The 72,089-nt window shown below is 31.4% G+C and overlaps 6 protein-coding genes and 1 pseudogene across 10 annotated transcripts in view; all 7 read right to left on the bottom strand.

Moving 5' to 3' along the window:
* LOC111312579 (putative receptor protein kinase ZmPK1) overlaps positions 1 to 232 on the bottom strand; it is a 2,761-nt gene extending 2,529 nt beyond the window's left edge. Inside the window, exon 1 of the mRNA XM_089767214.1 lies at positions 1 to 232. This exon is cut by the window's left edge and continues 2,529 nt beyond it. Coding sequence (XP_089623340.1) covers positions 1 to 60 — 60 coding nt within the window. The 5' untranslated portion in view covers positions 61 to 232.
* Positions 233 to 383: 151 nt separating this feature from the next.
* LOC111312580 (putative receptor protein kinase ZmPK1) lies at positions 384 to 3,595 on the bottom strand. The gene has a single exon (XM_022912973.2). It carries the CDS (start codon positions 3,489 to 3,491, stop codon positions 1,098 to 1,100), a length of 2,394 nt encoding a protein of 797 aa, XP_022768708.1. The 5' UTR covers positions 3,492 to 3,595; the 3' UTR covers positions 384 to 1,097.
* A 12,271-nt stretch (positions 3,596 to 15,866) lies between these two features.
* LOC111312578 (putative receptor protein kinase ZmPK1) lies at positions 15,867 to 18,837 on the bottom strand. The gene has a single exon (XM_022912972.2). The coding sequence runs from the start codon at positions 18,679 to 18,681 to the stop codon at positions 16,288 to 16,290; it is 2,394 nt and encodes a 797-aa protein (XP_022768707.2). The 5' UTR covers positions 18,682 to 18,837; the 3' UTR covers positions 15,867 to 16,287.
* Positions 18,838 to 25,422: 6,585 nt separating this feature from the next.
* LOC111311350 (putative receptor protein kinase ZmPK1) lies at positions 25,423 to 27,846 on the bottom strand (annotated as a pseudogene).
* An 18,337-nt stretch (positions 27,847 to 46,183) lies between these two features.
* On the bottom strand, positions 46,184 to 49,436 carry LOC111311349 (putative receptor protein kinase ZmPK1). Its single transcript, XM_022910725.2, has one exon. The coding sequence runs from the start codon at positions 48,763 to 48,765 to the stop codon at positions 46,375 to 46,377; it is 2,391 nt and encodes a 796-aa protein (XP_022766460.2). The 5' UTR covers positions 48,766 to 49,436; the 3' UTR covers positions 46,184 to 46,374.
* A 5,078-nt stretch (positions 49,437 to 54,514) lies between these two features.
* Positions 54,515 to 59,076, bottom strand: LOC111312577 (protein MRG2-like). 5 transcript variants are annotated; one of them, XM_089767178.1, is made up of 11 exons: positions 58,779 to 59,076; positions 58,649 to 58,702; positions 58,547 to 58,560; positions 58,298 to 58,464; positions 58,180 to 58,226; positions 57,855 to 57,959; positions 57,654 to 57,733; positions 56,914 to 57,083; positions 56,220 to 56,304; positions 55,502 to 55,640; positions 54,515 to 54,651 (listed from the first exon to the last, which is right to left on the bottom strand). In XM_089767178.1, exons 1-10 carry the CDS (start codon positions 58,977 to 58,979, stop codon positions 55,550 to 55,552), a joined length of 1,014 nt encoding a protein of 337 aa, XP_089623304.1. In that variant the 5' UTR covers positions 58,980 to 59,076; the 3' UTR covers positions 54,515 to 54,651; positions 55,502 to 55,549. The 5 variants fall into 5 exon arrangements, with proteins under 5 accessions (XP_089623304.1, XP_022768705.1, XP_089623300.1 ...); XM_022912970.2 differs by lacking the exon at positions 54,515 to 54,651 and adding an exon at positions 54,676 to 55,419; XM_089767174.1 differs by lacking the exon at positions 54,515 to 54,651 and adding an exon at positions 54,676 to 54,998.
* An 11,999-nt stretch (positions 59,077 to 71,075) lies between these two features.
* LOC111311348 (putative receptor protein kinase ZmPK1) overlaps positions 71,076 to 72,089 on the bottom strand; it is a 3,245-nt gene continuing 2,231 nt past the window's right edge. The window contains exon 1 of the mRNA XM_022910724.2: positions 71,076 to 72,089. This exon is cut by the window's right edge and continues 2,231 nt beyond it. Within this exon, the coding sequence (XP_022766459.1) occupies positions 71,449 to 72,089 (641 nt within the window). The 3' untranslated portion in view covers positions 71,076 to 71,448.

Raw genomic sequence — 72,089 nt, 5'->3', positions numbered from 1 at the left:
CGATGAAAAAGGGTAGCATTGAACCAGAGATAAAAAGAGTATGATAACAGTCCTGGCCATGGATTTGTGATGAAAAATACCCTCCAAGACAGGGAAGGTCCAAGACAACTTAATTAGAGATGCATGTGAGCAAAATTAATTCGAAGTGAACGAATAAATAATTGAATGTAGATGAAGACCAAAGAGACAAGAAAGTATAGGTGTTTAATTTCTTTTAATCCTACCTAGGAGGAGAACTATTTCACCCACCCAAAGGTTTATCCAAAATTAGTTCACATTAAACGTCTAATTCTAGCCAGGTACCCATGATTACGAATAAATGGGTCCTCAGTCCACTTTGAAAGAGAAAGGAATTAAAGAAAATAGTATACACTTGCTACTACTTGTACCAAAGAGAACTGAGTGCGCCATAGAGATTGGGAGAGATACAAATGGATCGTAGCTGCCATTGTTGAATATAGTGGCAACTTGCAAATGGGTGCCGCTGACCCTACAGTTTTAATGCCATAATTCGATTACTGCCACACCACGAATGGTAGCAGCACTCTTACATCATCGTCATCATAATTAGAAGGACTAAGATGCAAAGTTGACTTCCATTTTTTGTTTTTTTTGGTGTGGCTGGGATAGACTTTCACGTCCTCCTTTGTTGCCAAAAGCCCAAAACTGATTCCCATTTCTTGCTTTTCTATGCATGTGGCCTATTAACTCAATTCCATTGTTCTCAAGTCGTTTAGCCATTGGGCCTGGTTCGAGTTTGAACTACGTGGGTGGTTGGCACTTGGCACCAATTCTGTAAATGATAGGTCCATTTTTGGGTTAAAACAGTTGGGTTTGGTCGTCTAGTCGAGCCCTATATCTGTACAACTGTATTTCATTTGTGTGTAGAGAAAAAAAAATTATAGGAGAGTGTCCATGGCAGTAGAGAGAACGGAGTTCCAAACTTGTTTCTTTAACAGAAACAATCCTAATTGTAAGAAAAACTAATAGAGATGAACCTTAAATATTTGATATTACCCCGTAACTCTCCTCCCCCACCCCCACCACCCCAAAAAAAAAAAACTCATTTGTTTAGCAAGAGATGATTCCTCCGTGGTTCAATGGCTTTCATGACGAAGGAGCATATGAACTACTTCACCCATTGTCGGTCTTGCGTCTTTATCTTCCTGAACGCATCGCAGGGCTACCGTAACCAAAATTAGCATCTCATCCTCATCATATATCCCTTTCAGCTTGGGATCTATTATCTCATGCTTCCATGTTTCTGTCCCTTTGGCTCTTTCCATGTTCTGTCTCATCCATGCAACTATGGTTCTTTGTTCTTTCGTACTTCCATCATCTGTCACATGGATTCCCATTCCAGGGCTTTTCCCCGTCACTAACTCCAATACAACGATCCCATAGCTGTAGACATCAACTTTGGAGGTGATGGGCAGATTGAAGACCCATTCAGGTGACATGTAACCTCTAGTTCCTCGGATCTTTGAGACTTTTGAATACTTGACATCGCCTCTATTTAGCAGCCAAGACAGGCCAAAATCTGACACTTTAGGCTGGTATTTAGAGTCTATGAGAATGTTCTGAGGCTTTATATCACAATGAAGAACCCATTCCAAGCATTCTTCATGTAAATAAGCTAGGCCTCTTGCTGTTCCCACAGCAATTTCATATCTCTTTTTCCAATCAAGTTCTTTAAAGGAGAGGTTTTCAGCTAAGGATCCATGTTCCATGTACTCATACACCAGAAGCCTATGGTTTCGCTCCGCACAATAGCCCCACATCTCAATCAAGTTCATGTGATTAAGCTTTCCAACAGTGTTTACTTCTGCTAGGAATTCAGCTTCCCCTTGGTTAGAATCAATGAGTCGCTTGATTGCTGCAACTCGGCCATCGGAAAGTGTGGCTTTGTATACGATTCCACCTGCACCTCTTCCAATCTCTTCTGAGAAACTATTTGTAGCCTTTTTCAGCTCAGCATAGGTGAATTTTCTGAAGCCAGTTGTAGCGAGAAGGTAGCCTAAGGTTGGGCTTGAATTGTCGCGGGTTCTAGTCAAGAAACACCATACCAAGAAAATGGTAAGAAACTCGAGTGCTCCAACTGCACAGGCAGCCCAAAGGGCAGATTTCAATGACTCATTTTCATGCCTTTGGGAATATTTTCGTTCGAGCCGCTGAACTTTGTTAGAACATTGTAACTTGGAATCTTGACCACTGTTACCGTAAAAGGAGACAGTGGCCTTGGGCACTTTCACGTAGAAATCACCAGCAAAATTTTGTTGGCGATATCCAGTCAACAATTGTATCTTGGGATAACAGTATGTACCATCTGGTTCAGGGGGTTTAATAAATCTGAAAAGAAAACCTTTGCAATCGCACGACTGGGAGCATATTTTCTCGCAACGCTCTAAGGTGACATTAGTATACAATCCCAAATCATAGCCAAAGAAATCAACATGGCGGAGTTTCAGGAAACCAACCTCAGTTTTGTTACAAGAAAGATGAAATTCTGGTTCACAGCCAAGAGACCAGTCAGTATGATTCTTCATCTTATACCCTGGAAGGCAAGAACATTTCCTGCCAAAATTAGGAATATAAATGCATATGCTGTTTGGTCCACAACATCCGTGAACCATGCATGGTTGATTGAAGGCTTGCCATGAAACAACCCAAGTTTCTCCATCCTCTTTTAGACTATACAATCGAATATTGCCATCAAAATCCATCTTCAACATTCTCGAAATCTTTGAGCCATAATCAGCTGACAAGAAAGTAAATTTATCGGTTGAACTGAACTTTCCCAATGAATCCAAAACTGCAAGTTTACTATTATTGAACGTGGACCTTCCAGCATCCCATCTCAAAAGCCAAGGACTTGGCCAGTAAACGCTTGAGAACTCAGGGCCTTTGTACATAAGGCAGAGAACATTATCAGTGTCAAAATAAAACTGAAAATAGCCCGAGGAGAAGTTTCCTTGGCTACTTGATGAGATGAGCTTTGTGTTCTCATTGAATGATTGAAGAGGAAGCAGAGTATCCGTGGGTGAATCGTAGCTTTGCCACAATATAAGGCCTTCCAAGTTACGCAAGACAAGATTACCACCATCTTCAAGCTTCAAATAGGTAGGGGACTGCGAAACTGTTTTCGTTTCCCAAACAGTGATTTGACCAGCATCTATTAAAACAAGATTACCCGATTCCAGTAGACAGAGCTTTGAGGATCTACCATTGATTGGTTGGTCCCGATTTGCCATCCAAACTATGGTGCAAGTGTTGGCACCACAGGATGGTTTATTGAACCATATCGCAAAGGAATAAGCATTCTGGCCAACAAGGTGGAAACCAGCACTGAAAGTGCCATCAGGTGAAGTCAAGATATCAGCTGCAGTCTCCACCGATAAAGATGAGCCCGACCCTAGACTATCAGAGGATGAAGATGAAGGTGGGCAACATAGAGACAAAAACAATACTAGTAGGATCAATGGTGTGGCCATGAAAAATATTGTGAAGACATATTGAAGACAGGTAAAGGCTTGGCAACTTTTAAGGCAGAGAGGTGTGTACAAGTTTCATGTGAGTGAATGTAAACGGAGAGACTATAGAGTTCAAAGCTTTAATTCCAAGGCGGCCGACTACAATATTTTATTAAGTTAATGGAGTCACAAAATGCAAAAGTAATTAATAAAGAAGACTCAGGTGCTTTCCTGGATGTTGCCAAAATGTCTATCAAATGCACGGTTTTAGACCGAAGGATTTTAGGTTTTTTAGGAGAAAGAAAGTCCAAACCGAAAGTTAAAAACTTAACAACCTTCAATTTATACAAGTCTTTTTTTTTTTCCTTTTTTTCTCTGTATTCTCCTCATAATTAATTTTTAATTTGCAACGGAGAAACACCTTTACGAATATTATTCCCACGGCTTTGAAAATTTGAATTTGTAATGTGAACCCAAGAAAATTTCAAGAATGGCAGCACTGCATGTGATCCTAAAATATTATCTGTTGATTTATTATTTGAATTTCACTAGAATAAATTTATGATTGTAGCAATAAACATGCTTCATTTTTTGGTGGTTAATATATTTCTATATAAATAAAAAAATATATTATACATAAAAAAAAAATTTTCAGCGGTCTTCTGTCTTCATGACATCGATACAGAGGAATCAATTTGGACTGGAATTTGAGCCCAAAAAAGACAAAGCAGGGGAAAAACCCCGTTATCTGAGCCCATAGGCTCTTAAGTTTGCTTCGTTTGTGCTTTATCTTGACCCAACACCTGACAATTTTAGATCAGCTACGATGGGAAAAGAAGGCCGTCCTCAAGCGAGGAATCATAAAATAGATAAATAAAATATAATACGATGATATTTATTCAGGTTATACATATAGAGCTAAAAACAGAGAAATAAATACTTCCAACTCTTGAGACAAATTTTGGATCCTACGTTTGTATGCGGACCTCCCTGCTTGCCAGGCCAATAAACACTTGAAATCTCAGAACCATCATCAAAAGGAGACGGAGAACATTATCATCATGGAAAAAAGGCTTGTAGAAACCAGAGGAATTGTTATCTTTTCTTCTTCCAGAGACAGGTGTTGTGTCTGGTGATTGATTGTAGAGGAAGAAGGGTATTAGTAGGAGAATAAAAGCGTACCTTCGGAATAACTCAGAAAAAGATCACCATAGTGTCCTTATGATGAATTAGACTCAAACCTGAAGGACTTCAGTGTAATTAATTACCCATGATTAGTTGTTTCAAGGTTATAATAACGTAAAAATATTAGTATGTTTCCTAGTTTCCACATTATTTGCAATTCTGCAAACTAAACAATAAATAACAAGCGGAATTAGCTTCAATAGTTGTTAGACGGTTCATTGATAATTTAACACAGCCAACATCATCCACATTCTTTACACAGGAAGCAGATGGAGCGTATTCTTCGAAGCCAACCAACGGGGACAAGCATATCAGCTTTAACAGTGATACAGCCTGTTCTTAAAGGCAGTAAAAACATCTCAGGTTTCAAAGTTTTTTCTAGCCTATGGAAAAGCATTGAGGAAAGGTACAAGAAACTACCAATCTTATTCTTTGGTGTATGTACAAATGGTTGGCAAACGTGTCTGGATTTAGTTATCTTGTTTATGGGTGCTCGTCTCAACATCTTCTGCAACATGATACGTAGAGAGAAATAAGGCATTCTGATTCTTCTGCAAGAACCTGCAATAAGAAGATATCTTGAACTATCAGCAAAGATTGATGATAAGAAAATGTCATATTCCCAAAAGGAAGATAAAAGTATCAAATAGGTTATGACAGAATGATGTGCCTTATAGGGCATAATTAGGGGGAAAACCTAAAAATGTAAATGAAAGGATTATTTCCAAATAAGAGGTGTCCTTCTAGTGCAGAGATAACAAACAACGTAAATTATAAGAGATTATTAAAGAGAGAGTTAGCAAGAACTATAAATGATTAATTGCAGAAAGTTAGACCTAACATCAACATTTGAAATCAATTATCGACTTAACATCATTGACTTTGGAACTTGAAAAAACAGATTTCTATGCTCGTCAATAAGGAAGGAATATGAGGATTTGCCCCAACGGTTCGCCTACCTCCTTTAAGGGGTGGAGGTGGACTTCCGGCAAGGCTGGGTCTAGCCCCAGATACTGCATAATCGTATTCCATTTGTACAGAAGAGAATAGTTATACGAGAGATAAATAAATAAATAAATAAATAAATAAATAAAATTCATGAATTTATCTGAATCTGACTCAGACAATTTTTTAATTCTTTTACTCGCACTTACAAGCTTCTATATATGTTATCTAAAATAAATAAAAGCATAATGATAAAAGGAAATGTAATGTTTTTCTTTTCATTGTCCAAATTTATCAAGTTCAAGCATTAAGCAAGGGAGAAAAAAAGAAACATTTTTTCCTTTCGGTAATTGGTACTTTTTTAATTTTTTATTATTTATATATCTCTTTTTCTTTTTTGTTTTCTCGACGTATGGGAAACGTTTAAATATAGACTTGAAGGAAGAAAGCATAACTTCCAGCTGCTGCTATTGAAATGATGAGCTCCTGCTTTTAACTTCTTCCGGTGGGTTTTGATGCCGTTGGCATTTAAGCAATTGAATATCGTGGCAGTGACTATTATCTTCTCCGGTGTCTAAAATCAAGCAAGTCCAATCCAGAAACTCTAACCAAGAAAATATCGAGCTTATTCAATCGTCCCTGCTCCATTGTTTCTAACTGCAAGATTTCAACTGCACTGCTACTACTAGATTTTATTTTTTATTCCAAATAAAGTTATAATAATTCTAAGCCTAATCATCATCTTTTCTATATATTTTTTCATCAATATTATTTTTTATTGATTTTGATGAAAACAATACATTAAATATAATTTTTTAAATAGTATTTTAATTATCCTTTTTTTTTTACATGAAAACTATATCGAACCTTATAAATGTCTTCCATATTAGATGGCCCCAACCTATCAATTTCTGGCCTTATTAATTTATCCTTTGGTGTGGTTTTGTTGGGCTAACAAAAGTTATTTGAAATACTGCAAAGAATCTTCTAATGATGTTGATATTTAGAGCACGGTTGCATTGCAATGTGCACCCCGGTGGAGATGCATTTTGCATAAAAAAAATTGTGTCAAATGTATTGAATTTGTATTTGGTTTTCGTTATTAGGTACGATTTGGCCTTTTTTTCACCCATTTTTTTGGTGCAGTTAGTAAATATATCATTCCCTTTTTATTTAAATTTTTGTATCTTTATAATTGTATTGTAAAAATAAAAATATCCTTACATTTCAATCTTTTTTTATTTAAAAATTTTAAAATAATTTTGTTAATGTTTATATCAAGAAATAATTTTAATTATTATCTAATACAATAAAAAATATTATCTAATATATTAATATTTTTATTGATTTTTAATTATTTAATAATAAATTATTATTTGACATAAAATAATTTATTTTTTAATAATTTTTTTAAATTTTATAAGAATTAAATAATTTAAATTTTTATTATATATAATTTTAAATTTAATATTTTTTATTTTTTTATTACAATTTATTTTACTTCAACCATTACATTTGCATTCAAATATATATTTATATTATTAATTTTAATTTCATCATTATAATAATTAATTTTATTTTTATTGCGTTTTGATCGACAGGGTAAAATCCGGCATTGAAAGTTCCATTTGATGAAGTCAAAACGTCTGCTTTTGAATCCATTGACAGAGATGAGGCCTCACTTTGATTATCAAAAGATGCCGATGAAAAAGGGTAGCATTGAACAAGAGATAAAAAGAGTATGATAACAGTCCTGGCCATGGATTTGTGATGAAAAATACCCTCCAAGACAGGGAAGATCCAAGACAACTTAATTAGAAATGCATGTGAGCAAAATTAATTCCAAGTGAACGAATAAATAATTGAATGTAGATGAAGACCAATGAGACAAGAAAGTGTAGGTGTTTAATTTCTTTTAATCCTACCTAGGAGGAGAACTATTTCACCCAGCCAAAGGGTTATCCAAAATTAGTTCACATTAAACTTGTCTAATTCTAGTCAGGTACCCATGATTAAGAATAAATGGGTCCTCAGTCCATCATTTTATTGCAGGCAAATTAAAAAGAAAGAAAGGAATTAAAGAAAATAGTATATACTTAACTACTTCTTGTACCAAAGAGAACTGAGTGCGCCATAGAGATTGGGAGAGATACAGATGGATCGTAGGTGCCACTATTGAATATAGAGGCAAATGGGTGCCGCCGACCCTACATTTTTAATGCCATAATTCGATTACTACCATACCACGAATGGTAGCAGCATTCTTACATCATCCTCATCGTAATTAGAAGGACTAAGATGCAAAGTTGACTTCCATTTTTTGTTTTTTTGGTGTGGCTTGGATAGACTTTCACGTCGTCCTTTGTTGCCTAAACCCCAAAACTGATTCCCATCTCTTGCTTTTCTATGTGGCCCATTAACTCAATCCCATTGTCCTCAATAGGGCTGTAAACGAGCCGAGCCGAGCCGAGTAGTGAGAAGCTCGAGCTCGAGCTCGACTCACAATTCGGGGCTCGATACTCGGCTCGAGCTCGATCGAGTTTTATTTTTCAAGCTCGAGCTCGATTCGTGATCGAATTCGAGCTACTCGAGCTCGCTCGATTAAGCTCGATTAATATGTAAAAATAAGCTCGATTCGTATATTCGACAAGAGTTCGATTATTTATGCTCGAACTCGAACTCGAACTCGGACTCGAAATATTTTATTAATTAAAATAATAAAAATATATTTAAATATAAAAGCTCGATTAGGCTCGCGAGCTATTCGAGTCAGAGATAAGAATACTCGAATTCGGCTCGATCGATAAGTCGAGCTACTCGAGCTCGAGCTCGACTCGATAATAATCGAACCGAATTCGAGTTTTTTTCGAATCGAACCCGAGTAGCTTGCGAGTACTAATGTATCATTTACACCCCTAGTCCTCAAGTGGTTTAGCCATTGGGCCTGGTTCGAGTTTGAACTACTTGGGTGGTTGGCACTTGGTACCAAATCTGTTAATGATAGGTCCATTTTTGGGTAAAAAAGAGTTGGGTTTGGTCGTCTAGTTGAGCCCTATATCTGTATTTCATTTGTGTGTACAGAAAAAAAAAAATTATAGGAGAGATAAATAAATAAATAAATAAATAAATATTATAAATTTATCATAATCTGACTCACAAAAATAGATTTAAGACAATTTTTTAATTCTTTTACTTACACTTACAAGCTTCTATACATGCTATCTAAAATAAATAAAAATATAATGATAGAAAGAAATATAATGTTTCTTTTCATTGTACAAATTTACCAAGTATGAAGCATTAAACAAGAGACAGAAAAACAAAAGAAACATTTGTTCCTTTTGTTTATTGGTACTTTTTTATTTTTTACTATTTATCTTTTTTTTGTTTTTTACTTTTCATTTTTCTACTGAAAAATATATATATATATATGTCAAACATAACTCTTTTTTCATTGACTTCAACCTTAATTTATTCCCTAGCACTATAACATAATAACTGAACTAATAGAATTTGAAAAGCATCCTGACCCTACCCGAAACCCCTCTAATTGTAACCCTTGGATGATGGAGTATTATTATTTCGTATAGACTGGAGCCCTTGCTTTCTCTTGATACCACGACAAGACTTTTTGACTTTATGTGATGCCTTTCATAATTCATGTCCATATTACACAAGAAAATTATTCCCACGAAGATAACGATGGACAGAAATAGACTGCCGTACCTGTCTCTTCCTCATTCTCAATGTGGTTCCGGAGTCGATATGATCTTATCACGTCCATTAAAATTTCACGAAGATAACAATGGAACAAAAATAGACTGCCGTATCTGTCTCTTCCACATACTCAATGTGGACCAAAGCCACAGACCAAAAGACACTCAATTCCAGAGTCGATACGATCTTGTGACGGCCATTAAAATTTCACATGGATTCTAGAATTAATTCTATTATCTTCAAAACATAAATAATATACCACCACTCCACCGGTGAGGCAGCCACCGTGCAATAAGCCAATAACCTTTCCCCTGGCCAAGCTATTCTCTGCACGTAAGTAAGTTATTGTTTACGGCTACTCGATCAGTTTTTATGAAACCATAGTTTGTCAGCCTTATTTATGCAAAGACCCGCAGCTCTAGCCTTCTTAAAAACGGGAGGGAATTAATCATGAGAGTACTTAGGGTCACAGCAATTCACAAGTAGCATAGGTCGCTATCTAGGTAGGTCGTGGTAATAATTGCAATGAAAAATTGAAATAGTTTACCCGTCAACACAAGAAATTAGTGTTAGGAATGTGTGGCGTCCTGTCCATTGTTTTAGCTAATCAAAAGTCATGGGTTTTAACTTTTAATTTAAAATAAAGCTTTAAATAATAAAAGAAGCCTGTGGTTTTGGTGAAAAAGTAAGTGTGGTAGCGTGGAAAAAAAAAAGTTCGAAAAAATTAAAAAAAAATTAATTGATTAAAAATCAATTCGATTAAATTAAAATTTTATTAATAAATTTATGATTTAATATTTTATATTTTAAATGATAAAAATCAAATTTAAAGCTTCTAAAAATAAATTTAAGGTGTATTTATTGAGTCATTTATTTAATAAAATTTATTTAATTATTTTTTTAGTTATTGATTAGCTCTAATTTTAGTTAGAGAAAAATTTTGTATATCGATTATTTAATAGTGAAAATTTTTCTAATGGTTCGTTTTTTTACACTGAAAGATTTTTCGTACAAATTTTTATGTATTTTATTTTTCTTATATTTTGGATTATTAATTGTTATATGTTGCTATGGGTTTATTATGATATATTACTTCTGTGTTATTGTATTTGTTGCTTCAGGCTCAATAAGTGATATCAAAACAAGGATTATATTGAGATATTGATACAAAAGCAATTTAGAACATAAGTAAATTCTATTTAAGATCATAAAAGGTGATACAGGTTCTATAATAAAATTGACATTATCAAATTATTCAATTTGAAAGCCTATGATGGATGATCACTTATGCTACTAAGATTTGTATGAGCCGATATTGAATGATTCGACTAAATCAGTATATACGAAAAAAGAAAAGCAAAAAAAAAATTAGGCAAAAAGGAGGCAAAAAGATGCTGGTCATAATAAAAAAATGGGTTAATATTAGCGTGTTTCATCATATAGCGTAGGAGATAGATACTCACATTATTTATAAAATTTGATAGTATTATATAAGAGAAAAATAGATATGAATAAAGTTATACTTATTAAAAAGCTTACAACTTTACAGTACAAGGTTGGACGATCGATTACAAAGTACTTGAGTGATTTTTAAGATATATTTAATCGGATGATTACTATGAAGTTTAATATAGATGATGAAATGAAGGCATTGTTTCTTTTGGGTTCATTACCAAACAATTGAAATACGTTAGTTGTAACTGTTCTTAATTCAGCTCTTTATTACAAAGTGACATTGGAGATAGTAAAAGATAGTATGCTTGATCAAAAAGTAAAGCGAAAAGATTTAGGCTATAGGAATCAAGCTCTTATCATAGAGAACAAGGATAAAAATATCCACAAAAGTTAAAACTAAAAAAATTGTAGTAATTTAAACATAGATCTAAGTCTAGAGATAAAATGAAGTACTTTCATTGTGGTAAATCAGATCATATAAAATGATATTGCAAAATATTGAAACAAGAGCAAAAAGATAAGAAAAGTTAGAGTTCAGATGATGACAATATTGCAGTAGTGAATTCAAATAATGATTCAGTTACTTTAATTTGTATCCATGGTGATTGTAATCATGCTGGTGATCTCAACATTAAGTGAATAGTTGATACAGAAGTGGCATATCATTGTATTCTTAAGAGAAAATTATTTACAATTTATAAAGTAAGAGATTTTGGTTACACCATGATGAAAAATAAGAGTATGTCACAAATTATTAGGATCGATGATATTGTTGTGCAAACTAGTATATATTGCATATTAACATTGAGTGATGTTAGATATATTTTAGATATGAGAATGAATTTTTTTTGCTGTTAATGTCCTTAATAAAGAAAGATATGAAAGTCGATAAAAAAATGGGTAGTGAAAGCTTTTCAAAGGATCTATGATAGTTGCAAGAGAAAAATTATGCTACATGATATATAAGACATGGATGCAATTGAACGATAACCAAATAAATGTCATTGAGGATGATGATTCAACAAATATGTCGCACAAAGGGCTGGTACACATGAGTGAGAAAATGTTACAAGTTTTGATAAAATAATCTCTTATTACCTTAACCAAAGGTATGTCTCTCAATTCATGTGATTATTATTTGTGTGACAAGCATCATAGAATTTTTTTTAGAAAAAATATTGAAATTAGTTCATTCTTATGTATGTGATCCCATTAAGGTTAAGTTATTGAATGGTGCAAGTATTTTGTTACTTTTATTGATGATGCATCATGTGAGAATTAGGTGTTTATATTGAAAAACAAAAGCAAGATATTACAGTATTTTAAAAAATTTTATGCCATGGTGGAAAGGATGATAGAGTTATATTTAAAATGTATTCGGACTGATAATAATGTATAATACACATCCAAAAACTTTAAAAAAATACTATTCATAACTTGAGATAAGGTATGAGATGATAGAACTTAAAACACCACAGCATAATGATGTAATTGAAAGGATAAATCGCATTATTGTGAAAAAAGTCAGATGTATGTTAAGGATAGCAAAATTACCAAAGTCATGTTGGGGTGAAGCGATCAACACAGCTTGTTATTTGCTTAACAGATCACCATTAGTTTCTTCGGGCTTTGACATTCCAAAAAAAATGTGGATAGAAAAATATACTTTTTACACTCACTTGAAAATTTTTTGGTGTAAAACATTCATGCATATGCCGAAAGAGTAGAGGTCAAAGCTTAACAGTAAAATCACATAGTATGTGTTTGTAGGATATGGTGATGAGAAATTTAATTACAAGGTATGTGATTCAGTTAAGAGAAAGATAATCAAAAGTAGAGATGTGGTATTTCATAAAAAAAAATCATAGCAGACTTTGAAAAAAATGAGAAGGCTACATGGATTATTATTAAGTGTGATGTTTTAATATCGATAAGAATTTCACCAAAAAAAGTCACAGATGGTGAAAATGAGTAAAAGATAAAACTTGAGGATACGAATGAGCCAGTCATAGTTAGTGATGAGCCATATGCAATTAATTTTGAGTAAGGTGAACAGTAATTTCCACCATGGAGTGTTAAACAAAGAGAGCTACTTTTGACATCAAGTAATATAGAGTCTCAGTTGAAGAGATCTACCAGAGAGCATAGGTCATCCACCATATATGTAAGTTTAAATTTTATTTTAGTTATCAATAAAAAAAAGCCAGAGAGCTTTCAATATGTACAACTGCTTTGGATAGAGAGCAATGGTTAAAGCAATAAAAGAAGAGATGGAGTCATTACAAAAAAAATAGTACATATGATATTGTTAAACTTTCGAAAGGAAAGAGGTCGTTAAAAAATAAACAGGTGTTCAAGTTAAAAAAAAATGGTAACAAACTAGTGAGGTACAAAACTCAATTGATGGTGAAAGATTTTTTTTAAAAATTCAGTATTGATTTTGATGAAATTTTTTTTTCAATTGTGAAGATGAGTTTCATTTGAGTGGTACTGAGATTAATAACTAGTTGAAATCTTGAGCCTCAGCAACTTGATGTTAAAATTGCATTCTTGCATAGCGACTTGAGGAAGACATTTATATGGATCAGTTTGAAAGTTTTAAAGTGAAAGAAAAAGAGCACTTAGTTTGCAAACTGATTGCAAATGAAAAAAAAGCTTGTATGACTTGAAACAAGTTACGCGATAGTGGTACAAAAAGTTTGATTCTTTTATGGTGAGCCATGGCTATAAAAAAATGACAGCAGTTCTTTATGTATCTGTTAAAAAATTCTCTGATGGTAACTTCATTTTTCTTTTATTATATGTTGATGATATGTTGGTTGTGGGATAAGATGTTAGTATGGTTCACAAGTTAAAAGAATAGTTGTTTAAGTTTTTTGATATGAAGAATTTAGGTCCAAAAAATAGATTATCAGTATAAATATTATATAGGATAAGAGAGCTAGAAAGCTGTGGTTATTACAAAAAAAATATGTTAAATAGGTGCTTAATAAATTCAACATGCAACATGCTAAATTGGTTAGCAGTCCACTTATCAACTATTTTCATCTGAGTAAAAAATCTTATCTGGTGACTAAAGGAGAGTAACTAGCTATGTCTAATATTCCTTATTCTTTTGCAGTCGACTTTTTTATATATCTTATGATTTAGAAATGGCTTGACATTGCTCATGAAATTGGTTTAGTGAGCAAATTTTTTTTAATCCGAGAAAAGTTCACTGAAAAGTAGTGAAATAGATTTTCAGATATTTGAGAGATACTTAAAAAATGTACTTGAGTTATAAAGTTTTACAACAAGTTTTAGAAGGGTTTACTAATGCTGACATGACATGTGATCTTAATGATAAAAAATTTACTTTAAGGTGTTTGTTCACTTTTACAGGAAAAACTATGTCTTGGCAGTCTAAGTTATAAAAATATGTTATCTTATCAACTATAGAGGCTGAATATATTATAGCAACCGAAATAGGTAAAAAAATGCTTTGATAAAACGTTTTCTTCTTCAATTATGATTGAATAAAAAATATTTGATGTTTTGTGATAATAAGAGTGCTTTATATTTAAGTAAGAATGTCATGTATCATGCTATGACAAAGTACATTGATATTAGATATTATTAATTATATTCAGTGATTGAGAAACAATAGATACAATTAAAAAAAGTCTATACTAATGAGAATATAACAGATAAGTTGACTAAGCCACTTCCCAAATAAAACCTTAAGCTTTGTAGTAAATTGATCGGAATGAGTTTTTTGACCAAAGTAAATTCTAAATAAAACTGTTATGGTAATAAATCTCCTCCTAATGAAGTTAGAATGGAGATTATTAGGAATGTGTGGGGTCCAGCCCATTATTTTAGCCAATCAAAAGCTATGTGCCTTTTGACTTTTAACTTAAAATAACGCCATAAATAATAAAAAAAGGGTTATGGTTTTGGTGAAAAAGTAAGTGTGGTAGCGTCGAAAAGAAAGAAAAGAAGCCAGGAAAAATAAAAATAAAAATGAAAGGAGAGTTAGTTGAACGAAAGTTAATCCGTAATCCGATTGAAGTGAAATTTTATCAATAAATTTATGATTTAGTATTCTAAATTCTAAACAGAAAAAATCGAGTTTGAAACTCTTTATGAATAAATCTAAGGTATATTTGTTAAGTTACCTATCGGTGAGATTTCTCTAATTTCTCAAATTATCTCTCTATTTATTGATTATTTTAATTTTAATTAAAAAAATTTTCTATATCAATTATTTGATAATTAAATTTTTTTTAATAAATTATAATTTTTTTCTTCTACATTAAAAGATTTTTTATATAAATTTTAGTATATTTTATTTTAATATATTTTAAATTATTAATTATTATATTTTATTTTAAATTTATTATAATATATTACTTTTGTATTATTGTACTTATCACTTCAACTTCAAGAATTAGATCCATCGATGCCCATTACCTCGACGTATGGGAAAGGTTTAAATATAGACTTGAAGATTGAAAGCATCGCTTCGATGAACTCCTCCTTTTAACTTCTTCCTGGGGTTTTGACGCTGTTGGCATTTAAGCTAATGAATATCGTGGCAGTGAGTACTGTCTGCTGGTATCAAGTCCAATCCAGAAACTCTTAACCAAGAAAATTTCCTGAATATCGTGCTTGCTCAATCGTCCCCGGTCCATTGTTTCTAATTGCAAGATTTTTATTTTTTTATACCAAATAACGTTATAATAATTCTAAGCCTATTTATCATCTTTTCTATATATATTTTCATTAATACTTTTTTTATTAAATTTGATGAAAACAATACACTTTATATAATTTTAAAAATAGTATATTTTCATTAATATATATTTTTTCTTTTATCAAGAAAATGGAATTAGACTTGGCAAATCTATCCGGATATTAAAAGAAGATCATCATATTGGCTTATGGACTTTCGGAGAAAATACATTAACTTTCTTTTCAAAATGAAACTTATTTTCATTTCGGTTTTATTCAACGGAGTTCCACTTTCTTAACCTAAATAAGCTTCAATTATACTACAAACTCATTGATTGATTATATCACCAGTTGAATATAATAACCAATTATAACCCTCAATTGGTAATTAATGGATAGAATATTAATTTTTTAGTTCAATCAAAATTAAATCTTCGAAAATCTCGTAAAAACAACAACTATACACAAGTCTAATGTTATTGCTACACAGGTAGGGGGCATGAAAGCCAATCTTTGCAATCTCAATATATATATATATATATATATATATATATACACACACGAGTACTGTTATTGCCATATAGCTAGGGGCATGAAAGCCCTCTTTCAGAGTGTCCATGGCAGTAGAGAGGACGGAGTTCTAAACTTGTTTCTTTAACAGGAACGATCCTCATTATAAGAAACACTAAAAGAGATAAACCTTAAATATTTGATATTACCCCGTAACTCTCCTCCCCCACCCCCCCCTCCCAAAAAAAAAAAAAAAACTCATTTGTTTAGCAAGAGATGATTCCTCCATGGTTCAATGGCTTTCATGAGGAAGGAGCATATGAACTACTTCACCCATTGTCGGTCTTGCGTCTTTATCTTCCTGAACGCATCGCAGAGCTACCGTAACCAAAATTAGCATCTCATCCTCATCATATATCCCTTTCAGCTTGGGATCTATTATCTCATGCTTCCATGTTTCTGTATCTTTGGCTCTTTCCATGTTCTCTCTCATCCATGCAACTAACGTTCTTTGTTCTTTTGTACTTCCATCATCTGTCACATGGATTCCCATTCCAGGGCTTTTTCCCGTCACTAACTCCAATACAACGATCCCATAGCTGTAGACATCAACTTTGGAGGTGATGGGCAGATTGAAGACCCATTCAGGTGCCATGTAACCTCTAGTTCCTCGGATCTTTGAGACTTTTGAATACTTGACATCACCTCTATTTAGCAGCCAAGACAGGCCAAAATCTGACACTTTAGGCTGGTATTTAGAGTCTATAAGAATGTTCTGAGGCTTTATATCACAATGAAGAACCCATTCCAAGCATTCTTCATGTAAATAAGCTAGGCCTCTTGCGGTTCCCACAGCAATTTCATATCTCTTTTTCCAATCTAGTTCTTTAAAGGAAAGGTTTTCAGCTAAGGACCCATGTTCCATGAACTCGTACACCAGAAGCCTATGCTTTCTCTCCGCACAGTAGCCCCACATCTCAATCAAGTTCATGTGATTAAGCTTTCCAATGGTGTTTACTTCTGCTAGGAATTCAGCTTCCCCTTGGTTAGAATCAATGAGTCGCTTGATTGCTGCAACTCGGCCATCGGAAAGTGTGGCTTTGTATACGATTCCACCTGCACCTCTTCCAATCTCTTCTGAGAAACTATTTGTAGCCTTTTTCATTTCAGCATAGGTGAATTTTCTGAAGCCAGTTGTAGCGAGAAGGTAGCCTAAGGTTGGGCTTGAATTGTCGCGGGTTCTAATCAAGAAACACCATACCAAGAAAATGGTAAGAAACTCGAGTGCTCCAACTGCACAGGCAGCCCAAAGGGCAGATTTCAATGACTCATTTTCATGCCTTTGGAAATATTTTCGCTCCAGCGGCTGAACTTTGTTAGAACATTGTAACTTGGAATCTTGAACACTGTTACCGTAAAAGGAGACAGTGGCCTTGGGCACTTTCACGTAGAAATCACCCGCAAAATTTTGTTGGCGATATCCAGTCAACAATTGTACCTTGGGAAAACAGTATGTACCATCGGGTTCAGGGGGTTTAATAAATCTGAAAAGAAAACCTTTGCAATCGCACAACTGCGAGCATATTTTCTGGCAATGCTCTAAGGTGACATTAGTATACAATCCCAAATCATAGCCAAAGAAATCAACATGGCTGAGTTTCAGGAAACCAACCTCAGTTTTGTTACAAGAAAGATGAAATTCTGGTTCACAGCCAAGAGACCAGTCAGTATGATTCTTCATCTTATACCCTGGAAGGCAAGAACATTTCCTGCCAAAATTAGGAATATAAATGCATATGCTGTTTGGTCCACAACATCCATGAACCATGCATGGTTGATTGAAGGCTTGCCATGAAACAACCCAAGTTTCTCCATCCTCTTTTAGACTATACAATCGAATATTGCCATCAAAATCCATCTTCAACATTCTCGAAATCTTTGAGCCATAATCAGCTGACAAGAAAGTAAATTTATCGGTTGAACTGAACTTTCCCAATGAATCCAGAACTGCAATTTTGCTATTATTGAACGTGGACCTTCCAGCATCCCATCTCAAAAGCCAAGGACTTGGCCAGTAAACGCTTGAAAACTCAGGACCTTTGTACATAAGGCAGAGAACATTATCAGTGTCAAAATAAAACTGAAAATAGCCCGAGGAGAAGTTTCCTTGGCTTCTTGATGAGATGAGCTTTGTGTTCTCATTGAATAGTTGAAGAGGAAGCAGAGTATCCGTGGGTGAATCGTAGCTTTGCCACAATATAAGGCCTTCCAAGTTACTCAAGACAAGATTACCACCATCTTCGATTTTCAAATAGGTAGGGGACTGCGACACGGTTTTCGTTTCCCAAACAGTTATTTGAGCAGCATCTATTAAAAAAAGATTACCTGATTCCAGTAGACAGAGCTTTGAGGATCTACCATTGACTGGTTGGTCCCGATTTGCCATCCAAACTATGGTGCAAGTGTTGGCACCGCAGGCTGGTTTATTGAACCATATCGCAAAGGAATAAGCATTCTGGCCAACAGAGTGGAAACCGGCACTGAAAGTGCCATCAGGTGAAGTTAAGACATCAGCTGCAGTCTCCACCGATAAAGATGAGCCCGCCCATAGACTATCAGAGGATGAAGATGAAAGTGGGCAACATAAAGACAAAAAAAATACGAGTAGGATCAATGGTGTGGCCATGAAAAATATTGTGAAGACATATTGAAGACAGGTAAAGGCTTGGCTATTATTAAGGCAGAGAGGTGTGCACAAGTTTCATGTGAGTGAATTCCGAGGCTAAAAACTACAATATTTTATTAAGTTCATGAAGTCAGAAAAAACAATAGCAGTTAATAAAGCAGGCTCATGTGCTTTCCTGGATGTTGCCAAAATGTCTATCAAATGCACGGTTTTTTAGGTTTTTCTCTGTATTCTTCTCATAATAAATTTTTAATTTGCAACGCGGAAATACCTTTACGACTATTATTCCCACGGCTTTGAAAATTTGAATTTGTAATGTGAACCCAAGAAAATTTCAAGAATGGCAGCATTGCATGTGATCATAAAATATTATCTGTTGATTTATTATTTGAATTTCACTAGAATAAATTTATGATTGTAGCAATAAACATGCTTCATTTTTTGGTGGTTAATACATTTCTATATAAATAAAAAAATATATATTATACATAAAAAAGAAATAATTAATATTTCATATATTGACAATATATTATTTATATACACTATCAATAAATAATATAAAAACATCTTATTAATGAATAAAATTTAAAATTTTAAGTCTTTAAAAATAAATATTAATAAATTTATTTAAGATTAATTAATTAAAATTAAAATTTTTTCCTTCTTTGTCACCTTTCTGGATTTACCACCTCCATCTTTTGATTTTTTAATTTTTTTTACTAGGTAAAATTTTCCAGCATGAAATTTGTTAACAATTAAAACACAACATGAAATGACTTTTTTAATGAACAAAATAAAATTTAGGCTAGTAATGAAACCTCCCTCACAGATAAGCAATTGATCAATGCTGTCAAGAGATAACACTCACTCCAGCATTGATCAATGCTATCAAAATTATCAGATTCGACATATAATTTGATTTGATAATTTTTCCAGTTCTCATGCCTTGTCAATTGGTAGAAACTCAATGCAGTACATAAAACCACAATGTGCAAAATTCCAGTGGAAATCTTTAAATTTGGTTATTCAAAAAAAAAAAAAACTACTATGGTAAATAGAAAGGGACAAAACAAAGCACAAGGTGTAAAAACACAACTCCAGGATAAAAATGGAGAAATAACAAATGTTGTTTATGTAACGTAACATAAAATTGAGAGTAAATAAAGTTATTCAATACTCAATACCCAAAATCAGTATCCAAAACTGCAAACAAAAATAAAAATTTCGAAGTGAAATTTAACAAAATCATCTTAAAATTACAACTTTGACTGAGATGAAAAGTTTACCCAATAAAAAGAATTAGAGAATCAAAAGAAATAGATGATAAATGCAAAGTGAGGTGGCAAAGAAAAAAAAATTAATTTAATTAATTAATCCTAAATAAATTTATTAATATTTATTTTTAAAAATTTAAAATTTTATTCATTAATGATATATCCTTATATTATTTACTGATAATGAATAAAAATGATACATCGTCAGAGTGTATGAAATATTAATCTAAAAAGAAATAGCACTCTTCTGTCTTCATGACATCGATACAGAGGAATCAATTTGGACTGGAATTTGAGCCCAAAAAAGACAAAGCAGGGGAAAACCCCGTTATCTGAGCCCATAGGCTGTTGAGTTTGCTTCGTTTCTGCTTTATCTTGACCCAACACTTGACAATTTAGATCAGCTACGATGGGAAAAGAAGGCCGTCCTCAAGCGAGGAATCATAAAATAGATAAATAAAATATAATACGATGATATTTATTCAGGTTATACATATAGAGCCAAAAACAGAGAAATAAATACTTCCAACTATTGAGACAAATTTTGGATCCTACGTTTGTATGCGGACCTCCCTGCTTGCCAGGCCAATAAACACTTGAAATCTCAGAACCATCATCAAAAGGAGACGGAGAACATTATCATCATGGAAAAAAGGCTTGTAGAAACCAGAGGAATTGTTATCTTTTCTTCTTCCAGAGACAGGTGTTGTGTCTGGTGATTGATTGTAGAGGAAGAAGGGTATTAGTAGGAGAATAAAGCGTACCTTCGGAATAACTCAGAAAAAGATCACCATAGTGTCCTTATGATGAATTAGACTCAAACCTGAAGGACTTCAGTGTAATTAATTACCCATGATTAGTTGTTTCAAGGTTATAATAACGTAAAAATATTAGTATGTTTCCTAGTTTTCACATTATTTGCAATTCTGCAAACTAAACAATAAATAACAAGCGGAATTAGCTTCAATAGTTGTTAGACGGTTCATTGATAATTTAACACAGCCAACATCATCCACATTCTTTACACAGGAAGCAGATGGAGCGTATTCTTCGAAGCCAATCAACAGGGACAAGCATATCAGCTTTAACAGTAGATACAGCCTGTTCTTAAAGGCAGTACAAACATCTCAGGTTTCAAAGTTTTTTCTAGCCTATGGAAAAGCATTGAGGAAAGTTACAAGAAACTACCAATCTTATTCTTTGGTGTATGTACAAATGGTTGGCAAACGTGTCTGGATTTAGTTATCTTGTTTATTGGTGCTCGTCTCAACATCTTCTGCAACATGATACGTAGAGAGAAATAAGGCATTCTGATTCTTCTGCAAGAACCTGCAATAAGAAGATATCTTGAACTATCAGCAAAGATTGATGATAAGAAAATGTCATATTCCCAAAAGGAAGATAAAAGAATCAAATAGGTTATGACAGAATGATGTGCCTTATAGGGCATAATTAGGGGGAAAACCTAAAAATGTAAATGAAAGGATTATTTCCAAATAAGAGGTGTCCTTCTAGTGCAGAAATAACAAACAACGTAAATTATAAGAGATTATTAAAGAGAAAGTTAGCAAGAACTATAAATGATTAATTGCAGAAAATTAGACCTAACATCAACATTTAAAATCAATTATCGACTTAACATCATTGACTTTGGAACATGAAAAAACAGAATTTCTAAGCGCGTCAATAAGGAAGGAATATGAGGCTTTGCCCCAACGGTTCGCCTACCTCCTTTAAGGGGTGGATGTGGACTTCCGGCAAGGCTGGGTCTAGCCCCAGATGCTGCTTGATCGTATTCCATTTGTACAGAAGAGAATAATTATACGAGAGATAAATAAATAAATAAATATCATGAATTTATCTGAATCTGACTCACAAAAATAGATTTAGGACAATTTTTTATTTCTTTTACTCGCACTTACAAGCTTCTATATATGTTATCTAAAATAAATAAAAGCTTAATGATAAAAGGAAATGTAATGTTTTTCTTTTCATTGTACAAATTTATCAAGTACCAAGCATTAAGCGAGGGAGAAAAAAAGAAACATTTTTTCCATTCGGTAATTGGTACTTTTTTTATTTTTTACTATTTATATATCTCTTTTTCTTTTTTGTTTGCACGACGTATGGGAAAGGTTTGAATACAGACTTGAAGGGTGAAAGCACAACTTCCAGGTGCTGGTATTGAAATGATTAGCTTCTGTTTTTAACTTCTTCCGGGGGGTTTTGATGCTGTTGGCATTTAAGCAATTGAATATCGTGGCAGTGACTATTATCTTCTCCGGTGTCTAAAATCAAGCAAGTCCAATCCAGAAACTCTAACCAAGAAAATATCGAGCTTATTCAATCGTCCCCGCTCCATTGTTTCTAATTGCAAGATTTCAACTGCACTGCTACTACTAGATTTTATTTTTTATTCCAAATAAAGTTATAATAATTCTAACCCTAATCATCATCTTTTCTATATATTTTTTTAATTAATACTATTTTTTATTCATTTTGATGAAAACAATACATTAAATATAATTTTTTAAATAGCATTTTAATTATCCATTTTTTTTACGTAAAAACTAAATCCAACCTTATAAATGTCTTCTACATTAGATGGGCCCAACCTATCAATTTCTGACCTTATTAATTTATCCTTTGATGTGGTTTTGTTGGGCTAACAAAAGTTATTTGAACAACTGCAAAGAATCTTCTAATGATGTTGATATTTAGAGCACGGTTGGATTGCAACGTGTACGCCGGTGGAGATGCATTTTGCATAAAAAATTGAGTCAAATGTATTGAATTTGTATTTGGTTTTCGTTATTAGGTACGATTTGGTGTTTTTTTCACTGATATTTTTGGTACAGTTAGTAAATATATAATTCCCTTTTTATTTAAATTTTTTTTATCTTTATAATTGTATAATAAACATAAAAATATCCTTACATTTCAAACTTGTGTTATTTAAAAATTTTAAAATAATTTTGTTATTGTTTATATTAAGAAATAATTTTATTTATTTAATATAATAAAAAATATTATCTAATATATTAATATTTTTATTAATTTTAATTATTTAATAATAAATTATTATTTGACATAAAATAATTTTTTAATTTTAGAAGAATTAAATAATTTAAAATTTTATTATATATAATTTTTAATTTAATGTTTTTTTTTTCTTATTACAATTCATTTTACTTCAACCTTTACATTTGCATTCAAATATATATTTATATTATTAATTTTAATTTTATTACTATAATAATTAATTTAACTTCTACCATTATTTTTAATTTTATCAAAATTAATCGCATCAACTATTTAAATGACTCCTTAATATTATATAAATTTAAAAAAAATTTAGAAATCAAACTTCTAATGAATCAATAAATGGAGCAACACGTTGTCAAGTCCTTTTCAAGTTTAAATCAATACAATAAGCCAGCCCAATAAATTATATATATATATATATATATTAGTATTAGTTAAATGAAATATATGTTTCTTTAATTAATATAGATTTTATTGTATAATTTAATTATATGTTTGATATATAAAATTATGATAAAATATAATAAAATAACATTATAAATAAGATAAATTAAAAATGTGATCCTAATCAATGAATAATTGGCTCAAGTGATAAAGAGGGTGTACTTTTCTCTTTATTGCTTAAGTTCAAATCTGTTAAAAGAATGTAGAAAGATAATTTTTCATAAATTCACTAGATCTATCATAAATAAACTTGTTTAGACTAACTCAAAGAGGGGATGTATTGGGCGAAGTCCGAGAGTCCTTTGTTACAAAATAAAATAAAATAAAATATCTTATTTTATGATTAATGTGTGCGAGAATTATGATATAATAATTTTATTTATTGATTAAAATTATTTTTTTAAAATTTATATAATTTAAATTATTAATATAATAAAAATATAATAAGTCATATAAGTTTAATCTCATCGATTAAGAATAATTCTTTTAACTTTGAAAGGATTGATCAATCATTCTATATCGAGAAGATGATCAATTCTCTTTACAATTATATTTTTAGATATAAATTAAATATGATATAAAATTATTATCATTATATAACCAAATATGATAAAAAATTATTATCATTATATCTTATCAATAATCATATGCAATAAATATGAATTAAAAGTATTATTAAGATTATTATATAAAATAATAATTTTACTCAATGCATTTAAAATTATAAACAAAATTATTCTTATTTCATTTACTACAAGATTACTATTGCAAATAAAATATTAACTAATTTTAAAAAAATCCTTTAAAACAACATCAGCAAAGTCCAACAAATATCTCCGAATATATCAAACAAATATACTGAAATTCCTGCACCAGACGCCCCCTTCCCAGAAGGAAATACTTATAAACAAGAATCAAGCCTATATTGATTTATAACCATATATTAGCATATTCAAAGAAAATAAAGGAAGATTAATGAGTAATTGAATGAGAGTGGCCATTGATGGATCCCCCTGCAAATTGAAATTTTGATTTGGCAAAAGAAAAAAAATAAATGAAATATAAGTAGCCTGAGTCATCGATGTGTCCTGTAGAATTAATGCGGCGTATCAGTTATCAATTTCTGCTGTGAAAGTATGCCGTATTTAAATATGTTCTCAATAATTGAAATTTCATATCAAAACATTTTTTTGGCTAACCAAAGATATACATATGAATATTGTTAAAACATGTCACTTTTTTTTTTTTAATCAAGAAAATGGAATATGACTTGGTAAATAAATCCTGATGCTAAAAGAAGATTAAAAGATCATCGTAATGGCTTACGGACTTTTGGAAACAGTACATTGATTTTTTTTTTTTCAAAGGGACTGACTAAACTTATTTCATATTGCTATTGTTCTAGGTAGCGTTACGTTCTTAACCTAAATAAACTTCAATTATAATACAAACTTATTGATGGATTTTACACCAGTTGAATACAATAACACATTATAACATGCAATTGTGTAATTTATTAATAAAATTTTAAAATTTTAATTTAATCAACATTTAATTCTTGATAATTATCTCGCAAAAACAACAGCTATACTCATGACTACTGTTTTTGCTATATAGGCAGAGGGCATGAAAGCCAGTCCTTGCAATCTAAAAAGAAAAAGTTATACACAAGAGTACCGTTATTGCCATACAGCGAGGAGCATGAAAGCCCTCTTTCAAAGTGTCCATGGCAGTGGAGAAAACGGAGTTCTAAACTTGTTTCCTTAACAGGAAGGATCCTAATTGTAAGAAATACTAAATGAGATCGACCTTAAATATTTGATATTACACCGTAACGGGCCGAAAAGAACAAGGACAGTATTGGCAATGGCAATTGATAATTCCTATTTAAGTGGAGATAATATAATTATTTGTAAACCTGATTAGAGAGAGATGATGTGTTGCCTACTCATTTGTTTAGCAAGAGATGATTCCTCCATGCTTCAATGACTTTCACGACGAAGTAGCATCTGAACTACTTCACCCATTGTCAGTCTTGTGTCTTTATCTTCCTGAACGCATCGCAGAGCTATTGTAACCAGAATTAGCATCTCATCCACATCATATGTCCCTTGCAGCTTGGGATCTATTATCTCATGCTTCCATGTTTCTGTCTCTTTGGCTCTTTCCATTTGCTCTCTCATCCATGCAACTAACGTTGTTTGTTCTTTTGTACTTTCATCATCTGTCACATGGATTCCCATTCCACGGCTTTTTCCTGTCACTAACTCCAATAAAACGATCCCATAGCTGTAGACATCAACTTTGGAGGTGATGGGAAGATTGAAGACCCATTCAGGTGCCATGTAACCTCTAGTTCCTCGGATCCTTGAGACTTTTGAATACTTGACATCGCCTCTATTTAGAAGCCAAGACAGGCAAAAATCTGACACTTTAGGTTAGTATTTAGAGTCTATGAGAATGTTCTGAGGCTTTATATCACAATGGAGAACCCATTCCAAGCATTCTTCATGTAAATAAGCTAGGCCTCTTGCGGTTCCCACAGCAATTTCATATCTCTTTTGCCAATCAAGTGCTTTAAAGGAGAGGTTTTCAGCTAAGGATCCATGTTCCATGTACTCATACACCAGAAGCCTATGCTTTCTCTCCGCACAATAGCCCCACATCTCAATCAAGTTCATAAGATTAAGCTTTCCAATGGTGTTTACTTCTGCTAGGAATTCAGCTTCCCCTTGGTTAGAATCAATGAGTCGCTTGATTGCTGCAACTCGACCATCGGAAAGGGTGGCTTTGTATACAATTCCACCCGAACCTCTTCCAATCTCTTCTGAGAAACTATTTGTCGCCTTTTTCAGCTCAGCGTAGGTGAATTTTCTGAAGCCAGTTGTAGCAAGAAGGTAGCCTGCGGTTGGGCTTGAATTGTCGTGGGTTCTAACCAAGAAACGCCATAACAAGAAAATGGTAAGAAACTCGAGTCCTCCAACTGCACAGGCCGCCCAAAGGGCAAATTCCAGTGACTCATTTTCATGCCTTTGGGAATATTTTCGTTCCAGCAGCTGAACTTTGTTGGAACATTGCAACTTGGAATCTTGAACACTGTTACTGTAAAAGGAGACAGTGGCCTTCGGCACATTCACGCAGAAATCATCATTAAAATTTGGTGGAAGATGTCCATTCAACAATTGTGTCTTGGGATAACAGTATGTACCATATGATTCATGGGCTCTAATAAATCTGAATTGAAAACCTTTGCAATCGCACAACTGCGAGCATATTTTCTCGCAACCCTCTAAGTTGACATTAGTATACATTCTGAAATCATAACCATAGAATTCAACATGGCGCAGTTTCAGGAAACCAACCTCAGTTTTGTTACAAGAAAGATGAAAGTCTGGTTCACAACCGAGAGACCAGTCAGTATGATTCTTCGTCTTATACCCTGGAATGCAAGAGCATTTCCTGCCGAAATTAGGAATATAAATGCATATGCTGTTTGGTCCACAACATCCATGAACCATGCATGGTTGAGGTAAGGCTTGCCATGAAACAACCCAAGTTTCTCCATCCTCTTTTAGACTATACAGTCGAACATTGCCATCAAAATCCATCTTCAACATTCTCGAAATCTTTGAGCCATAATCAGCCGACAAGAAAGTAAAATTATCCGTTGAACTAAACTTTCCCAATGAATCCAGAACTGCAATTTTGCTATTATTGAACGTGGACCTTCCAGCATCCCATCTCAAAAGCCAAGGACTTGGCCAGTAAACGCTTGAAAACTCAGGACCTTCGTACACAAGGCAGAGAACATTATCAGTGACAAAATAAAGCTGAAAATAGCCCGAGGAGAAGTTTCCTTGGCTTCTTGATGAGATGAGCTTTGAGTTCTCACTGAATGGTTGAAGAGGAGGGAGAGTATCCGTGGGTGAATCGTAGCTTTGCCACAATATAAGGCCTTTCAAGTTACGCAAGACAAGATTACCACCATCTTCAAGTTTCAAATAGGTAGGGGACTGCGACACGGTTTGCGTTTCCCAAACAGTGATTTGAGCAGCATGTTTTAATACAAGATTACCTGAGTCCAGTAGACAGAGCTTTTAGGATCTACCATTGACTGGTTGGTCCCGATTTGCCATCCAAACTATGGTGCAACTGTTAGCACCACAGGATGGTTTATTGAACCATATCGCAAAGGAATAAGCATTCTGGCCAACAGGGTGGAAACCAGCACTGAAAGTGCCATCAGGTGAAGTCAAGACATCAGCTGCAGTCTCCACCGATAAAGATGAGCCCGCCCATAGACCATCAGAGGATGAAGATGAAGGTAGGCAACGTAAAGCCAAAGACAAAACGAGTAGGATCAACAGTGTGGCCATGGAAAATATTGTGAAGTTATATTGAAGACAGGTAAAGGCTTGGCAACTAAAAAGGAAGAGAGGTGTGTACAAGTTGTTCGAAAAATGGGTCCAACCTCATGTAAGTGGTTTTGGACCAAGTAAAGGCTATGGGACTTGATCTTTCATTTTACACAGAGTCTTAGCTACTTAATAAAAAAGAGGTGGGGTTGCTTTAAGTGTGTGTCGAAAACCAAGTAGAAAAGGAAGAAAAGCCAGAAAAAGCAGAGAGAACAAGGAGAAGGGAGAGTTGGTTGAACGGAAGTCGATCCGTGGTCTGATTGAGTTGGAACCTTATTAGGAGGTTTATGATTCAGAGTTCTACATTCTGAACGGTGAAGATTGGGTTTGAAGCTCTTTAGGAACAAATCCAGGGTGTATTTGTTGAGTCACTTATTTGATGAGATTTCTCCAATTGTTTCTCTAGTTGTTGATTAGCTCTAGGTTTAGCTAGAGAAGAACTTTGTACATCTATTATTTGATAGTGAAGATTTTTTTGGTGGTTCGTGATTTTTTTCCTCTACATTGGAGGATTTTCCACGTAAATCTTGGTGTGCTTTATTTTTTCTGCGTATTTGATTATTAATTGTTGTCTATTGCTTCTGCATTGTTGTGATTATTGCTTCAGACGCAAAAAGTGGTATCAGAGCGATGGTTATTTTAAGACATCAATACAGAAGCAACCCAGGATAGAAGTAAATTTTGTTTGAGATCATAAAGGGTGATACAGGTTCCATGATAAAATTGACAGCATCAAATTATTCAATTTGAAAGCCTATGATGGAGGATCATCTATACTGCAAATATTTACATGAACCAGTATTGGTGATTCGGTTAAACCAGCAGATATGAAAGATGAAAGCTGAAAGAAGCTAGCTAAAAGGACGCTGGCTATAATCAAAAAATAGATTGATATCAGCGTGTTCCATCATGTAGCGCAGGAGTCAGATGCTCACATTGTTTGGAAAAAATTGACAGCATTATATGAGAGAAAAACATGTATAAATAAAGTTATGCTTGTTAAAAAGCTTGCAACTTTACAGTACAGTGATAGATGATCTATTACAGAACACTTGAGTGATTTTTAAGATATATTTAATCGGATAATTACTATGGAGCTTAAGATGGATGATGAAATGAAAGCGTTATTTCTTTTGGGTTCATTGCCAGACAGCTGGAATACTCTAGTTATGACTGTTCTTAATTCAACTCCTAATTATAAGGTGACATTGGAGATGGTAAAAGACAGTATGCTTAATGAAGAAGCGAGACGAAAAGATGTAGACCCTGAGAATCAAGCTTTGGTCACGAGAATAGGGGTAAAAACATCGACAGAGGTTAGGACTCAAAAGGCCGTGATAAGTCTAAACATAGATCCAAGTCTAAAGGTAAAGTGAAGTATTTCTATTGTGGTAAGGTAGGTCATATAAAACGAAACTGTAAAATCTTGAAGCAAGAGCAAAAAGATGAGAAAAATAAGAGTTCAGATGATGGTAATATTACAGTAGTGAATTCAGATAGTGATTCAGTTACTTAATTTGTACACATGGTGATTGTAATCATGTTAGTGATCCCGACATTGAATGGATAGTTGACACAGGAGCGACATATCATTGTGTTCCTAAGAGAGAGTTGTTTACAACTTATAAAGTAGGAGACTTTGGTTGTACCAAGATGAAAAACAAGAGTGTGTCACAGATTATTGGGATTGGTGATATTATTGTACAAATTAATACAGGCTGCATGTTGACTTTGAAGGATGTCAGACACATTCAAGATATGAAAATAAACTTGCTTGCTATTAATGTCTTTGATAAGGAGGGATATGAAAGTCGATAAAAGAATGGACAGTGGAAGCTTCTTAAAGGATTTATGGTAGTTACAAGAGAAAAACTATGCTGCACAATGTATAAGACATGGATGCAATTGAACGGTAACCAAATAAATACCGTTAACAATGATATTTCAACAAACTTGTGACACAAGAGGCTGGCACACATGAGTGAAAAGGGGTTACAAGTTTTGACAAGGTAGTCTCTCATTCCTTTGACCAAATGTATGTCTCTCGATTCATGTGATTATTGTTTGTTTGGTAAGCATCATAGAGTTTTTTTTCGTAAAAATTCTCAAAGAAAAGAAAATATATTGAAATTAATTTATTCTGACGTATGTGGTCCCATTGAGGTTGAGTCATTAGGTGATAGTAGATATTTTGTTACTTTTATTGATGATGCTTCACGTAAGACTTGGGTGTATATGTTAAAATACAAAAGTCAGGTATTACAGTATTTTCAAAAATTTCATGTCATGGTTGAAATGATGACAGGGTTACCCTTGAAGTATATTTGAACTGATAATGGTGGGGAATACACATCTAAAGGCTTTGAAGAGTATTGCTCAAAGCATGAGATCAGGCATGAGAGGACAGAACCTGGAACATCGCAACATAATGGTATAGCTGAAAGAATGAATCGCACTATTGTAAAAAAAGTCAGATGTATGTTGAGGATGAAAAAATTATCAAAGCCATTCTGGGGTGAAGCAGTCAACACAGCTTGTTATTTACTTAACAGGTCACCATCAGTTCCTTTGGGCTTTGACATTTCAGAAAGAATGTGGACAGGAAAAGATACTTCATACTCTCACTTGAAAGTTTTTGGGTGTAAAACATTCATGCATGTGCCAAAAGAGCAGAGATCAAAGCTTGACAATAAAACTATACAGTGTGTGTTTGTAGGACATGATGATAAAAAATTGGGCTACAGGATATGAGATCCAATAAAGAGAAAGACAGTCAAAAGCAGAGATGTGGTCTTTCATGAAAAAGAAACCATAGTAGACCTTGAGAAAAATGAGAAGACTACACGAGTTACTGTTGAGTGTGATGTTTCAATACCGACAGGAATTCCACAGGAAAAAGCCACAGATGGTGAAAATAAGCAAGAAACAGAACTTGGAGATATGAATGAGCCAGCCACAGTTGTTGATGAGCCAAATGCTATTAGTTTTGAGCAGAGGGAGCAATCATCTCTACCTGAGAGTGTTGAGCAGGAGGAGCTACCTTCGGCATCAAGTGATGTAGAGTCTCAACCCAAGAGATCTACTAGAGAACGCAGGCCATCTACCAGGTATCCAAGTTCAGATTTTATTTTAGTTACCAGTAAAGAAAAGCCAGAAAGCTTCCAAGATATGTAGGTTACTCCAGATAGAGAGCACTGGTTAAAAGCAATAAAAGAAGAGATTGAGTCATTGCAAAAGAATGGCACTTATGATCTTGATAAACTTCTCAAGAAAAAGCTTGAGCTTTGCAGTAACTTGATCGGAATGAATTCCCTGGCCAAGGTAAGTTTCAAATGAAACTGCTATGGTGACGAATCTCTTCATAATGGGGCTGGAGGGAGAGATTGTTAGGAAAATGAGGTCCAGCCCCATGTAAGTAGTTTTGGACCAAGTAAAGGCTATGGGTCTTGATCTTTCATTTTACACAGAGCCCTAGCTACTTAATAAAAAAAAGGTCGGGTTGTTTTAAGTGTGTGTCGAAAACTAAGTAGAAAAAGAAAAAAAGTCAGGAAAAGCAGAGAGAACAAGGAGAAGGGAGAGTTGGTTGCACGGAAGTCGATCTGTGGTCTGATTGAGTTGAAACCTTATTAGGAGGTTTATGATTCAGAGTTCTACATTTTGAACGGTGAAGATCGGGTTTGAAGCTCTCTAGGAACAAATCTAGGTATATTTGTTAAGTCACTTATTTGGTGAGATTTCTTTAATTTTTTCTCTAGTTGTTGATTAGCTCTAGTTTTAGTTAGAGAAAAACTTTGTACACCTATTATTTGATAGTGAAGATTTTTCTGGTGGTCTGTGATTTTTTTCTTCTACACTGGAGGGTTTTTTACGTAAATTTTAGTGTTTTTAATTTTTTCTGTATATTTGATTATTGATTATTATCTATTACTTCTATATTATTGTAATTATTGCTTCAGGAGCAACACAAGTTTCATGTGAGTGACTATAAACGGAAAGACTATAGAGTTCAAAGTTTTAATTCCGAGGCGGCTGACGGGAAACTGGCTAATCACTAAGAGTCAAAGCAGTTTAAATTTAATTTGTTATCGTGGCAGGTGGTATGACAGGAAAATTGGGTCTGCTATCTGATTCGCCAAAAGGGTGTCCAAGGAAGACATTACAGATAACATGATTGACTTGCTTCATCGAATTCTAATTAAAATAGACCTGTACCAATACTTCAACCCTGAATTTCCATTTCCCGAATTATTACAGCTTAACTTACTGTTCATTTCGTGCAAATTAAGTCATTGACTCTTGGAAAATCATCTACTGAATAAATAAAGAAAAGAAAAAGTTCATAATTACAGGAGGCAAATCGAAGGAGTTCGGCTTATTCATACTTATAGGGAAGTAAATGCTTGTGTTAATTTCTTAGCAATAGTAGGAGGTTTCTTGGAGCAGGATTTTAATGTATTTGTTGAACCTCCTAACGATTTGGGTCTTTTTTCTGTTTGCTGATACTATTAGGGTCGTATTCTCCAAGATAGTTTGGAACTTCGGAAGTAACTTATTTTTCTTTTGATTATTAATCTAACTATGTCCGTTTCATAAAAAAAAAAAATAATAATAATAATAAAGAAAAGAAAGGGAAAATAGTAAAGATACAACCAACAAGCAGGATTAATGTCCGAATTCATCCTTGCTTAGGAGTTAGGAAACGGCAACTACAGACTACAATATTTTATTAAGTTAATGAAGACACCAAAAACAAGAGCAGTTAATAAAGCAGAGTCCGGTGCTTTCCTGGATGTTTCCAAAATGTTGATCATATTCGGGTTTTGGACCGAAGGATTTTAGGTTTTTTAGTACAAGGAAAGTCCAAATGAAAGTTAAAAACTTAAACAACCTTCAATTTACGTAAGTCTTCTTTTTTTATCTTTTTTTTTTCTCTGTACTCCTCATAATTAATTTTTAATGTGCAACAGAGAAAAACCTTTACGGCTATCATTCCCACGCCTTTGAAATTTTGCATATGTAATTGGAACCCAAGAAAATTTCTAGAATGGCAGCACCGCATGTGATTCTAAAATATTATCTGTTGATTTATTATTTGAATTTCACAAGAATAAATTTATTGGATGGTTAGTATCTATTTCCATATAAATAAAAAATATATTATACTGAAAAAAAAATCAGTAGTCTTCTGTCTTCCCGATATCCATACAGATGAAATCAATTTGGACTGGAATTTGAGCCTAAAAAGAGACAAAGCAGGGAAAAAACCCGTTATCTGAGACCAAAGGCTTTTGAGTTTGCTTTGTTAGGGCTTTATCTTGACCCAACACCTGACAATTTTAGATCAGGTACGATGGGAAAAGAGGGCCGTCCTCAAACGAGGAATCATAAAATAGATAAATAAAATATAAGACGATTATATTTATTCAGGTTATACATTAAACAGAGAAATAAATACTTCCAATTATTGAGACAAATTTTGGATCCTACGTTTGTATGCGGACCTCCCTGCTTGCCAGGCCAATAAATACTTGAAATCTAAGGACCATCATCAAAAGGGGATGGAGAACATTATATCATGGAAAAAAGGCTTGTAGAAAACCAGAGGCAGTTCCATTGCTTCTAATTGCAAGAATGATGGTAAATGTGGAAAAAATCACAGTCAGAATCTTCTCCATCACCCCAATCTCTTAATGCATTAATGAAAAATTTTATAACCTAAACAATATTATGGAAGGATAATTACTGTATATATTCCAAACAAGAATAAGCCAGAACAAACTGTCGACACTAAACAACAAGTTCACTCGGCTCCAAAGACCAACAGACAGAAACAACTGTAGTAGTCGATTGTAGCAGTCACTGTAGCAGACAGATAAAATGTCATTATAGCAGTCACTGTAGTAAAAAAAGATAGAGACTTACTACCGAAGATACTGTAGCAAATCACTGTAACAATACTGTAGATAAAAATTCTACTGTACACTGTAGCGAAAATTATACATAGTTACTATTTAAAATTTTTCTATTTAAACCTCTTCTGTAATTAGTAGAAGGCATTCTTTGAAGCCTTTCCTTTCCACTTTCTTTTCTTTACTTACTACCATCATCTATCTCTCTCTTTTATCTACCATTCTCTCTTGTAAATTAATATAAGTTAGCTTATCTAAACCTTTATACATAGATACTTTCCGCACCCCCTGTAAATGGTATCAGAGCTAGTTCACGAGAAAGTCGGTATGAAAATCAGGTGTGCATGATCCAGGGTTCTCACAATATGATTTGTGGCGAAGTATTGGCTCTTACCTGGATATGTCTCGACCATGGCTAACCACCATGCAGGGTTGTTAGGTCGAAAGGCTTAACAAAAACTAGCTTATGAGGTACTCTTACTGGCCACCCCGTGAGATGCAAGTGGGATTGATAGTAAATGGTATCAGAGCTTTAGGCTTGTACAAAGGTTTGCTAAGCTTGTATTATTATAGATTCAATAATAAATGTCTACTTGTGATTCATCTTGTAAGATTTTCTTTCTTTTTACTTGCATCTTCTTCTTAAACTCTTTATTTCAAAGCTCATACGTGTATATCTGAGTTGTTTGCTGACGTTTGTGGCTTGAGTTGCCTTGTTTGCTAGCATTTTCAGAATAGCACACTGATTTTAAGCATCAGAAACATGAAAACTTATGAAAAAAATTCATGTATTTGTAAAGATAAGTCTTATAATCATGATTTACATATAGATCCTAAGTATGAATCTAGTAATATTAGCATAAGTAAAACTGTAAATGGTTTAATAGATTTAACTTCTTCTTTCTTTCATAAACTTTTTGTAAAAATGGATAATATAGAAGATAAAGTAGATTTGTTTGTAAAAAAGATGGACCAAAAACATGTTCTCCCAGATACATCTACAGACTTTGAACCTCTTTATTATGGTAATATTATGATGAACGATGAAAAACTTTCATCTTTCTTTGCAAAAGAGAAACAAGAACAATTTGATTTCGACTCTTATAAATATATTATTGAAAATTTTAAGTATAAAATAAAAAAAAATTGTAGATCCGCAACAACAGATTAATTATCTTCAAGCTATTAAAACTCTTTATGAAGAACATAAATGACTCTTTGTTAAGTATAATTATCATTATATGCTTAACTATGGCACAACCAGTGTCTGTGGTGAAAAAGCAAATAATGATTTAGTGACTGATAATTTTGAGATTTTTGCTACTAACCCAGTAGTCAAGGATGACCCATTTCATCATATCAAACCACATCATATGATATTGATAATTTTGAAGATCAACCAGATATAGAACCAAGTCAATTTCCTATCCGTCAACCAGAGGAGTGTTGGAAAAGAAAAGCATCTACAATATCTAACCCAGATATTGATGATACTTTAAGATTTTCAGATTTGTTAGATCCAGATATAATGGATCAACATCTTCCTCATTTGAAAGAAAAATATTCTCACCTAAACAAGGATGAGATAAAACAAATATCTGAATCTGGCTAAACAAGTTAGGTTAAGATTGAAAACCCTATTATCGATTCGTTAAACAAACGAATGGTTTCACAAGGCAGTACTTATTTGTATTTAACTAAAGTCCCTCTTAAAGACTATGAAAAAATCATAGACGATTGGGCATAATCTATGTCTATTATTGTCACAAGTTATAAAAAACAGTGAAACAAAGAACGATTTCTCAACTGCTTTTGTGGCACATGACAAGGTGATATCTTACAGTTTCTCAAAAAATGAGAAACTACAACCCTCGGAGAATAGCAAAAATCAACATTGTTAACCGCAGGAAATATTTTTGAATTACTAAAAGATTTAACACAAATCTTGAAAAATGAGTTTTGTGAAAATACAAAACAAACTTAAATTATGTGATATTCGAAATCTTGATGATTTCTCTAAAAAATATCTTTCTGAATATAAAAAATTGGATGAAAAACATTCAAAGTTTTGGTTACAAGAATATTTTCTTAAACTTTCCTCACTATGGGATGAATTATGTTCACAAAATTATCCTATTTATTTAGAGTTAAAACTCAAAATAGTTCATACTACCAATCCTAGTATCGAACTCTATGATACTCTTAGATGTAGAATACACTACGTTCAGACTTAGATCACAGAATACTGCCTCAAGCAAAAAGCTACTAAGCAGGTAAAGTTCAAGCTTTCGAATAAACAATGTACAAAGATTTTAGAAAATGAATTTGAATTTGACTGCAATAAACAATCTTTTTCAAAGAAAAATCATTTTTAGAAAAAATGAAAATATCTTCAAAAAAAGTGAAAACCCACTACAACTTTTAAGCCCAAAAAAGGTAAATTTGTTGTTAAAAAGAAGAAAAAAATCTTCTAAACAAAATTGCAAATGTTTTCTTTGTGATAAAAAAGGTCACTATACAAACAGTTGCCCTAACAAAGGAAAAAGTGCCAAGAAAATGATCAAAAAACTTGATGAAAATTTTCTTCAAATTACTTTTGCTAACAAAAAGATCTATTATGAAGTTTTTTTTGAAACTGATTATAGTTCTTTTGATGATGAATCTGATTTTATTTTTATGTTAAATACTGAATCTAAACAAGATAATGTTTCAGTCACATCTTCCACAGGTACAACAACTACCGAAGGCAAAGGTATGATTAAACTTAAAAATATTATGAGAAAAACTCATTCTATTTTTGAAGAAAAAATCAAAGAATTACAACTCATCAAACCTAATGAGATTTACAAAACAAGTTTGTTTAAAAAATTTCAGCCTTGGTATAAATGCCATATAGAAAAACTATCTGGTGATACTATTGCCAACGATTCTAAACAAATATAGGTAAAAATTTCTCATTCCAAATATCCAAAAGTCAAATACATCCATATAGGTATGATTTTGATCACCATTAAACCACTATTTTTATCTACAAAAGATATTTCTATAATAGCTATTTTAATGGATAACCTTTTTAAAAATCCTACTAATGTTATAATTGGTGGAATCCAATTAATTTAGCAGCAAGTGTTATTTTATTTAAAGTTAAATCAAACTATTTTATTTCTTTTTTTGATGAAAACATTAAAAAATGTTTGTGTCTTCTTATCAAAATAACCAATTCTGATATTGAATCCAATTCGCATGACCTTTCAAACAACTAGTCAGCAGTCTATGAATTTACTAATACTACAAACACTTTTATCAAACTGATATATTCTAATATTATCAAAATTTTTGAACGAAATAGTTTTGATTTAAAAATCAAACCAAAATTGGTCAATCTTGAGGATTTATCTATCCCAAAATGATGGTGTTTCGAAGGTATTTCTCATACTTCTGAAAAATAGAAAGTACCAAGTTTAGAATTTTTCTCATCAGAAAAAAATCTTTACTTCAAAAATCCACATACATCAATCAGTTTTAATCCAAACCTAGTTTTACCCCTTACTAATGCCTTTGATCATCAACACGATGATGATATCGAGAGTATAACTAGTAATCAATCTTTTTGTACTCCTTATCAAAAATTTTTTTTAAGATTTCAAGGTACAAACAGTATAGAAACCCTACGACGAGCAAACAACATGCATCAAACCGATAATACAGGTAAAATTCTTATATTTGCAAGAGATAATCCATCTTAGCAAGGTACAGGTGATAACCAATCATTTTGTCATTCTGTCAACTCTGTATTAAATTCACACACTTCTTCTTCTAAAAACACTAAAGCTAAAGAAATTAAAACGTTTTATTTTATAAATAATTTCATGTTTCTACACCTGAAACATTATTCGTCAAAAAGGTACGATATTATACTTATATACAAGGTTATTTTTATTTTCAAAATTATAAACCATATAGTTTAAATATTCTGATTAACACAGGAGCAACAATCTCTAGTTATCGACCCAATGCTTTGCCTTCAACCTATGACAAAACATGAAGCATCCTATAATAATAGTAGGTATAGATGGTAAAGAAACCATTGTTAGTTTAAAGGCAAAAAATGTCCCTGTTTTTTTAAATGATAGAAAGTTTATAATTCCTAAAATATTATGTTTTCCTAACATGCATGGAGACATCTTGCTAGGAAATAATTTTATTCATAAATATTTACCCTTATCTATTTTTACAGATCATCTTACTTTTACTATTGATAAAAAATCAATAGATGTTCCTTTATTATCCAAGCATAAACATGTTTTTGATAATGGTTTTCACCCAAAAATAACCCATATTTCTGAAATTAAAGCTATAAATGAAAAACATTGGCTTTATAGGATTTTGCAGGAAAACTTCAGTGAACAACCATTGAAGTTTTGGAAACGTAATCCAAGATACTGTGAACTTACTCTTCATGATTCAAAAGAGATTATCATAGTAAAACCTATGATCTATACTAAGTAGGATATAGATGAATTCAAAATTCAAATTTCAGAATTGCTCAACAAAGGTCTGATAAAACCAACTACCAGCCTTCACTTCAATCCAGCATTTTTGGTAAGAAACCATTCTAAAATTAAATGAGATAAACCCCGTATGGGTATCAATTATAAGAAATTAAATTAAAATCTTGTTTTTGATGGCTATTTTATCCCTAAAAAAAGTGTTTTGATAAATTTAGCTAAAAATGCTAAATATTTTTCTAAGTTTGATTATAAATCTGGTTTTTGGCAAATCATGCTTACAGATTTCTCCAAACCTTTAATTGCTTTTAGTGCACTAACAGGCCACTACTAATGGACTGTTATGCCTTTCGATCTATGCAACGTCCCTTAAATATTTCAGCGTTGGATGGATAATATTTTTGGCAAACATAAATAATTTTGTTGTGTTTATATTGATGATATTTTAGTATTTTCTAATACTTTGGATGAGCACAGGAAATACCTGAATATTATTGCTCAATAATTTATTTTACATGGTATTATTTTGAGTCTCAAAAAAGTTGAACTCAAAAAAACTAAAATAGAATTTTTTGGTCTCAACTTATCTGCAAATGGACTAACATTGCAGGATCATATTATTTCAAAGATCAAAGAGTTTTCAGAACAATTGGATAATGTCAAACAGTTACAACAGCTGTTAGGTATACTTAATTATGACAGGTAATTTTTTAAAATTTTTTTTAAAAAAAATAATGATTTTATCTAGACCACAATAGATTCTGATATTGTCAAACAGATCAAATCAGAATTGACCACTATTTCTAAAGTCTAACTACCTAAATAAGGTGACTTATTAATTTTAGAGACAGATGCCAGTGATGAACATTAGGGATGTGTCCTTAAAACAAAAAATCTTCATAAAAAAGATGAATTGATTTGTGGCTACAATTTCGGTAAATTCAAACTAAATGAAATAAATTATATTATCTTTGAAAAAGAATTATTAGCCATAAAAAATGGTGTACAACAATTTCACATCTATTTTGTCCCTGCGATATTTGTTATTCGAATAGATAACTAAGCAGTAAAAAACTTTCTCCAAAATAAAAAGTTCTTTGATAATCCCAAGAGAATTAGGTAGTATAATTTTCTTTGTCAATATCATTTTCAGGTAAACTTCATCAACGAAGACAAAAACCTCCTTGCAAACTATCTGAGCTAACCACATGGATCGAAAAAATAACTCATCCATGAAACAGGTGAATGGAGAACCATCAAAAAAAAAATAGGTAAAAAATCTTCTTATTTTTCTCCAAAACCTCATGTTTTCTCTACAAATCCTAACTTAAGATTTAGTTTTTACAATAATCCTAACCAATGATTATATCTCTACCAACAACCACTTTACAAACCTCCTTTTATGAGAATTCAACCAGAATTCTCTCAATTTGCTCAAGACCCAAATGAATGGACACCCATGAGCTATTCTCAAATAGTTTCTTCAGCAAAACAACTGCTTAAAAGAACAAAACTCTCTAACCCAGAGATTAAATCTTTTTATAACCCTGGACTTGAACCACAAATCTATAATTTGTTGAACAATGTTTGGAAATCCCATCTCTCAGAAAACAAATTCAACTTTCAAAAAGGGATGACCAAATTAATTGAATTCTTAGTCAACCAGGCTAAAAAATTTTAGAATTTTTAAGAAATAGCTTTTCAAAACCTTCTATCAACTAATCTGCTAAAACAGCAAGATATTGATTTCTTTGCTTTGAAAGAAAATCAGTACAGTATTCAAGAGATAAATAATTTCTTAAATCTATGTGAGTATTTTGAAAAAGAAAGTTATAATTCCTCTAAGCTAAACAAGCTTAAGAGAATTCTTATTTTTGAAAAAGCTACGGTATTCCTAACCAAGAAATTATTCCAGCAAATTAATTATTTTATTTTACAGTCAATAGAAAAACTATTGATAGAATTTTTTTATTATTATTATACTTCTACTTATATGTATAATACTGCATTCGGTGAATTCATATCGAAAATTAAATTTTGACTTGATCACGAAATATTTGATGTAAAAAGCATTGAACTTGGTTTAGTCGGATAAATTACTGTACAAAATTTTTCTTTTCACATTTTAAAAGATTTTTTTGCTTTTATTAAGCATCACTTTTACGGGTGTATAAAATGGTTAAAACATTTTGATTACATCCATTTCACTATATACAATCTTTTGGGTATCTTTCAAAGAGAAAGATTTTACCAACCGTATCAAATATAAGAATTTGATAGAATATCCGATGGATATTTCCTCCAACTCCTAACTATACTTGATCCACTAACAGATCATATCGACTTCTCAGATGATTTAAACAAAACCATCACTAAATACTCAAACCCAAACAGCTACCATTTCTAAATAGGAATTAACCCTATGAAAAAAGCAAAATTTTTTCTCCATTTAGCTATAAAGCCAGACTATCCCAAAATAGCTTGTTGGATAGATGGCAGACGAATTTTTGTTTTCAGATTTCTTGAACGACATGAAGATCTGGACATTAAAAATGAATCAAAATCAATCCAACTACTGGAAAAATTATCTAAAATGGAAGATCTAGATCATCTTACAGAATTACTATATCAATATTAAGAAAGATGATAAATGTAGAATAAATCACAGTCAAGTTTTCCTCCATCGCCCCAGTCTTTTAATGCACTAGACGAAGAATTTCATAACATAAACAATAGTATGGAAGCATACTTACTATGCATATTCGAAATAAAAATAAGCCAGAACAAACTACCGACACTAAACAACAAGTTCACTCGACTCCAAAGACTAGCAAAAAGAAACAATTATAGCAGTCATTATAGCAGACAGATAAAATGTTACTGTAGCAAAAAAAGACAGAGACATACTATCGAAGATACTGTAGCAAGTCACTGTAGCAATACTGTAGATAAAAATTTTACTATACACTATAGTGAAAACTGTACATAGTTACTATTTAAAATTTTTCTATTTAAACCCCTTCTGTAATTAGTAGAAGACATTCTTTGAAGCCTTTTCTTTTCACTTTTTTTTTCTTTACTTACTACTATCCTCTATCTTTCTCTCTCTCTCTCTTCTCTACCATTCTCTTTTGTAAATTAAGTTAGCTTATCTAAACTTTTATACATAGATCCTTTTCACACCTCCCTGTAAATGGTATCAAAGCTAGTTCACGAGAAGGTCAATATGAAAATCAGGTGTGCATGATCCAAGGTTCTCACAGTATGATCTGTGACGAAGTATTGGTTATTGTCTAGACATGTCCCGACCATGGTTGACCACCATGCAGGGTTGTTAGGTCGAGAGGCTTAACGAAAACTAACTTATGAGGTACTCTTGTTGGCCACCCTGTGAGATGCAAGTAAGATTGACAATAAATGGTATCAGAGCTTTAAGCTTTTACAAAGGTTTGCTAGGCTTGTATTACAGATTCAGCAACAAAGGTCTACTTGTGATTCATCTTGTAAGATTTTTTTTCCTTTTACTTGCATCTTCTTCTTAAGTTTTTGTTTCAAAGCTTATACATGCATATCTGAGTTGTTTGCTGGCGTTTATGGCTTGAGTTACCTTGTTTGCTAGCATTTTCAAAACAGCACATCGATTTTAAGCATAAAAAACATGGAAACTTATGAAGAAAATTCATGTATCTGTAAAGTTAAGTCTTATAATCATGATTTACATATAGATCCTAAGTATGAATCTAGTAATATTAGCATAAGTAGAATTGTAAATGATTTAATAGATTTAATTTTTTCTTTCTTTCATAAACTTTTTGTAAAAATAGATAATATAGAAGATAAAGTAAATTTACTTGTAGAAAAGATAGATCAAAGATATGTTCTCCCAGATACATCTAAAGACTTTGAACCTCTTTATTATGGTAATGTTATGATGAATGATGAAAAACCTTCATCTTCCTTAGCAAATGAGAAACAAAAATAACTTGATTTCGACTCTTATAAATATATTATTAAAAATTTTAAGTATAAAATGAAAAAAATTACAGATCCGTAACAACGGATTGATTATCTTCAAGCTATTAAGACTCTTTATGAAGAACATAAATGACTCTTTATTAAGTATAATTATCATTATATGCTTAACTATGGCACAACCAATGTCTGTGGTAAAAAAGTAAATAATGATTTAGTAGCTGATAATTTTGAGATTCTTGCTACTAACCCAGTAGTCAAGGATGAATCCATTTCATCAGATAAAACCACATTAGATGATACTAATAGTTCTGAAGATCAACCAAATCCAAAACCAAGTCAAATTCCTATCCCTCAACCAGAAGAGGGTGGGAAAAGAAAAGCATCTGCAATATCTAACTTATACATTGATGATACTTTAAGATTTTCAGATTTGCTAGATCCAAATATAATAGATCAACATCTTCCTCATTTGAAAGAAAAATATTCTCACCTAATCAAGGATAAGATAAAACAAACATCTGAATCTGGCCAAACAAGTCAGGTTAAGATTGAAACCTTTGTTATCGATTCGTTAAACAAACGAACAGTTTCACAAGGCGAGACTTATTTGGATTTAACCAAAGTCCCTCTTAAAGACTATGGAAAAACCATAGATGATTGGGTACAATCTATGTTTATTGTTGTCACAGGTTATAAAAAGCAGTGGAACAAAGAATGATTCCTCAACTACTTTTGATCTGCTCAACTTGTCAATTTTTGACCTTATTAATTTATCCTTTGATGTAGTTTTGTTTAGCTAACAATAGGTATCTGAACAGCTAAAAAGAATCTTCTAATGGTGTTAATATTTAAAGTACTATATACATTTGAAAGAAATTTAGAAATCAAACTTCCAACAAATCAATTAATCCAACAACTTGATGTCAAAATCAGGTCTTTTTCTAGTTTCAACCAATTCAACAAATCAGCCCAATAAAATATATATTAGTATTAGTTTAATGAAATATCTCTTTATATAATTAATATAGATTTTATATTAAAATTTAAATGTATGTTTGATATATAAAAAAATAATAGAATAAGATAAAATAATATTACGAATAGAATTAAATTAAATAATATCATTCTAACTAATGGATAGTTGGCTTAAATGACAAATAAAGTATGTTCATTTCATTGTTGCCTAATTTCAAATTTGTTGAGAGAATGTGGAAAAATAATTTTCCATGAATTCAATAGACTTGGTGTAAATAAGCCTGCTTAGACCTACTTAGAAAGAAGATGTATTGGGTGAAGTTTAGGAGTTATTTACAGCTAAATAAAAAAAATGATATTATCTTATCTTATATTTGATATGTGTAAGAATTAATATATGATAATTTTATTTATTAGTCAAAATTATTTTTTTTCAAAATTTATACAATTTAAATTATTGATATAATTTTTAAGAATATAACATGATATATAAGTTTAATCCCAATAATTAAAAAAATTCTCTAAAAAAATAAATTATTCTATGTCAAGAAGATAATCAATCTTTTTTACATTTATTTTTTTTAGATATAAGCTAAATATAATATAAGATGATTATTATCGTTTCTATCATCTTATGCAATAAACATGGACTAAAAGTATTATTTAAGATTATTATATAAAATAGGTGAAATTATGTTGTAAGTGTTGTAAGTCCCTTTACTTTACTGAAATTTGAAATTTAATCCTTGTATTGTAGTTCATATAAATTAGTTCTTATATTATTTTGATTTGATATTCTTAATCTACTTACTAACTCCGTTAGTTTCCATTAATATTTTACTGTTAAAAATACTGACGTGCTTGTTGATTTGATGACATTAGAGTTGACTTATTGACGTGGCAACTTAAATAAATAAAATCAATTATTAAATTATGCAAATAATTTTTATACTTACATAAAATTTAAAATTTAGTCCCTACACTATTACAAAATTTAAAATTTAGTCCCTCTATTATAAATATATTTTGAAATTTAAGAAATTTTCTAACTTTAAAAAATATTAAATTACTTTTTGATTATTTTAAAATTTTTAATTTTATTTTTGAAAGATTTTATATTTTTAATTTTTTTAATATTTAAATAAAAAATAAATAAATTATAAATAAGATGCTGATCTTTAGAATTTATTTTATTTGATATATTTGAAATGGAAAAGTATAAAAATATGATTAAAATAAAAAAATAACAAAACCGTAAGATTTTCTTATTTCAATTTATTATTCACTTAAATAATATAAAAAACATGTAAAAATTTTAAAATTTATATTCTTTTTAAGAATATAAACTAGTATCTAGATTTCTAAAAAAAAAAAAATTTAATGACAAATATTATAAAAAAATTCAAAAAAATAATAAAATTGAATATTTTGTTTAAATAAAAATGTTAAATTTTGAAAAATTCAAAAACTTTCAAAAAATAGAATTAAAATATTTAAAAAATAAATTTAATATTTTTAAAATATTAGAAATTTTATAAAAAATTTTAAAATATTAAATTTTATATTAGAAGAACTAAATTTTAAATTTTGTACAAGTACAAAGATTTAATTTAAATTTTCATGAAAATATAATAATCATTTATATAATTTAAAAACTAATTTGATTCATTTAAATTGCTATGTCAGCAAAGTTAATACTCACGTTATAAAGTCAATAACCATATTAATATTTTTAACAGTAAAGAATTGATAGAGTTAATAATTGCATTAAAATTATCAAATTAAAATAATATAAAAATTAAATTATATAAATTACAATATAAGGATTAAAATTCAATTTTTGACAGAATATAGGAATTTTGACATAATGTGACCTATAAAATAATATTTTTATTCAATGCATTAAAAATAATGAAATAATAATATTATTATTTCATTTAATACAAGATTACTATTATAAATAAAATATTAATTAATCTTAAAAAATCCTTAAAACACCATCAGCAAAGCCCAATAAATATCTCCAAAATTTTCAAACAAATATTACTGAAATTCCTGCACTAGACGCCCCCTTCCCATGAGGGAATACTTATAAACAAGAATCAAGCCTATTTTGATTTATAACTATATATTAGTATGTTCAAAGAAAATAAAGGAAGATTAATTAGTTCTTGAAAGAAACTGGATATTAATGGATCCCCCTACAAATTGAAATTTTGATTTGGCAAAAGAAAAAAAATGAAATATAAGTAGCCAAAGTCATCGATGAGACATCTAGAGTTAATGCGGGGCATCAGCTATCAATTTCTGATGTTAAAGTTTGCCTTACTTATATGTTCTCAATAATTGCATGTTCACATCAAAACTTTTTTTTTTTTTTGACCAACCAAAGATATACATATGATTCCGGTTAAAACATGTCACCTTCTTTTATCAAGAAAATGGAATTTGACTTGGCAAATCTATGCTGATATTAAGAGAAGATCATCTTATTGGCTTATGACTTTCGGAGAAAATACGTGATTTTCTTTTCAAAAGGACAAACTTATTTTCATTTTGGTTTTGTTCAACGGATACCTTCTTAACCTAAATAAACTTCAATTATAATACAAACTCATTGATTGATTATATACACCAGTTGAATACAATAACCAATTATAACCGTCAATTGATAATTTATTGGTAAAATATTAAATTTTTAAATCAATCAAAATTCAATCTTCAATAATCTAGTGAAAACAACACAAGACAACTGGTATTGCTACATAGGTAGAGGGCATGAAAGCCAATCTTTGCAATCTATAAAAATAAAAAAAAATAAAAAAAAAAAACGTAGTTATACACAAGAGCACTGTTATTGCCATATAGCTAGGGGCATGAAAGCCCTCTTTCAGAGTGCCCATGGCAATAGAGAAAACGGAGTTCTAAACTTGTTTCCTTAACAGGAAGGATCCTAATTATAAGAAATACTAAATGAGATCAATCTTAAATATTTGATATTACACCGTAACGTGCCCAAAAAAAAAAAAAAAACAGGGACGGTATTGGCAATTGATAATTGGCGATAATATAATGTATTTGTAAACCTAATTAGAGAGATCATTTGTTACCGACTCATTTGTTTAGCAAGAGATGATTCCTCCGTAGTTCAATGGCTTTCATGACGGAGCATCTGAACTACTTCACCCATTGTCGGTCTTGCGTCTTTATCTTCCTGAACGCATCGCAGAGCTACCGTAACCAGAATTAGCATCTCATCCACATCATATATCCCTTGCAGCTTGGGATCTATTATCTCATGCTTCCATGTTTCTGTCTCTTTGGCTCTTTCCATCTGCTCTCTCATCCATGCAACTAACGTTCTTTGTTCTTTTGTACTTCCATCGTCTGTCACATGGATTCCCATTCCAGGGCTTTTTCCTGTCACTAATTCCAATAGAACGATCCCATAGCTGTAGACATCAACTTTTGAGGTGATGGGCAGATTGAAGACCCATTCAGGCGCCATGTAACCTCTGGTTCCTCGGATCCTTGAGACTTTTGAATACTTGACATCGCCTCTATTTAGAAGCCAAGACAGGCCAAAATCTGACACTTTTGGTTGGTATTTAGAGTCTATGAGAATGTTCTGAGGCTTTATATCACAATGGAGAACCCATTCCAAGCATTCTTCATGTAAATAAGCTAGGCCTCTTGCGGTTCCCACAGCAATTTCATATCTCTTTTGCCAATCAAGTGCTTTAAAGGAGAGGTTTTCAGCTAAGGATCCATGTTCCATGTACTCATACACCAGAAGCCTATTTTTTCTCTCAGCACAGTAACCCCACATCTCAATCAAGTTCATGTGATTAAGCTTTCCAATGGTGTTAACTTCTGCTAGGAATTCAGCTTCCCCTTGGTTAGCATCAATGAGTCGCTTGATTGCTGCAACTCGACCATCGGAAAGTGTGGCTTTGTATACGATTCCACCTGCACCTCTTCCAATCTCTTCTGAGAAACTATTTGTCGCCTTTTTCAGCTCAGCATAGGTGAATTTTCTGAAGCCAGTTGTAGCGAGAAGGTAGCCTGTGGTTGGGCTTGAATTGTCGTGGGTTCTAATCAAGAAACACCATACCAAGAAAATGGTAAGAAACTCGAGTCCTCCAACTGCACAGGCCGCCCAAAGGGCAAATTTCAATGATTCATTTTCATGCCTTTGGGAATATTTTCGTTCCAGCGGCTGAACTTTGTTGGGACATTGTAACTCGGAATCTTGAACACTGTTACTGTAAAAGGAGATAGTGGCCTTCGGCACTTTCACGTAGAAATCAGCATTAAAATTTGGTGGGCGATGTCCATTCAACAATTGAGTCTTGGGATAACAGTATATACCATTCGATTCATGGGTTTTAATAAATCTGAATTGAAAACCTTTGCAATCGCACAACTGCAAGCATATTTTCTCGCAACCCTCTAAGGTGACATTAGTATACAATCTGAAATCATAGCCATAGAATTCAACATGGCGGAGTTTCAGGAAACCAACCTCAGTTTGATTACAAGAAAGATGAAATTCTGGTTCACAGCCAAGAGACCAGTCAGTATGATTCTTCATCTTATACCCTGGAATGCAAGAACATTTCCTGCCAAAATTAGGAATATAAATGCATATGCTGTTTGGTCCACAACATCCATGAACCATGCATGGTCGAGGGAAGGCTTGCCATGAAACAACCCAAGTTTCTACATCCTCTTTTAGACTATACAGTCGAATATTGCCATCAAAATCCATCTTCAACATTCTTGAAATATTTGAGCCATAGTCAGCTGACAAGAAAGTAAAATTATCCGTTGAACTAAACTTTCCCAAAGAATCCAGAATTGCAATTTTGCTATTATTGAACACGGACCTTCCAGCTTCCCATCTCAAAAGCCATGGACTCGGCCAGTAAACGCTTGAAACCTCAGGACCTTCGTACACAAGGCAGAGAACATTATCAGTGTCAAAATAAAGCTGAAAATAGCCCGTGGAGAAGTTTCCTTGGCTTCTTGATGAGATGAGCTTTGAGTTTTCATTGAATGGTTGAAGAGGAAGCAGAGTATCCGTGGGTGAATCGTAGCTTTGCCACAATATAAGGCCTTCCAAGTTACGCAATACAAGATTACCACCATCTTCAAGTTTCAAATGGGCACGGGACTGCGACATGGTTTTCGTTTCCCAAACAGTAATTTGAGAAGCATCTTTTAAAACAAGATTACCTGATTTCAGTAGACAGAACTTTGAGCCTCTACCATTGACTGGTTGGTCCCTATTTGCCATCCAAACTATGGTGCAACTGTTAGCACCACAGGATGGTTTATTGAACCATATCGCAAAGGAATAAGCATTCTGGCCAACAGGGTGGAAACCAGCACTGAAAGTGCCATCAGGTGAAGTCAAGACATCATCTGCAGTATCCACCGACAAAGATAAGCCTGCCCATAGACCATCAGAGGATGAAGATGATGGTGGGCAACATAAAGCCAAAGACAAAACGAGTAGGACCAATGGCGTGGCCATGAAATATATTGTGAAGATATATTGAAGACAGGTAAAGGCTTGGCAACTATTATGGCAGAGGGTTGTGCACAAGTTTCATGTGAATGATTGTGAACGGAGAGACTAGAGAGTGCAAAGCTTTAATTCCTAGGCGGCTAACGGGAAACTGGCTAATCACCAAGAGACAGAGCAGTTTAAATTTAATTTGTTATCGTAGCAAGTGGTTTGACCGAAAAATCGGTTCTGCTATCTGATTCGCCAAAAGGGTTTCCGAGCAAGAAATTATAGATGACATGATTGACTTGCGTCATCGAATTCCAATGAAAATAACCCTCTACCAATACTTCAACCCTGAATTTCCATTTCCCAAATTACCATATTACAGCTTAACTTACTGTTCATTTCGTAGAAATTAAGTCATTGACTCTTAGGAAAATCATCTAATGAATAAATAAAGAAAACAAAATGTTCATAGTTATCGGGAACAAATCGGAAGAGCTCGGCTTGTACATACTTACGGGGAAGCAAATGCATGTGCTGATTTCTTGGCAAAAATAGGAGCTTCCTAGGAGCAGGATTTTAATGTTTTTTTTTAACCTTCTAATGGTCTAGGTTTTCTTCTGTTTGCTGATGCAACTGGCTTCGTATTCTCCAAAATAGTTTTGATGTAGCTTATGGTAGATTAAATTAAGGTGCAGCTCGACTAAAAAAATTTAATCATTGATGAGCAAAATTAATTTTTTTATATTAATTTTATTTATATTTTAAATAATTATATTTAAACAGAAATAATTATTATTAGACAAATAGTTATAACTATTTAAATATAAATAAATTATTATTCATAAAGGTCATAATTATACAAAAAGTTATAACTATTTGAATAAAAATTTATGTGTTTTCATTAATTATAAATAAATCTTTCAGTATAACAATTTTTATTATTTTTGATTGAAGAGTTTAAAATTTTATTGTATCCTAAAATCATAATTGCCTTAAGAAAGTGTTTTTAATGCCTCAAAGTTCAAATTCTTTTTTATTATTTCTTTCTCTTATTTATTTTTTCTAACAATTTAAAGTTAATTATGAAAATTTTATATTTCACATAAGAAAGATACAAGGAAAAGAAATTAACATTATTTGGAAATCAATATTAAAGGAGGCTCAAGGTGTCACATGATTAATGTTTCGATGGACCAAAATGTTAATTTTCATAAAAATCCTTATTAGAGGTATACATTTTATTTTTTGCATAATTGTTGGTAAAAAGATTGATTAAATGAGATAAACGAGTTAACAATTATTTTATTAGTGTGTAAAGTCGAAACACAATACACAAAATATTGATTATATTGCATAGGTTTATACATATATCGAATTTAGCTTCACAATTAAATTTAATGAATTGTATTATATTTATTTAAAAAATTGATGCTTATAAAGACTGTGATGGTAAATAGCTCGAAAACATAAAGGAGAAAAAATATGAATTGATTTACGATAAAAAAATTTATTACTTATTATAAAGTAATGAATTAAATTGAGTTTTAATGAAATGGTCGATTGTTTAATTGTCATGTACTGATTATATATAGAATATGCAAATTATCACATGGTTTCTGTGAAAATAATTAGAAATGAGCAAAGGAATTTACCATGAAAAATTAAATATAAGTAGAGAATATATGCAAAAAATAAAATTTGACTGTAAGATTAGTTTAATTTTTAAATCATGGCATCAAAATTGAAATAATAAGTTGAGTCAAGCTATTTATGTAGTTCTATCTTTGTTGGTCATTTATAAATCAAATAGTGATATTTTTTTTAATTTATTATTAGTTTAAATTTTGACTAGTGTTCAATTTTCATGAAAATCAATTAAAATTAAATTGATGTATGTGAATAATTTTTATTAAGATATGGTGTTTCATGGATTAATTGGTGGATAATAAACCAAATAATTGTTATTATCAATAACATGGGCAACGTGACATGCATTTTGTCTACTTGGTGTATTACACTATAAATGATTTTACAAAATAAAATTTTATTATGAATAATCACAAAGTAAAAATCATAAATAGCCGTCAAAGAGTTAATTACTGGCTACACAAAAGCATTATTGCTTTTCATATATGGGATATTGATTAAAAGAAAAGGCATGTGATTAAAAATATTAAAGCATTTATTAGTTACTAGCATTTTGAATGATACTCATCAATGTCTAATTAGCTATGTTTATAAATTAGAAAAAAAAATACAAATTCAATGTTCCAAAGGCACCAATACATGCATATGTTTAGTTTCATTTTGTGATGACATGGAGAATATTGGTACAATTTGTCATATATTACGAAAATGAATTGAATGTGATAAAAAAAAAATTTTATACATATAAAAAAGATATGGACTATGGAGATAGAATGCTATCATCCAATTAACACATTATTTGTAAAAAACAGTGAATATATTATTACTTCTTACACCTAAAAAAATGACCTTTTACAGGTTGTTAAAATGAAAAGTGCACAAATTTTCCAAGGTTTTCAATAGTTTCATAATAATGGCAAGGATGTGATTGGTTATACACCTTATTAACATATGGGCTTAGATAATAATATCGGTTTGTAAAAGTCATAAGCCTTGGAGTTAGCCAATCAATGATTTAATTAATGCAAATTCATCTCGAGTTTTTACATGAAATATGAATAGAACTCATATTATAATTATTATTTATGCTATTTTATGAAACATGAAAATGATTCTTTGAATTCTTATTTCATGACTTGCATTAATATGGTGATCTAAATATAAACATAATGATCATAAAATGATTATGAAAGTATTTAAAATTGGAGTTAAATATACTATAAACTCTTATTGTACATAAGCATATTAGTCCTATGAGTAAAGTTTGAATTTATTATATATACAAAAATGTTATGACCAATTAAAAATGATAAATAACAGAGATATATGCGTTGTACAATGGTAGAGAAATAAAGTTCTCATAAAAATTTGAAATCAAGTTTAGAGATTTCAATAGTCATGAATTTGGAATTGGCCATTAGGCAATTAATATATATATTAGAAACTCATGATAACATTTGAGATAATTGGTTTTCATTACTATAAATGAGATAATTTCAATAGCCAAATCTACATGATTTGTAAGTATAATGTGGATTATTATGGTTGGCTTAAAATAGTCATAAACCAAAATTGATGCCACAATCTTGATCATATTGTGGTAATTTTTTGTTATATATATGGTTTAATTCATAAATTGTAAAAAATGATTTATCATCCCTAGTTTTATAAAAAGTTTTGAAATATAGTGAAAATTTTAAAATACATTCACTTTAGAAGCTATAAGTGATTCAAAGATATTGTGAATATAAAAACTTTTATAATAGTAAAAAGAATGCTATTTTATCCATTTGAGTTATGGAAATGATTTTGTTCATAGTAAAAAAAAATTATTAATAGTGTCCATGATGAAAATAGATTCGTATAAGTATTTATGAATTGATATAAAAAGTCTTAAAAGGAGACTATAGAAGTATGATTATATTTGAAATCTGCTTATTGATATAAACTCTTATATTAAGTTAAAATATAAAAGTTTTAAAACTTTTATGAAAAAAAATTAAGATATATAATATTTGCTAGTTATCTTTCACTAAAGGTAGATTTGGAGGCCTCCTACTAAAAAAAAATAATTAGTGAAAAAAATAAATGAAATGATAACTTGATTAAGTAAATATGATATTTTGATAATTGAATGAGACATTCTTTAATAAAAGAATGCATACTTGCACATGGTGGGGATGATAAAAATCAAAAGAAATAAAAATTACCACTATAATATTGTAAGATTTCAATATAATTTTATGAGTAAATTATACAAACTAATAGGTTTAAACACTTATTAAAGTAAAATCATAAAAAAAATCCTTAAAAATCTTTAAAAGATTAACATGATTTGATTTATTTATTGAGTTTATCTAATTGTATTGTAAGTATAATTATATTAAAAATATATAAAAGTATAGAGACAGAATTATTAAAATTTATGAGTATAGAATTGTGACCATAACCAAAACTAATTATTTTTTAAAATGATAAAGAATGAGTTAAATTTCAGTACTGCTTGAATTTGATCTTGACTTAAATTTTTAGATTCTAATTTCGTTAATATAATAAATAAAGGAAGGAAGGACCAAGTTCATTAAAAAAATAAACTGTATGCCAATTCATATTTAGGATTTGAAAAGACGTAAACTTAATAACCTTCAATTTATATGTCTTCTTTTTTCTGTTTTTTTCTCTTTAGTTTCCTCATAATTAATTTTTAATGTGCAAAAGAACAATACCTTTAATTACGAATATCATTCCCACGCTTTCGAAAATTTGCATATATAATTTGACCCAAAAAAATTTTAAAAAAACTTAAATTTCAAGAATGGCAGCACTGCATTTGATCCTAAAATATTATCTATTGATTTATTATTTGAATATCACTGGAATAAATTTATGATTGTAGCAATAAACATGTATAATTTTTGGGTGGTTAATGTCTATTTCTATATAAACTAGAATTAAATTTATGTTTCGCTAAAGTAAAATTTTTATATTAAATTTTAATGGATGGCACCATATAGATAAATATAAATGTGTTTATCTTTTAATATAAATTATAACTCAATTATATATAAATATAATTTTTATTAAATTAAAGTATTAATATAATGTATAAATGTAAATTAAATAAATAATTAAATATATTCTTTTATATTTCTCGAGGAGAGACGGCAGAGCACCCTAAATCCAATATCAACTTGACCTATTTTGCTCAAAGATATAAATTTAACCCTATCGTTATTTAAAAGACTGCATCAATTAGAACATGATAGATCAAAACTTATCGATATAAGTTATTTTATCATTTTTACATTCATTGACTTTTTTTTATAAAATTTATCTAATAAATAAAATTTTAAAAAATGAAGAAAATGACAAAAAAAAACAAAATAAAATGTCAAATAAATTTATTAAATTAAAGTATTAAATAAAATTTTTAATAAAATACGTATATAAATATAAAATTAAATAAATAAATAAAATATCTTTTATATATACTGAGATCAAGGTATAAGAGTCAATAGTTTACTCTTATCCGAATTTAATTTTAAAAAAACTCAACCTAATTATTTTAAATTAAAAGAAAACACATCAATTAGATCGAGCGAATCAAAACCTATTAGATATTAATTATTTTATTATTTTTATCTCAATTTACTTTTTTATTACAAATTTATTTAATAAAAAAAGAAAAGAAAACAAATTAAAAAAATAAAACTCAAAAAAATAAAATAAAATAAAATAAAAGTGTTATGTAGACATCTAATATGGATAGAATACTTTAAATTTATCTCCAATCCACCTATTTTTGAAAAAAAAAAATCTCAATCCAATGTCGATTTTTTTATAAGATGTACCTATATCATATTGTTGCGAATCAAAATTAATCAAGGTTGTTTCATCATTCCAACCTTTATTGATTTTTTTTTATTAAATTTATCTAATAAAAAATTGAAAATAAAAAAAAAAAGTTAAAAACACAAAAAAAAAAAGCATTAATAAAAATAAAATAAAAAACCAAACATTAAAAAAAAAAAAAAGGAAAAAAGGGCACGGTGCCGCATGAGGTATATAGATAAACAATATAATATATTTAAAAAAAAAAAAACCCTTCAGCAGTCCTCTATCTCGTGGCATCGATACAGAAGAAATCAATTTGGACTGGAATTTGAGCCTTAGAAAAACAAGGGAAAAAAAACCCCATTATCTGAAGCCCATAGGCTGCTGAGTTTGCTTCGTTAGTGCTTTATATTGATCCAACACCTGACAATTTTAGATTCGCTAAGATGGGAAAAAAAGGCCGTCCTCAAGCGAGGAAACATAAAATAGATAAATAAAATATAAGATGATGATATTTACTCAGGTTATACATTAAACAGAGAAATAAACACTTCCAACTATTGAGACAAATTTTGGATCCTACGGTTGTATGCGGACCTCCCTGCTTGCCAGGCCAATAAACACTTGAAATCTCAGGACCATCATCAAAAGGAGACAGAGAACATTATCATCATGGAAAAAAGGATTTAGAAACCAGAGGAGTAGTTGTCTTTTCTTCCTCCAGAGACAGGTGTTGTGTCTGGCCAGTGATTGTAGAGGAAGAAGGGTATCTGTAGGAGAATCGAAGCTCTGCCATAAAATAGTACCTTCGGAATAACTCGGAATAAGATTACCATAGTGTCCTTATGATGAATTAGACTCAAACCTGAAGGACTTCAGTGTAATTTATTACCCATAAACATCTCCTAGTACTACATTTTTAGTTGTTTCAAGGTTATAATAACATGAAAATATTAGTATGTTTTCTAGTTTTCACTTTTAACTGCAATTCTGCAAACTAAACAATAAAAAACACGCGGAATTAGCTTCAATAGTTGTTAGACGGTTCATTGATAATTAACACAGCCAACATCATCCACATTCTTTACACAGGAAGCAGATGGAGCATATTCTTCCAAGTCAACCAACAGGGACAAGCATATCAGCTTTAACAGTAGATTCTCGTACAAAGTTATAGATACAGCATATGTTCTGAAAGGCAATACAAACATCTCATATGTCAAAGTTTTTTCTAGCATATGGAAAAGCATTGAGGAAAGGTACAAGAAACTACCAGTCATTCTTTGGTGTATGTACAAATGGTTGGCAAATGTGTCTGGATTTAGTTATCTTGTTTATTGGTGCTTGTCTCAACATCTTCTGCAACATGATACGTAGAGAGAAATAAGGCATTTTGATTCTTCTGCAAGAACCTGCAATGAGAAGACATCTTGATCTATCAGCAGAGATTCATGATAAGAAAATGTCATCTTCCCAAAAGGAAGATAAAGTATCAAGTAGGTTATGAGAGGATGATGTGCCTTATAGGGCACAATTAGGGGGAAAAACCTAAAAATGTAAATGAAATGATAATTTCCAAATAGGAGTTGACCTTCTAGTTCAAAAATAACAAACAACGTAAACTATAACAGATTATCAAAGAGAAAGCTAGAAAGAACTATAAATGATTGCCGAAAATTAGACCTAAAATCAACATTTGCAATCAATTATCGTCTTAACATCATTGACTTTGGAACTTGAAATAACAGATTTCTTAGCACTTATTCAATAAGGAAGGAACATGAGGCTTTGCCCCAAGGGTTCGACTACCCCCTTTAAGGGATGGACTTCTGGCATGGCTGGGGTCCTAGCCCCTGATACTGCATATCCAGTTATCCACTGTACCAAAAAAAAAAAGGGGGGGCGGGGGAAGACTAAGAAGACAGATGGCCAAAAGTGAGTACTTCGAAGAGTTAAATAACCAGGAAAACCAAAAATAGTAGAGTTCGCACTTAAGAAAGGCAACTAATTTCTGCTGCAACTCCAACAATGTGTCCTCTTCAATGTCTGCCCGCACCAACAACTCAGGCAACTTGACTGCAAATACAAGACACTGAATTAGCAAAATAAACTTCATGATACAAAGCACTTGCATGGCAAAATTCTTTAGTCTTGAGAGTAGCATTACAATCAAAACATTTACTGAAAATATCAGGAACAAGCAGCAATAATTGCAACACACATGCATGCCACAATTAGACACGGCAACAAATGACAAGATGAGCCCAGAACAGTTCATCAAAGGTGGATAACTGTGTGTGTAACATTATACATTATAGCACCCAAAAAACAAAATTATAGCACTACATATACTACAACTGATGGTTAATTGGCTTGCAAGGAACCAAAGATGGTGGGAGATATTAAGCAGTATACATATTCAACCTTATTATCAACGAAAGATGCATAGATCCTCAAAATATGAGAAATTATTTAGTTTATTCTCTAATATCATCTGAAAAATGCCAGTCTGAAAGAACTGTCTTTTTAACTTTTCCAAGCTTAAGTTCAAACTACAGAGTTGTCGTTGTAAGGAAAGATGTCTGAATTAGCAAGTCCAATTCCTTCCTACATGTACTATTAAGCGCACAATATTTTCTCTGTGCAAGTTAGTCAATTTTGTCCAACAGTGAAGGATGAACATACCAAAGAGACGCAGTAGATGTTCGGCCCCATATACCGTGGATGGACGGATATCCTCTGTAATGGTATATTCATATTGTTGACGCTCACTTTTGTACAAAAGCATCACAGGCAATGCTTTGTTGAAGTAAGCACGTATCCCATTAAAAATTTCTCGAACTGAATCTGTTACCCTACATGTCATGTATTATTTTGTCATTTTAACTATTAGAAAAAAAATGTCAGAGCTAAGAATATAGAAATCAATACTGAAATTATTTATAAAAATTCAGAGGCAGCAATCATGATAGAAGATATGTGGCATTTCACTCACAACTCAAAAAGGTAGACTCAAGCAATAATTTTGAGAGGCAGAATTAAAGAGCTCAAAATCAGAAGGTTGCTCATATTCCCAAATCCCAATCCCCATCCCACCTTTTTATTTTCTATTTCAACTCCTTGTCCCAGCTTCCATGTGGATAATTCTGCAGTTATCTTTTTTCCAGTCAAGGCCAAAAAGCTTAAAACTAGCAGACCTAGTATATGCCATATGGCATGAAAAAATGCCAATAATTCTGCGTGATTAATCCTGCTTAGATTGCTTTTCTTGCACATTTTACGGAAGCAGTATGTCAAGGTGCATTCCAATAATGCAATGCAGATCTTTTGGACCAACATGTCATAAAACAGTTAGAAGCTGTAAAAACATAAATGTTGCAAGTCAAAGTAAAAAAGATGACAAAATGGGCAGTGAAAGAACTTACATGCCATCTTTCTTACATCTATAATCAAGATACATCTTCAATATGTCTTCCACATTTGGAGTACGTGGAAGTTTAACAAGCTGCAACAGAAGATATCAATCAACTTCTGATGATCAAGTTTTATTTAACATTGAAAAGAAAGCCTTAAAATGAAGCAAAAGGAATACTGCATACAAATCCAAAACATTAGGATCTACCAACCTTTCCCAAATGCGTAATAAATTCCGAATCATCAACTAGCTGCTTCTTCAGAGTTAGTGGAATTTGGATGTTCACAAGCTTTTCAGAAGGTACAGCGCTCTTCTCCTAACAGTTGACAATCAACAGACTAAGTTGAAAATGAAATCCCCACAATGAAAGTTCAAAATTCTAGCTATTCACGCATCTGTCTAGGATGCCTTTAGCTTATTTTGCTACTAACGTATTTTCACAACAAATATGAATTAACTAACTTGCAAGCCAAATGAACTAATATGCAGTGCATAAAAACATGCCAAAGCAATCATATAGAGACACATAGGAATACCTTGCTGATAGAATCGTTCTTTCGCTTTTTGCCCCTACCACCTGCAGCTGCAAAGAAAAACATATCTTAATTCATAAACCCCGAAAAAGAGTAATGAAATAGTTCATTTCATTTTAACCTCTGGGATTTCTCGGTTTAGAGTGAAACACACGGACGGTTCCTCTCTTTGAAGAATGAAATTCAGCTTTCATTTCTTCCTTAAGTTTCTTGTTAAGCGCTTCCTGTTTCTGCAGATTCTCATCTATAAATTTCATTAACGTATCCACACCTACCCATTCATCCCAGCTGTAAACACGAAACAAAACCCCCACAATTTAATGTTTTCACAAAAACATATATAATTTCACAGGGAAGAAATTGCACTTACTTTTTATTCCAACCCTGCAAAACAAACAAACAAATAAATAAATAACCAAAATCAATCAACTTTAAGTGAAAAAAAAATTGAGAGATGAAATGGAAAAGTTACACGATAATGAACGTAATAATGCCAACCGTTGCTCCGCTTTTCGCAATTTAAAACCTGCCGAGTAAAGCGATGAGTAAAGTTAAATTTTGAAAGGGGAAAAGAAACGAAAAAAAAAATTCCTTTTTGTTACTTTGGCTTCGTAAATGCATTTGCTATGGTAAGCGAGGACTCTTTCGCCTTCTCTGAAAGGGCCAGTATCGTAGCGGTTACGGATTTCCTCATCGGTTTCGGTTTCAGAGTCGGAATCAGAGTCGATCTTCGTGGCGGTGTTGTCGTCGGATTCGGTGGCGGAATCGTCGTCGTCGTTCAAGGCAGTGTATGAGCTTCCCATTTTGGGTTTTCGTTATCGGGTAATTGCCGTTATGGGTAGTTTGTTTTTCTTTCTTATTCCGTTTTTTCACAGTGAATTATTAATCTGGTGAAGGATAGGGGCAATAAATCCATCAATTGGGGAATTTTCTAGGGTTTCTTTTTACTGTAAACTCTGGGCTTTTAGGCCCAAATGTGGGCTTCTTTTTACTGTAAAGCCCTTTGGGCATTAAACCAATAAACCCCAACCGGCCATCCACGTGTAATTGTTAAATGCTATGCTACTGCTAATATTTTAGTTTTTTTTTTTCTTTTTTACATTTAAAGTAGTAGTAATATTATTTTTGAAAGAATTATTTTTTTCATTTAATCAAATAAAATTAAGTCTAATTTTTTTGAAAGATATGATACACTGCAAAATGTCTCTGTTTCTCTCTCAAAATGCGAGAAAACAGAGTTGAACAAGTAACAAAGAAAATGTTTATACCATGAACTTAATAATATTTGAAGGAAGAATAGCTATCAGATCAAAACAAAACTGTCATACACGACTCAGAATCACAAAAACTAGATATGGCAGAATGCAAACTCGCTATGGACTAGACTATTAATTGCCAGAAACCACGCCTAAACTTATTGAAACATTACAATAGAATGACCAAAATCCAAAATGAACAAAATAAAAAATGAATTAGACAAATAGAGACGCCTAAGACACATCAGAGAGCGCTGTTGCAGGCTTTGCATCTGCCGCTAGCTTAATGTCCACCACCGCCGGAGCTTGGACCTGAGTTCATGAAAGCATTAGTAAATGCATGACCTTTTCCTCCAGGACTTGGACCCGAGTTCGTGACAGCATTAGTAAATGCATGACCTTCTCCTCCTTGACTTGGACTTCCGCTCTTGATTCCTTGAAGGCTCGAACCATCCAAGAAAGCCTTGATCCCTTTGGCTATAGAGCTGCCTGACTCTGCAACATCGGTGAGAGGACGAGTCCCAGAAGTGAAAAGCGATGAAGTTAGAAGAAGAACAAGGACAAAGCAGAAAGACTTGACGTTTCCGGCCATTAGGATTTGTGATTAGCTCGGTTGGGAAGGCTTGGTTTGTTAATCTAGCTGGCAGAGCTAAAACTTGTTTGTTGGTTGAGAAATTTTGTGTTGTCTGTTTGATGAAAAAAAAAGGTCCATGCCGATCCCTATATATACTAATCGGTGCAGCTTATAACAGTGACGTCTACACTGTTAGGACCTGCTGATGAGAACCTGAGACCTTAGTTTGACCGTATGAAAAAGGGCAGTGACGCATTCAAACACGTAAGAGCTTTCCAGGTTTAATTTGCCGCCATCTTTCCTTTTATTGTGCAAGGAATGAGGTCATAAGTTAATTAAAAAAACTAAAATCCCTGTAAAAAGTTTATGAATAGGAACATTGATGTTGCATGGAAAATACAGTAGTTAGGGATATCAGTGAATTACCGCCCGACACATGGCCCGCTTAAATCGTAATTGCCTGCTTAAACATTTTTCAAAAAGCAGGTGTGCGGTACCAGAATCCATGGGCAGAAAATGCACCAGTGAATGTGACGGGCCCCCAAAAAAAAAAGAACTAAAAATGGCATCCGAGTCATAATTCATTTAGAGAAACTTCATGATCACTTTTTGGTTGAAATAAAGTTACATTACATGGGACTTTATCGAAGTAATCTATGATATATTATGTTCTTTCCCTGTCATTTTCACAAGTTCACAGCCACACAAGTATTTAGCTTTCGCTTGCCAAGTAATTATTATGTATTTTATAGTTAAAAATCAATAAAAGGGTGAATGACAAAAATGAGATTTTGTGATTGAAGGGTGTAATATCATCACTATGTTATCTATTCATTGTTATAGGAGTTTTATAATTCAAATGAAATGTATAATTAACACAAAGTTAATGTTAAATTGACTTTAATGTCTTTCCCACAAAAACTAACCTATAAAAAAATGATGAGTATTAGTATTTGAAATGTTCATCTGGTCAAGCATCCCCATTGTTCAAACAATACCAAAAATGGAAATTAGACTTGCCAAACCATCTTCTAAGTTCTAATAAGCACGTTTTATCCTCTGGATCCTGCAAAGTAATTTCATTAATTTGAATGGTTGGAATTCTTAGGAAATCATAGCAAAAATGAAATTAAAATGTGACTGAATGAAATATAAGTTACCAAATGTTCCTTTTCCTGCAGCCTCCACCAGTCACCCGAAGGAATAAATATTGTAATACTAAATGCTTGCAACTTCCAAATTGTTGCTGGTTTTCTCACAGAATGGAAAGTTGATGAATAATGGAATATCCATTCTTTCCATCTATGGCTACTTCTGAAAGCATTTATGTGTAAAAACTTGGAACCAAAGGCAGTCACTTCTTGAATACTTATTTGCAGGTTGCAGTTTTAATTTACTCTCATGCCAGAAGAACTAAAACATGTGACCTGAAATAGGGTTACAAACGTTTTCATCATTTTAGTTCAGACCAGGTTCAGTCAGTGGACGTCTGAGAGTTTTTTTTTTTTATTATTGGTAGGTTCGTTCTTCTCCACTATTTCTCTCTTGTAAGCAGTGTCTTAGGCAGTTAAATCATATAATCGCAATCATGTCCTCCGTTTTTGCCAAAAGCCCAAAACTGATTCACATTTCTTGCTCTTCTATATCATACAGTCCATTAACTCAATTCCATTATTCTCAAGTCGTTTAGCCATTGGGCCTGGTTCGAGTTTGAACTACCTGGGTGGTCGGCACTTGGCACCATTTCTGCAAATGAAAGGTCCATTTTTGGGTGAATATTTTGGGCTTTGTTATCAAGCCTGGCTTTTTTAAATGGTAAAAACACTATACCTGTATAGCTGTATTCCATTTTTACGTACAGAAAAGAATAATTATCATGAGAGAAAAATAAATAAATATCATGAATTTATCTGAATCTGACACACAAAAATAGATTTAGGACAACCTTTTAATTCTTTTACGCACACTTACAAGCTTCCATATATGTTATTTAAAATAAATAAAAGCATAATGATAAAAAGGAATATAATTTTTTCTTTTCATTGTACAAATTTATCAAGTACCAAGCATTAAGCAAAGGAGAAAAAAAGAAACATTTTTTCCTTTTGGTAATTGGTACTATTTATCTTTTTTTTTGTTTTTACTTTTTATTTTTCTATTGCAAAAAGAAAAAATAAAAAAATAAAAAAAGTATTTGATATAATGATAATAGAATAACTTTACAAATAAGATTCTATAATAACATATGTATTTTTTTTAAGTTAATTTTTTTAAATATATAAAAAATATGTGTTATCATTTTAATTTTATTTGTAAAATAAAAAAAATTATTATTAATATATCTGATGATTTCCCCTAAACTAGTTATCAACAATTGTACAATCAATTAATAGAATTTGGAAAAAATCCTGACCCTACCATAAACCCTCTAATTGTTGCCCTGAGTATTTTATTTCGTATGGACGGCAGCCCTTGTTTTCACTTGATACCGGTGCAAGCCTTTCGGCTTTTGTGTGTTGCGTTTCACAAGTGATGTCCATAGTACGTACACAAGAAAATTATTCCAACCAAGATAAAGATGGAACACAAATAGACAGCCGTAGCTGTCTTTACCTCGTACAAAATGTGGTGCAAAGCCATAGACCAAAAGACAGTCAATTCCAGAGTCAACGTGATCTTGTGACGTCCATGAAAATTTCTCATGGATTCTATAATTAATTCCATTATCTTCAAAACATAAATAATATACCACCACTACACCAGCGAGGCAGCCATCGAGCAATAAGCGAATAACTTTTCCCCTGGCCAACAAATTATCTGCGCCTAAGTCATTGTTTATGGATAGTCGATCAGTTTTTATGAAACCATAGTGCGTCAGTCTTATTTATGAAAAGACTTGCAGCTCTAGCCTTCATAAAAAGGGGAGGGAATTAATCATGAGAGTACTTTGAGGCTATCCAATAACTCACAAGTAGTATGGGAAAGGTTTAGAAATAGACTTGAAGGTTGAAAGCACAACTTCTAGGTGCTGGTATTGAAATGATGAACTCTACCCTTTAACTTCTTCCTGGGGGTTTCAATGCTGTTGGCATTTAAGCAATTGAATATCCTGGCAGTGAGTACTGTCTTCTCCGATGTCTAGAATCAAGTAGGTCCAGTCCAGAAACTCTAATCAAGAAAAATTTTTGAATATCGAGCCTATTGAATTGTCCCCGCTCCATTGATTCTAATTACTAGATTTCATCAGCTACTGCTAGATTTTATTTTTTATACCAAATAAAGTTACCATAATTCTAAGCCTAATTATCATCTTTTCTATATATTTTTTCATTAATACTATTTTTATTAAATTTAATGAAAACAATACGCTAAATATAATTTTTTAAAATAGTATTTTAATTATCCAATTTTTTTGGGACATGAAAACTAAATCCAACGTTTTAAATGTCTTCTATATAGATTAGTGATGGCAATGGGTCGGGGCGGGGTGGATTTTTGCTCGCCCCGAATTCGACTCGATTTTAAATATGTAATATTCGAACCCGAATTCGATCCGATAATTTTTTTATTTTTAATACTCGAACCCGATCCGATCCGATATTATATAAAATCAAATCCGATCCGACTCGATCTGAATTAATAAAATATTATTTTAAATATAAATATAAAATTAAATATATATAAAATTAAATATAAAATTAAAAAAATAAATTTTTTATATATATCGGGTCAGGTAGGGTAGGGTTTGCTCAAAACCCGACCCCGATCCGAACCCGAAATTTTTTTTACTCTATCTGACCTTACCCGATCTGATACCCGATTTTCAAAAAAAAAAAATGATCTTAAGAGGTCGGGTCGGATCGAAACCCGACGGATTCGAATGATTTTGCCCACCCTAATATAGATGGCCCCAACCTATCAATTTCGGACCCTATTAATTTATCCTTTGATGTGGTTTTGTTTGGCTAATAACAGTTTCTGAACTACTACAAAGAATCTTCTAATGATGTTGATGTTTAGTACTGTATACATTTGAAATAAATTTAGAAATCAAACTTCCAACAAATCAATAAATCCAACAACATGATGTCAAAAAAGTTACCCAAATAAACTATATATTAGTATTAGTTTAACGAAATATCTCTTTCTGTAATTAATAAAGATTTTATTTTATTTTATTTTATTTTCGAAAAGAAGATGATTTTATTAATTTAAAGAGGACATTTTTTGTAATACATTGTCTTTGATAGCTTCGGGATATCCACCGTTCCAGATCATGGACCCTACCATTTCTACTGCCATTTTGCCAATCTGTAAGCAGCTCCTTTTGCTTGACGGTGAGTATGAGTGCAAGACCATTCTGCTACATGGGCTAGCTTTATCCTTGCATCCATCACCAGATTTCTTTCTGCAAACAAATTCCTTGGGCCTGTGTCATCTGAGCAACGTGCATCTCGTTCCACTATAACTCCTTGGAACCCCATTATGCATGCATATTCAGCTGCACGTACTGCTGCCATCCTTTCTGTAATTTCTGGTTCTTTAAACCCTGTAACCACACTGTACACCCCAGTACCTCTCCCTTACTATTCCTCGCAATAATACCTATTCCAGCAACCATTCTAGCTTTATCCATTGCTCCGTCAAAATTGATCTTCACTGTTTCACCTTGGGGAGCTTGCCACTGTACCGTTCGCATAGTTTTCACTACTAGTTGGCTTCCATTCGAGCGTAAATAATCTTCCATGTACTGGTTCGTAAAATCTACAATTTGTTGGGCTGATCTCGTCGCCTTATTCTTCACGGCTTTATTTCTGCTTTCTCATATTGCCCAGCAAAGCATGGCAATTTTGCCAAATGACTCCTTACTGTTATTGTTGGCCAAACATGTCATCCATTCAAGTATGGTTTATGCATGTGTAATTTATCATTGTAGACATCAATTTTGTCCGAGTCTACTATTTTTATTTTAAGTATATTAATACTAATAATAATAATAATAATAATATATATTAATTAAAAATAAAAATAAAAAAAGACAAAAATCAAGGGGTTGGTACGGCACCGAGCTGGCCCGACCAACTCCCCGAACAATTACCCGATCAGCCTCCTGACCAGCCACCCTACAGCCACCAACTAACTATCCTATAGTCACCTAGATCCTCTTAAATCGAAACCCTTTAAAATTTCCAGTCATTTTCCTCATTCGGGGTCGCTAGACTCTTTAACACAAAAAGAAAAACACTCGATCTACCCACGAAAATCCTATGAGTTCAGACGAATTCTTCCCTCCTCAAAACACCCTCAACAGCCCCAAACATACCCCCATTCCTACGCATAAGAAACTAAGTTTCCCGTAACCCCCCAAAACACCCCAACCGAAAACAGATCTACACAAAATAGAAACAAAAAAAAAAAAAAACAGTCCTCCCCATAGGGAGGAACCTCAACGCCAAGCTACCTGCAAGAAGGAAGAAATATTAGTTTTTGTTCAAAAAAAAAAAAAAGGAAAGATGAGAAATCCAAAACTTTGAAGACAGATTCGCAACGATCAAGCCACTTTCAGGTCAAACGAAGAACGGATTTGAAAAGATGACGTCAAGAGAAATTTTCGATGAAATTCTCTTAATTTTAAAATTGTTGAATTATTTTACACTAAGAGAATTATTAATCCTCTTTATAATTTTATTCTTTTTTTTTAAATATAAGTCAAATATAATATAAAATAATTATTATTTTATCTTATTTATCATCTTATATAACAAATATGAGCTAAAAGTATTATTTAAGATTATTATATAAAATAAAATTTGTATTCAATGCATTTAAAATTATCAATAAAATTATTATATTTCATTTAATACAAGATTATTATTACAAATAAAATATTAACTAATCTAAAAAAATACCCTTAAAACTCCAGCAGCAAAGCCCAATAAATGTCTCCGAAATTATCAAACAAATACTACTGAGATTCCTGCACTACACACCCCCTTCCTATAACAAAAACTTATAAACAAGAATCAAGGCGATTTTGACTTATAATTATATATTGGCAAGTTCGAAGAAAATCAAGGGAGATTAATCAGTTCTTGAATGAAAGTGGCTATTGATGGATCTCTCTACAAATTGAAAATTTTATTTGGCAAAAGAAAATAAAATAAATAGTATAAATACCTAACTTTATTCAAGATAATTGAGATCTATGGGATGATTGAAATAGATCTCGAGTTGTACACATAATTTTCACGTATTCAATTTAAACTCATTTAAAAGTTTTGATCATATTCATTGCCTATTGAGTTCATTTATTATTAATATTATTATTTTATTAATTAATCATAAAAAAAATGGTCCAAAAAAAGATAAAGTCCATGTAGCAATCGTCTGCCATCCCTATTTTTCATTGCCAGCCACCCACCCATTTGAAAATGAAGATTGTAATCCTTGGAATTAAGAGATTTGGTCTCTATTTGTATTTCATAAATTGGTGCTAAAGGACTCAAACTGAGGCGGGTCGGTTTTTATGAAGCAAAAATCCCTCTTAAAAACATCCAACCTACTGTTAAGAAAAAAACTACACACCACCGAGATCACTAGCCCAAACCCACCATCGAAAACCACCCTATGCCATAGAGATACCACCACACTCACCTGCCAAAAAACAATCCTTGTGACCCAAACCCGAATCCTATATCCCCCCCCCCCCAAAAAAAAAAATCTACATCTCCAACTGGGGAACCACAAAAAAGAAGAAAAAAAATCTCATCCCCAAGGGGGAAATCAACAGCAGTAATAAAAAATATAAAACAAAAAAATTGAAATAAATAGGGTGGAGGGTTTAGTTTAAAAGATTTTGGAGGGTGTTAGAGGCTGTTTTGGGTTTCAATTTTTAGGAGAGAGAGAGAGGCTAGGGCTAGGTTAAAAACATGATGTAAAGAGGTTGTTTGGAGCTGCGACAAAGGCTGTTTCAGATGTTGGAACCACGCGTTTCAAAGTCAGATCTAAGAATTTAAAGGTGTCTCTACGAAAAACTATTTAGATATTTGGAGAGAAGAGATCGAAGGGAATAAGTAGGTGAAATTTGAGTTTAAACCGGCACCAACAAGCATCAGACGACATTCGCACCAATGGAAAGTTCGTCAAATTTTGGGTTTAAAGTTATGGTTGGGTAAATATTAATAAAAGAAAGAAAAGAAAGAAAATTAACAATTATTATTTAGATATATATAATTCTTATTTAGATAATTAAAATTAATAAAAAAATAATTTTAATAATTATTATTTAGATGAATAATGAAAAAAATAGAAATTATTTATTATAACAAATTTTTCAATTATAATTTTTTATTATCTGTGATTTTAAAGTATTCTTAGATTATGATATGTGTATTATTTTGTTTTACATTACAATTACTATTATATTAATGATTTTTATATTAGAAGAGATATATGAAACTTATTTGAAAAAAAATGATTTTAAAAAAATTATAAGATGATTGTAATCTATTTATTTTTTTATTAGATTTTTAATATTAATAAAAAAATTGATATAATATTTAAAAAAAAAAAATTTAAACTTTCTTTTTCCTAACTTTTCTTTCAAAAATTGAGGCATTAAAAAAATTGAGTTTACAATATAAATCAGAGGCTATTTTGTTTTTACCTCTTTTCCTTTTAAAAGCAAAACCCCCTCTAAATTTTTAATTTAAGTAATGCTTAGATAAATATTAATAAAAGAAAGGAAATGAAAGGAAAATAAAATTTTTTAAAGGAAAGAAAATGATATATATATATATATATATACCCCTTATTTGAATAATTAAAATTAATAAAAGAAAGGAAAATAAAAGAAAAGAATTCTAATAATCATTTTTTGAATAAAGAGTGAAAAAGAAAGGTAATAATTCATTATAATAATTTTTTTCAATTATAACATTTAATTGCTTATAATTTTAAAATACTCATAGATCATAATATGTTTACTCTATGATATGGCCTCACAATTGTTATAATATCAGTAGTTTTTAATTAAGTGAAATAGAAAAATATTTTACAAACATGCATTGATGGATTTTTTGGCCATTACATCTCATAAAAATATTACATCTCATAAATCAAAAAAATATGTTCATTCATATTCAATCATTCATCAAAATCAAATCATTAAAAAATTATAAAAAAATTTTATATTGAAAGAGATATGTGAAACTTGAAAAAAGAGATAACTTTGAAAAAATTACAGAAAAAGATTGTAAAATGGTTAGATTTTTTTTACTAGGTTTTTAATATTAATAAAAATATAGTATAATAGTCTTTTTATAAAAATAAAAATTTTCAACTTTTCTTTCATTAGCTTTTCTCCCAAATTAGAGTATTAAAAAAAATGAGAATTACAAGGGAAACCCAAAGTAATTGAGTTTCACCTTTTTTTTTTTTTAAATTAAAAATTTATCTAAACAAAAAAAAGTTTTTTTATTTTCATTACTTTCCTTTATTTTTCTTTCCTTTCTTTCTCTTTCCCTCAATCCAAACATAATATTATTTTTCTTTACTTTACTTTACTTTCTTTCTTTCTTTCTCCCTCAATCCAAACACATTGTAAATGTGGTCAAAATTCACATTTAGAAACAGGAAAAGAGAGGTTGAAGGAAGAAAAAGAGATGTAGAGAAAAAATGAAATAAAAAATTCTTGGTCATTTTATAAGAAAAACAAAACAGCTCCGTTTTAAGATAGAAGACTCACGTGTAGACTCGAATCAGACCTAAGATCCAAGCACTCGATCAGGTTTTTAGGTCCCCTTTTAGCTGAATCGGTTTGATTCATTTTGACCAAAATCAAACTAGACCTTTGAATCGTTGACCTCATTAAGTAAGGGTATTTTTTATATTTTTCTCATATTTATTTATCTTTTTCATTTTTTACTTTATTTTTTATATATTTTTATTCTTATTTTTGGGTGAATTTTAAGTTGGCTTAGAAATGTTTTTGAAAGTTATTTGAAAAGTAAAATGTTTTAGTTTAAAATTTATTTAAAATAAATGTGAAAAATATTTAGGAAAAAATTAAAATATCAATTTAAAAAAAAAATTTAAGTAAAAAAATAATAAAATGAGAACTAAAGATAAAAATCTTACTTTACAAAAGGGTATTAAGAAAAAAGTTGAAATATCAAAATTTTTTAAATTCTTTAAAAATAAAATAAAATAAATAAAAATATTTGCTTTAAAAATTTTAAAGAAAAAACTGAAATATCAATTTTTTTCATAAAATAAAAATTTAAAATTATTTAGGAAAAAGTTAAAATATTGATTTTTACTAAATTATTTGAAAAATAAAGATAAAATAAACAAAAAATAAAGAATGCAAAAAAAAATTGAAATATCAATTTTTCATTAAAATAAAATTTTGAAAATATTTAAAAAAAATTTGAAATATCAATTTTTCTAAATTTGAGGAAAACAAAACATATCTTTAAATCTTCCAATAATGAAACTACTATAAAATTACAATAGCAATTTTGATATAAATTCTTAAGTGAGGTATTAATTTTTAAATTCTATAAAAATATTAGAGTATTTAGAAAATTTTTCAATATTAAAGACTTTTAAATTTTCAAATTCGATGAAACTCTTTAAAAAGTATCAATAGATATCTTAAATACTCTAAGATAAAAAAATATTTTTAAATTTTTATTAAAATATTAAAATAATTTAAGAATAATTATAATATTAAAATTTCTTAAAAAATCTTTTAAGAAACTTTGATAGACTTAATTGATGACATAAAATCAATTAATGTTACTTTCAGACAAATATTATAAAATTATTATAATATTTTTTATATGTAATTATATTTTCGAATCTAATTTTAATTTATAAGTTAAAAATTAAAATTTTTTAATAAACTTTAATTAATTTGAAGATTCATTAAAAAATAAAACTGATGACTAATCCCATTTTAAAATATTGAAGGCGATTTTTATTTTGTACCTAACAATCAAAAGATACGATATATATGACAAATAGTCAAAATCATTGATAAAACCAGTAGAGTTGATGCGGGGTATCGGCTATCATTTTCTGATGTTAAAGTATTCCTTATTTATATATGTTCTCAGTAATTGCAATTTCACATCAACACATCCTGATGACTAACCAAAGAGCTACAAATCACTACTGTTAAAACATGTCACCTTTCTTTTTTTTTTATCAGAAAAATGGAATTTGATTTGGCAAGTAAATCCTGATATTAAAAGAAGAACATCATAATGGGTGACGGACTTTGGGAAAAAGTACATTGATTTTCTTTTCAAAAGGACTAACTAAACTTATTTTTCATTTTGGTTTTGTTCTAGGTAATGCTACATTCTTAACCTAAATAAACTTCAATTACATTACAAACTCATTGATACACCAGTTGAATACAATAACCCATTATAACACGCAATTGTGTAATATATTAATAAAATGTTAATTTTTTAATTTAATTAAAATTTAATTTTCAATAATCTCGTAAAAACAACAGCTGTACACAATACTATTAGAGGTGAGTAAATAGTCAATTCGATCAGTTCGATTTGAAAAAATCAATAACCGACTTAATCAACTTTCATTTAATAAATAATCGAGTCGATCAAATATTATTAAGTAACCGACCATAACCGAACCGATCAAAATCGGTTCGGTTCGATCGGTTCGATTAAATAATCGATTTTTTTTTATTTTTTTATTATGAATAATTATTTAATCATAAATTCAATTTAATAAAATTCAAACTCTAGTATCATTCAAACTAAATTACTAAAAAATTTAATAATTTCAACAATATTTTATCAAAAAAAAATATTTATCTCAATTTTGTTATTTTTAATTATTAAAAAGTCGATTAATTCAGTCAGTACGGTTATCAATTTTAAAAATCGAAAATCGATCGAATTAACTAATTTAATCAATTTAAAAAATCGATTATAATTAAAATCGAATAAACCGAACCGATTCAACCGAATTCATTCAGTTTTAATTGATTTAATCGGTTCAAATCGACTTTTGTTCACCCCTAAAGACTACTGTTATTGGTACATTGGTAGAGAGCATGAAAGCCAACCCTTGCAATGTTAAAAGAAAAAAAAACAAGAGTACTGTTATTACCATATAGCTAGGGGCATGAAAGCCATTTTTGAGAATGTCCATGGCAGCAGAGAAAACAGAGTTCTAAACTTGTTTCCTTAACAAGAGGGATTCTAATTATAAGAAATACTAAAAGAGATCAAGCTTAAATATTTGATATTACCACATAAAGGGCCCAAAAAAAACAAAGACGGTATTGGCGATTGATAATTCCAATCTAGGTGGACATAAAATAATTATTTGTAAACCTAATTAGAGATAGATGATTTGTTGCCTACTCATTTGTTTAGCAAGAGATGATTCCTCCGTGGTTCAATGGCTTTCATGACAAAGGAGCATCTGAACTACTTCACCCATTGTCGGTCTTGCGTCTTTATCTTCTTGAACGCATCGCAAAGCTACCGTAACCAAAATTAGCATCTCATCCTCATCATATATCCCTTTCAGCTTGGGATCTATTATCTCATGCTTCCATGTTTCTGTCTCTTTGGCTCTTTCCATGTTCTCTCTCATCCATGCAACTAACGTTCTTTGTTCTTTTGTACTTCCATCATCTGTCACATGGATTCCCATTCCAGGGCTTTTTCCCGTCACTAACTCCAATACAACGATCCCATAGCTGTAGACATCAACTTTGGAAGTGATGGGCAGATTGAAGACCCATTCAGGTGCCATGTAACCTCTAGTTCCTCGTATCTTTGAGACTTTTGAATACTTGACATCGCCTCTATTTAGCAACCAAGACAGGTCAAAATCTGACACTTTAGGCTGGTATTTAGAGTCTATGAGAATGTTCTGAGGCTTTATATCACAATGGAAAACCCATTCCAAGCATTCTTCATGTAAATAAGCTAGGGCTCTTGCTGTTCCCAAAGCAATTTCAAATCTCTTTTTCCAATCAAGTTCTTTAAAGGAGAGGTTTTCAGCTAAGGATCCATGTTCCATGTACTCAT

This window comes from Durio zibethinus, chromosome 1 (genome assembly GCF_047325235.1).
Source record: "Durio zibethinus cultivar Kanyao isolate XHJ-2024 chromosome 1, ASM4732523v1, whole genome shotgun sequence".
In the NCBI taxonomy this organism is placed as follows: domain Eukaryota; kingdom Viridiplantae; phylum Streptophyta; class Magnoliopsida; order Malvales; family Malvaceae; genus Durio; species Durio zibethinus.
The sequence above is the reverse complement of the archived record's forward strand: the minus strand, read 5'-3'. Positions and strand labels throughout refer to the sequence as shown.

Bases quoted from the DNA above. Each gene is read 5' to 3' on its own strand.
- LOC111312578 (XM_022912972.2), bottom strand. From the start codon at position 18,681: ATGGCCACACCATTGATCCTACTCGTATTTTTTTTGTCTTTATGTTGC.
- LOC111312580 (XM_022912973.2), bottom strand. From the start codon at position 3,491: ATGGCCACACCATTGATCCTACTAGTATTGTTTTTGTCTCTATGTTGC.
- LOC111311349 (XM_022910725.2), bottom strand. From the start codon at position 48,765: ATGGCCACGCCATTGGTCCTACTCGTTTTGTCTTTGGCTTTATGTTGC.
- LOC111312577 (XM_089767178.1), bottom strand. From the start codon at position 58,979: ATGGGAAGCTCATACACTGCCTTGAACGACGACGACGATTCCGCCACC. The intron at 57,734-57,854 runs GTTGGTAGATCC...CTTCTGTTGCAG, and splicing joins TTATTACGCATTTGGGAAAG to CTTGTTAAACTTCCACGTAC. The intron at 56,305-56,913 runs GTATGTTCATCC...TTGTATTTGCAG, and splicing joins ACATCTACTGCGTCTCTTTG to TCAAGTTGCCTGAGTTGTTG.